Source organism: Acinonyx jubatus, chromosome D1 (assembly GCF_027475565.1).
Source record: "Acinonyx jubatus isolate Ajub_Pintada_27869175 chromosome D1, VMU_Ajub_asm_v1.0, whole genome shotgun sequence".
NCBI classification, from domain to species: domain Eukaryota; kingdom Metazoa; phylum Chordata; class Mammalia; order Carnivora; family Felidae; genus Acinonyx; species Acinonyx jubatus.
Window position 1 is genome coordinate 14,472,843 of NC_069390.1, and position 72,089 is coordinate 14,544,931.

Here is a 72,089-nt window from a genome sequence, read left to right on the forward strand (position 1 = left end):
GTTCAGAGGGTCTGAAAGATCTGAACAACAGAACTTAAAATACATAGAAATGTATGTAAAATTACACATCTAGCAAGGAGTATATATTTTTGCATGCATAGATAGAATATGCATAAAATTGGTTATTAGATTATTTTTAAAAGTCTCACCATATTGTAAAGAAGGAAACAATACAAAGTTCTGAGCACAATAAATAGTAAAAGTAGTCCTAGATTTAGATATAGGTGGTTCCGAATACAAACACACACACATATATGCTATTAGGAAATTACATCTATATTCTGCAAAATAGCTAACATGTTAAGAAATAAATAATACTGGAAAATTAAAAAAACTACCTAGACTTAAACTATAAGGAACCTACTACCTGTCCAGTTTTATAGGATGCAGGAATAGTGGTGCTTTTGAAGAAAATTATAACCTTAACATTTTCATTAGAAACAAAGAAAATCTGAAAAGGATGCTATCTTTAGAAGACAGGAGCACATAAAAAAGTAATAAGGCAAATGCCATATTATTTCACTCATGTGTGGAATTTAAGAAACAAAACAGATAAACATACGGGAAGGGGGGAAGAGAAGAGAGGGAAACAAACCACATACCCTTAATGATAGAGAATAAACTAATAAGAGTTGGTAGAGGGAGGTAGGTGCGAGAGGGGCTAGATGGGTGATGGGTATTAAAAAGGGCTCTTGCTGTGATGAGGACTGGGTGCTGCTCGGAAGTGATGAATCACTGAATTCTATTCCTGAAACCAATATTGTACTGTATGTTAACTAAATGAAATATAAATATAAGAAATTTTTAAAAAGTAATAAGAAAAAACATAAGGCAAATCATAGTAGAAATTAAAAGGAAACAAAAAATACAAAAGAAAGAGCAACAAATTTTAATGTGGGGTCTTGGGAAAAGCCTTTCAAAATAGTTCAGCTTTTATCAATATGGATCAGTATAAAATAAAAAAGATAAATATATAATGTTAATGAAGGATAACATAACTACTGATAAAACTGGAGATGAAAAATATAAAATATTATCAACAACTAAATGCCAATAATTTTGAAGGCATACACAAACAAACAAACAAACAAACATGTTTCTACAAAAAATTATACCCAAACTAACTTCAGAGGAATTACAAAAGATGGCTAGTCTATAACTAGGAAAGAACAGAATTCATTAAAATTAATCCCATAAAAGAAGTACCAGTCACAAATGGATTTACAACATTTTATCAAAATAGATTAATCCACTCTTTTACAGAGTTTCTCATAGATGAGTAAAATTCAAACTTTCATCCATTCATTGTGAAAGACTAGGTTTCAAGGAAATACAATTGTTCACTGGTGCTTTTCCTCCTGAAATTAAGACTGTAAAAGTCTTAACAAAATATTAGATTACTTTAACTGTGTATAAAAATTAACATTCCATTACCAAGTTTTATCTATTCTATAATAGGTTTATTATTAGAAACTTGATAAATATATCCACAAAAGTGGAAATTAAAAGTGAAAACCCAAATAGTCATTTCAACAGATGCAGAAAAAGTACGTGATAAACTTACATGTTTATCATATAAATGTTTACCAGTATTAAATTCAAAAGTATATTAATGATATAAAGGAATTTTCTTGACGCCAAAAATAATGGTTCTTAAAAGCTCTACTGAAAACATTATCCTAAAGGGATTAAGTTAGATACATTCTCCCTACATCAAGAATGAGACAAAACGATGGGGCGCCTGGGTGGCTCAGCCAGTTAAGCATCGGATTCTTGGTTTCTGCTCAGGTCATGATCTCACAGTTTGTGAGTTCTAGCCCCACACTGGGCTCTATGTTGGCAGCGCGGGGCCTGCTTGGGATCCTCTCTCTCCCTCTCTGTCCGCCTCTCCCCTTCTTGTGCTCTCTGTCTCACAATAAACAAATAAACGTAGAAAAAACGAATGAGACAAAAATGTTCATTTCTATCGCGATTTCTATTCAACACTATTATGCAGCGCAGTAAGACAGAAATCTGACATGCAGGTAATGGGAAGGAGGAAATAAAGTTGATATTATTTGCAGATGACATGATCATTCACATCAAAATCCAAAAATTTTATAGATATGATTAGAAATAGCAGAGCTGCATAGTGCCAACCATAAGATTAATATACAATATTCAAATACATGTCTATTTGCCATCAATAAACAATAAGACATGTAATTAAAATAGACATGATTTACACTTGTATTAGATAATTAAATATCAAGCAACTAAGATTTTCTTTAATTTGTTGTGTAGTATTCTGTTGTTTGGCTATGTCACAATTTGCTCATTCATCTACTAGTAAATTTTGAGATTATTTACAATTTTGGGCTATTACAAATAGCCCAAGTTAAAGTCTTTGTATGCACATACGTTTTTGTTATTCTTGCATAAATACCAGCGGACTGTCTGGGCCACATGTTAGGTGTCTGTTTAGCTATTTAAATCACTGCCTAGGATTTCCCAAAGTTTAGGAACTATTAAACCTATTTAAAAGCTACCACAGGGGCGCCTGGGTGGCGCAGTCGGTTAAGCGTCCGACTTCAGCCAGGTCACGATCTCGCGGTCCGTGAGTTCGAGCCCCGCGTCGGGTTCTGGGCTGATGGCTCAGAGCCTGGAGCCTGTTTCCGATTCTGTGTCTCCCTCTCTCTCTGCCCCTCCCCCGTTCATGCTCTGTCTCTCTCTGTCCCGAAAATAAATAAACGTTGAAAAAAATAATAATAAATAATAAAAGCTACCACATCCAGTGGAATGATTCATGAAGAAAGAAGCTGATATGCTTTGGGAAGAAAACATTGTGGAATTTTAACTTACTCAGCATTTCCCACTTCGCAATTCAGTTGCAGCCATGAGGATGATGGTTCACCTTCTTCATGTGGCTTTGCTGGTGCCACAACTTGACCTCGAAAACTTGGGATGGTATGTTTTGCACTTTTGGTGGCGCCCTGAAGAATTGGTTCACTAGCTTGATTTTGTTTCATCTACCTTAGAGACTTCTAGAGGCTGGAAAGACCTGCAGGGCAGATTTTATCAAAAGCATTTGGGGGCGCCTGGGTGGCTCAGTCGGTTGAGCGTCCGGCTTCAGCTCAGGTCATGATCTCGCAGTCTGTGAGTTCCAGCCCCGCATCGGGCTCTGTGCTGACAGCTCAGAGCCTGGAGCCTGCTTCAGATTCTGTGTCCCCCTCTCTCTCTGCCCCTCTCCCACTCATGCTCTGTCTCTGTCTCAGAAATAAATAAACATTGAAAAAAAAAAAAAGCATTTGAGCTAATGTACTGGCTACAACTGCCTGAGGCAAAGTATAACATAAGGAAAGCAGTAAATCGACTGAAAAATTGAGGAAGAATGAGGTTTGGAAAGTAGATACATGTGAGAATAAGGGCTATGAGAACCACCTATGTATATACCAGGGAATCTAGAAAACCATCCGTAGATGCTCAGGACTGGATGGGTGCTGAGAAATGTTCAAGAAGACACTAAAATATTCACCACTCATGAAAGCAAGAAGTGAAGGCTAAGGCAGAGTTTTAAACAGCCTGGCAAAGTACAGGCATACTTCAGGTATTGTTGACTCAAGTCCAGATCACCGCAATAAAGTGAATATCGCAACAAAGTGAGTCAGTGGCTATTTTGGTTTCCCAGGGCACATAAACATAAATTCAAGAATTGTTATGAAGCTCCATGATCAATGCTGTTTGGTATTGATGAAGAGGTAAACATTGAGACCTTGAAACCAATAGAATGCCCAGAAATAGGCCTGATTATGTGACTTTTTACAAAATGTCAAGTAATAAAATGGGGAAAGTATAAGCTTTTCCACAAATTATACTGGATCAATTGTATATCCACATGAGAAAAAAAATTAATCTTAACCACAATCTCACCTCATACCATGCACAAAAAATTAACTCAAAATGAGACAGAGACCTACATGTCAAAGTTAAATATCCATAGTTAAATCCATAGAAATTCCAGAAGAAACCATTTTGACCTAAGCAGTACACCAATATTTATTAGATACAAAATAATAAACATTAATCATAAGAAAAAAATTAAAAATTAGTATTCATCAAAGTTTTAAAACTGCTGCTATTCAAGTAACACCATTTTTTAAATGAACAATCTAAGGACTAGGAGAAAATTTTGTATATATACATAACATATGTATGACAAAGACCTGTACTATATATAAAGAACAATTATAACAGTGATAAGGAAACCAGATCCCTTATTTTTGAATTATGCAAAGGACTTGAACAAAATTACACAAAACAAGGGTTACAAATGGTCAATAATATGAAAAAAAATCTCATCATTAGCCATCAGGAAAAGAAAATTAAAACCACAGCCGTACATCACCACACGTCTCCTAGAATGACTCGAAGGAAAAACTAACAGTACCAAGTGACAAAGATGTGGAGCAACTAGGACTCTCCACTCGTGTTCTGCTGTCTCGCCACAATTTCAATGTTGCCTAGTATTCTGTACTGACCAGACCATGAGTCCCTAAGATAACTCATTGGGAGCCTTGTAGAGTTTTTATTCACTTCCGTAGCTTCCTGATACATGTGAAAACCAGCTTTTGGAGTCTTGACTTTAAAGGGGCTGCATGATCTTATGCCCTCATCGATCTAGCTCTCAAGCAATCCTTAGCAGGTTCCAAAAAAGTTTTATTATTGCCAAGGAGACAGAAGTTCTCTCTGTGACGTGAGTCAATGGATTAATTACATCACAAGCCCCCACACTGGAATTATGGCATTTTTCCATTCACAGGACATGTAGCTTTCTTAGACACCAAGTTTCACATAGAGAAGGGAACTCTCACATGGTTAGGTTCCAAGTACAAGGAATGCAATTCCCTATTCACAATTGGATATTTGTCAAACATGTCTCTTTAACATGGCTTTAACACAAGGCCTTTCCATCTGAGGAGATAATTAATTCCTGGGAGAGACAGTAGCAGCTACAAGACAAGGTCCTTGAACCTTTATGGAGACCTCTTTAAATATCCATGCAGTGCAAGTTGAAAATGGTTTCTGTTGATCACATTTTCCAGAGCAAGATTCATTATGGTTGGAATGACCCATTTGAATGTGTTTCCTCCATACTTCTTGCCTCTTGCCTATGGGACCAAAGCTATCTGTAGATCTTTTCTCCAAAGTGTTTCAAAAGAATCCATTCTAAGTTCAAATCCCAGGTCTTCTGTAAAAACTTTTTGAGGCTTTGGGCTAGAAGGGAAGCTTTTGACTTATAAAAACACTTCATTAAAAACTGGTAATTTGATATGGAATTATTTGAAAAGTCTCTTTCCAAGCATGTCATATCTTTCATATTGAAAGTTACTTATCTAGAGAAGGTTACTTTGAAGATGGGATTATTTCCAAAACTCTCCAAACATCAGGAAGACCTATGTCTGTAAGGTAAGTGTTCAATATTGCTGATGTGTCTTAAAGATTGTTACTTCCCACATGTATTAAACATTGTTTCTGTCCCTTCAAACATAGTAATGGAGTATTTTATCCTCACCCCATTTCTTCAAAAGATAGTTGGTAAATATCATTTACCTAAGTTGACAGATGAAAACTTTGAACTTCATGGAATTTAAGCCAATTGTAGAACCCAGCTCTCTGTCACCAGACCACTTACAATTGCAGTGAGGTATCTAGTTTAATAATCTAGATTAATCATGAGAGAGAAAAAAATATAAATATACTTCTCACATAGAAAAGACTGAAGTATGAATACAAATGACATATATCATCAGCCATTTAGTCCAAGCATGAGTGGAGAATTCTTCTTGGTAACAAAGGCTATGGATAATGGAGTCTGTATGCCTTCTTTAAAGAAGTAAAATTGGAGTTGATTTTTCCTGAATGCTTGAATAATTAAATTATTGCATAATTATCACTCAACATGTCAACCATTCCATTATCCTAGATGCATAAACGTTGAAAAATAGATGAGAGGCCTCTGTGTGTGCAACACTGTGGTAATATGCTCAAATATATTTCCATAATCAATTCTCATAAAAATCTGTAAGCTGGATATTACTAATCTTGCTTTATGGGTGAGGAAACAAAGATGTGATGTACTAGAAATATACTCCAGATCAAAGAAGATGCAAGTAGAAGAATCAGATTCTAATCTGGTCTTTTTGATTTTCAAACCAAAACACTTAAGCACATGGCAATCCTTTTCAACATTTTGCAGGTGTTTTGCTTTGGAAGTGGATTATAGTAGGGAGAACTAGGTCTGAGGGAGAAGTCCAGATAAAAAGATTTTTCAGTGAATGTAATACCACCTTTGATAATTGGGAATTTAAACATGTCAGTGTGTGTGTGTGTGTGTGTGTGTGTCTACTAATGAAACCATTTTATATACCCTTGCCTCCAAAGTAGTAATAAAGCAATTATAATTATTGTGGTCACATAAAGAGGAAATTACTAGTTCAATGTTGTTAATTATAAGAAAATAGGGCACAGGTAAGAATTTTAAGGAAAAAATTAACCAATATAATCTGAAGTAATCTTGGCTCTGTCCTTAATTAGAATATTGATATTGGCAGGATCTTTAACTTCTCTATGTTTCTATTACATAATGTATAAGACAAGTATTTAAAAAATAGCAGTAATTATCTTACAAGGTTGTAGTGGGGATTAAATCAACAAATGTCTACAAAATATTTAGATCCACTAAACATTTAATTTTAGTTAATATTACTGTTAATATTACCATCAACATAAGTCTCTGAGACTGTTTACTCATCGCAAAATGTATGAGATAATACCAGCCACACAGGATGTTACCAATATTAAGTAGGATCATATATACAGAGCACTCGTTACAATGCCACGAACATAGAAATCAGTTATTGAGGTATATAAAAATTATTAGCAATTGTAATGTTATTGTATTTAGACAACAAGCATTATGAATTATATTTATAGCAGCTTCGGTATACTCTCTTTACATACCCACCACCAATGCCCTGTTCCTCCTATGTCAACTGTTATAAATAATCTCCTAACTGGGCTTTCTGTGTCTGCCTTCTGTCTCCTTACTGAACCTCACCCCACTTCATCCAAGGCACAGTAAGATCTTTACTAAAATCATATCCCTCATTCCCCTTTCCTCAAATTCTTCTTCATTTTTCCACTTGTATTTTCAATTTGTGCCAATGGTTCCCCATTTCCTAAGAGTAAAGGGAAAGCTCCTTAACTTTGCATTCATAGACTTTACATCATGTTCCATCTCCCTTTTCTTACTTAGCTGCCACTCTGTGTATGATGCACTACTTTCTGTTAGGCTTTGTCATCTCGGGTGATTATGTGCACAAATATGGTCTTCTACCTATTTGTTTACAAAAGTTTCTCATGTCTACATGCAACAGAATCTTCACCCAGGAGATAATGTAAGTAGTATTCAAGAACTCAGAACTTATCTCAACAACCTCATAAGAATTCATGACTTGGTAGAATCTAGGAATTTATTATTTACTAGAGGAAGAAGCTTAATAAATTCAAGGCTGCATTAATCACAAAGGCTTTTTCTTTTCAGGTAATATAATTAACCATAATATGAAATAATGGAGAATAGGAACAACGTGACAGAGTTTGTTCTACTGGGGCTCACAGAGAATCCAAAGATGCAGAAAGTCATATTTGTTGTGTTTTTGGCCATCTACATCGTCTCTATGGTAGGAAACGTGCTCACTCTGGTCACTATCACTGCCAGCCCATTATTGGGGTCCCCCATGTACTTTTTCTTGGCCTATCTCTCCTTCATTGATGCCTGCTATTCCTCGGTCAATAACCCCAAATTGATCGTAGATTCACTCCGTGAAAAGAAGACCACCCTATTCAATGCATGTATGACCCAAATCTTTGGGGAACACTTCTTTGGAGGTGCTGATGTCATCCTGCTTACGGTGATGGCCTATGACCGCTATGTGGCCATCTGCAAGCCATTGCACTACACGACCATCATGAATCGGCGGGTATGTGGCCAGTTAATGGGAGTGGTGTGGGTGGGAGGCTTTCTTCATGCAACGATACAGATCCTCTTTATCATCCCATTACCCTTCTGTGGCCCTAACGTCATAGACCACTTTATGTGTGATCTGAACCCTTTGCTCAAACTTGCCTGCACTGATACCCACACTCTAGGGCTCTTCGTCGCTGCCAACAGTGGTTTCATCTGTGTCTTAAACTTCCTCCTCTTGATGGTCTCCTATGTGGTCATTCTGCGCTCCCTAAGGAACCACAGATTGGAGGCAAGGCGCAAAGCCCTCTCCACCTGTGTCTCTCACATCACAGCGGTCATCTTTTTCTTTGTGCCCTGCATATTTGAGTACATGAGACCGGCAGCTACTTTATCTATCGATAAAGCAGTGGCAGTGTTCTACACTATGATAACTCCCATGTTAAATCCTCTAATCTATACCTTGAGAAATGACCAGATGAAAAATGCCATTAGGAAATTGTGTAGTAGGAAAGCTATTTCAGGGGAGAAATAAATATGCCTAGACACCCACATTGATTTAACCAAGGCAAGCATCAAAAGCACATTTTGGATGATCTCAGCAAGGAATACTTACCGAATAAAGAAAAAATAAACCACTATGAATTATAAATACTGCACTTAGTGGAGCAAAAATGTGTACAAGAGAAATGAAGCATAAACATGGACTGTACTACAAACTATATATATATATATATATATATATATATATATATATGTATATATATATATTCTTTATGTATAAAATCCTATATATTTTATTAGTAATTCTCTCATTTTTATACATTGGGGTTGACAGTAATATGTTGTGTATAAAATCATGGCAAAAAAATACCATGGGGTGGTAAAAGCAAAGGGCCATTTAACCTCTAAGGGATAACAAAGATACCTCATGTTTCCAATTTCCTTGCAGATTTCAGAGCCATTTGGAATTGTTCATGCCACCCACTATAGACTTCTAACCCATCAGAAAGAGCAATGACTTGAATAAATGAATATTTTATTATTTGACAGGAATTTCTATTTATTAAATAAAGTCACTCTCCTTAGGGTACTTAACTACGTGCTAAAAATAGTTTCTACAGTAAGGTTTAATGTCTGGTGCACAATAGATATGGAATGAATGAATAATGGTATAAAGGAAGATGAATAAAGTCAATAAAATGTTGAACCAATAAATAGTACTGGAGATAAGGGACTTTTTCCTACTTTTATTTGGTAAAGACTTTTATCTGATAAATCCTAGCTAGATCTCTTAGAGAAACCACAATTTTTTTTTAACTCCTGCTTGGCCTGTGTAATGAGAAAGAATTTGAAACTCTGATTCTCAGTGAAGGGGAAAATAGCTTACCTTGATATTCTCCCTGCTCTCAGCAAGATTTCATCATCTTACGATTGTGGGCTGTTTATGTTATTCTTCTCTGATAATTAGTTTACTTCTTGGTAACATCTCATTATGAAAAGGTGTTTTTAAAAATATGTGGCTCCATTTACACACAAAACAACTTCAGGATAAATATATTCCATTTGTTCCTTCCATCCCTCACTCATTAGTCAACAGTAATTTCTTGAGCCCAAAGGTACATCAGACACATTGATAATTGCTGGAACTTCAGTGGTGAATAGAGAGGAATCCAGATCTTGCCTTCACAGGGCTTAGGATCCACTGACAGACATCCAGAAGGGAGCAGAAAATGACAACACCATGTTATAAATGGTAAGAGAGTGGCAGCACAGGGTGCTATGAAAGCATGTTTGGGGGACACACGACAAAGACTTGGGGGGTTCGAGGAGACTTCCTAGATGAAAACACAACTAAAATGGGATACAAAGCATGAAAGGAAATCATCAGTGTGAAGAGGCATGTGTTGGGATGAGCGTATTCTAGGAGAGGACCCATAACAAAGGCCACTGGGTGAAAAAGAATAAGCAGAAAACCTTATCATTTCAATATGGTTGTGGCTATTAATTCATCTATTTATTCAATAATGAATTACTGAACCCCTCCTGTGTGTCAGGTTATAAGCTGGACACTGCGCTTGTAAAAGTCTAATTAGTAAGATGTGAAACTGCAAATTAGCGACAGAGAAGATCAAGAAGAATCTTGTGTGTTAAAGTTGAACGCCTGCACATGGGGAAGACATTGCGATGTTCTTCCACATCTTTTCATGGCCTGATAGCTCATTTCTTTTTGCACTGAATAATACTCCATTGTCTGATGTCACACAGTTTATCTCTTCTAACCTACTGAAGGACATCTTGGCTGCCTCCAATTATTTTGAAAAGCTTTATGAATAAAGATCTGTGTGCAAGTTTTTTTATGTGGACATAAGTTTTCAACTCCTTTGGGTAAATACCAAAGAGTGAGGTTGCTGGACTGTGCAGTAAGAATATGATGGTTTGGGAAGAAACTGACGAACTGTCTTCCCAAATGGCTGCACCAATTTGCCTTCGCACCAGCCATGAATGAGAGTTCCCATTGTTCCACATCCCCATCAGCTGCATTGGTGGCAGTGTCCCACATATGGGCCAATCTAATAGGTGTATTGTGGGAAAACATATGTGAGTCACCCACTTATCCAAAAGGTGCAGATTAATTAATAAAAGAAAGCTCAGGAAGTTGAAACTAATTGGGCGAAGCCTCACAATTAAAATATGATAGGGTCAGAATCTATGCCATGTTTGACTTGACATAAACCCCAGCCCCATCCGTCATTGTGAATTCTCAGATCAAATTAGTGTGTTTTGGTCAACTTATGTTGAATTCTACTTACAACACTGCTCTTATACAAAGTAAGAGTTTATCCCAGGGGCAATGGGATATTGCCCACATTTTCCGAGAAGGGAGAAATAGGATCATATTTGTCTGTTAGAATGCTGTTTCCCTCATTCTGCAACTCTACAGACTCACATTTTACAGGCAGACCCTTTACAGTTCAGATTCAAATATGAATGTCAGATTTCTGGGTGGGATGGAGTGACTGACAGCAGACACACATTCCCACATGAAAAGGTGGAAAAGATGGAAACAGAGAATCATCTCCAAAGAGACTGGAGAGCTACTAAGGGAAGAAGAACTAGAAGGAGTGAGATGAATAATGGGGGGTGGGGAGGGTAAACACAGAGCTGACATGAACAGCGACAACCACATTTGCCCTGAGAATTTTCGTTTCTGGGTACAGGATGGAACTGAGGATCCAAGTGTGTGTTTTTTTATTTTTTAAGTTTATTTATTTTTGAGAGAGAGAGAAAGAGAGAGACAGAGCACTAACATTGGAGGAGAAAAGAGAAAGGAGACAGTGAGTCCCAAGCAGGTGAGTTGAGTGGAACCTGGGGTTCCAACTCACCTATAGCAAGATCATGACCTGAGCTGAAGTCAAGAGTCAGATGCTTAACTGACTGAACCACCCAAGCACCCCAAGGTTCTACGTTTTTATACACATTTACAGCTACTGCTGAGACATATAGGAATCAGCAGAGCTTTGGTCAGAGACTAGAAAACCTCAAAGATACACCAGTTTTTCCCTCAATTCGTATGTGAAATATTGAAACCATATAACACAACCAGGAGAGAAATGGACTTCCTTAAAAAAATGACGTAGTGTGTAATTTTCTTACCTTCTTCATTTACCATAATGTTTTAGAGGTTTATCACGTTGTATTATGGTAATTCCTCTTCATTACCGAATAGTATTCACTTCATGGCTCTGCCATATTTTGTAGACTTATTCACCAGTTGGTGGACATTTGAATTGTGTACAGTCAATGGCTACGATGAATGATGCCGCTGTGAACATTCATGTACAAGTCTTAGTATGGAGATATATTATCGTTTCTCTTGGACTGATACTTAGGAGTTGAATTGCTGGGTTTTATGTTAACTGTATATTAGCATTTTAAAAGTGGTGGCGCTATGTTACATTTTTCATGAGCAATGTCTGAGAGCTCCCTGTTTCTCCACAACCTCACCAACACTTGGCATTGTCTGTCTTTTTAAATTTAGCATAGAATTGTTCAAAATATTCTCTTATGGCTCATAATTTCTGTAGGTCTACACAAAGAGTATCCAACTCATTTTTGATACAATTCTTATTTCCATTCTTTTGTTTGTTTCTTTGTTTGACTTATTGCTTGGCTAGGACCTTCAGTATAATATTGAATAATGTCAATTTAAATTGTTGATACTAAGGGGCATTTGGGTGGCTCAGTAGTTAAGTGTCCGGCTTTGGCGCAGGCCTGGATCTCAGAGTTCGTGAGTTTGAGCCCCACATTAGGCTTTGCACTGATGGTGCAGAGCCTGCTTGGGATTCTCTCTCTCTCTCTCTCTCTCTCTCTCTCTCTCTCTCTCTCTCTCTCTCCCCCTCCCCCCCCGAAAATAAATAAACTTAAAAAATGTGTTAAGTTTAAACTGGTGATACTAAGTGTCACTTCTTCCTGATTTCAAAGGAATAACTTTTAGTATTTCTCAGTTCAATATGTTGTTTGTTCTAAAAGATTTTAGGTGAGGCACCTTGGTGGCTCAGTTGGTTAAGCATCCAACTTTGGCTCAGGTAACGATCTCATGGTTTGTAGGTTCAAGTCCCACACGGGGCTCTGAGTTGACAGTTCAGAGCCTGCTTTGGATCCTGTCTCCCTCTCTCTGCCACTCCCCAGCTTGCTCACTCTTTCTCTCTCTCTCAAAATAAATAAACATTGAAACAATTTTAGATAATTATTTTAAATATTTATAGGGAACACTTTGGGGATTAAAATACAATTAGGTTTATTTTCAAGTTTTTATTTCAATCCCAGTTAACATGCAGTGTAGTATTAGTTGCAGTGTAGTATTAGTTGCAGGTGTAGAGTTTAGTGATCCAACACTTACATACAACACCCAGTACTTTGGCTAAGATCAAGTGTAGTTACAGTTAAGTGGAAACAAATCATCTATGGATGCCATAATGTATGGTTTTGTGCTAGAAATTTACCTCTAAGCATTGGTATACTTTCTTTGATAAATCCTATTTTTATAGTTTTATTTTTAATTATTCTTTAATTTCTCTTATGATTTATTTTCACTTTTCATTGTAAACAGTTTTTAAATTACCATTTGTTTGAGATTGAAAGTTGCCTTTATGTTTTGTTTCCTACTTTAAGTGAATTATCATCAGATAAGTTGCTCTGGTGGTGCAGAGAATTTGACACTTGTGGAGAATAAATCTGTGGCATCAAATTAGGTGAGTTCTTTTAAATAACTTATATTCAGTCACAAGCTGATGAGTGTAGCATTTTTATATATATCCAGAGTTGGCTGCTTATTGGTTTGGATCAAATCCTCTATATCTTTCCGTATGCACACACATTCAGATTTATAAATGCTTCAATGTTGCAAATTCTATCAATGTTTAAGAATTTGAAGAATTGACAATGGCTCTTATCTGAAAGTCTGTTTGGTTTTATATATATACGTGTATATTTGTGTAATATGATATATATCATATATATAATTTCTTCAAATGCCAACAGCATTTTGACTGTTCTAACATTTTCATGCCTTTATTTTCAATCTTTTCATGACCTAGGGGTTAGGTGCATCTTTTGTAAAAAGTACATATCAGCAGATGATAGTCACCAAAACATGTTTCAAAATGTTCAAAGCAGCTCAACTCATACTATCCGTAAATTAGAAATGGCCTCAATGTCTAGCAACAAGAGAATGGATCAGCTGTCACATGTCCATGCAGTGAGCGACTATAAAGGAATCAAAATGACCAGAATATAGATAAAGCATGAAGACTGAATCTCACAGACTTGATAATGAGAAAATAGACCCTTAGGAGCACAGTATGCACTGCTCTTTCTCTACAGAGTCAAAAAGTAGGTAATTTTAGTCAACTTTATAGGTGAATATAGTGATTACTTTCAGAAGGTGAGGATTTCACAGAAGTACAAAGAAGACTTGTGGTGTGGTCTACTGGTAACTTGTGACTGAATCTGATTGCTGATTACATGATACTGCTCATCTGAATGATCTACCTACTCTAAACATGAAAATTATTTTTCTTCTAGTAATGAAATTGGTTTTGCTTTGTTTTGTTGGGAGAGGGAGAGGGAGAGAATCTTAAGCAGTCTCCAGACCCAGCACAGAGCCCAATGCAGGGCTCAATCTCAGGACCATGAGATCATGACTGAGCTCATGGCTTGTGCTGAAATCAAGGGTCTGATGCTTAAGTGACCTAGCCACCCAGGGGTCCTTGAAATTGGTCATTTTAAGCACATACCCCATCAACCTTTCAACTGACAAATGTTTTTGTGATGTTTTTTAAGAGATAACATCAAATCTTGCAATATTTTCTTTCTTCCCTTAGTAGCCGCTGTGATAGCAATTCACCCAATTTCTCTTTGCTATAAAAACTCTAATTTTATCTCCCTCGTCACTTTTGCCTGCTCTTTATGTTTCTTTGCACAGTTCTCCCAAAACGATTGTACCTCCCGCATCGCACTTGCCTAACCTAAAACTCTTTCAGTATGGTAACTATCTTCCTTTTCCGAAAATTCCATTATCCAGTCCCTTCTCGGTTATAATTGCTGTGTTTCTTAGGCAATCTTAAGTTTAAAACTGTTACGCATGAGGAAAAGACTTTGCACTAAAGTTGAAAAGCTTTATCTGGTCCCAGTAGAAAATCTTTTTCAGAAGACTCTTCATTTAGTGACAAGATGACTTCATTTAGGTATTGTGCCACAGGGTACTTTTAATTAATAAAAGTGCCACTATTCTCCCCCTTACTGGGAGAATCTCTCCCTGCAAAGCATTACATTTGTTATAAGTAAATGAACTTACATCGACATGTCATTATCCCCCCCCCCCCAAATTCAGTTTACATTAGAGTTCGTCCTTGATGTTTTACATTCTGTGGCTTTTGACACGTATAATGACAATATCCAAATGAGGTAGCATACAGAACAGTTTCACTACCCTAAAGATCCTTTGTGGCCCACCTATTTACCCCTCTCCCTTCCCTAATCCTTGGCATCCACTGACTGATCTCTTTCCTGTTTCCATAGTTTTGCCTTTCCCAGAATGTCAAGTATAGGTGGTCCCCACTTACAATGGTTGGACTTATACTTTTCTAACTTTCCCATGGTGCGAAAGTGATACACATGCAGTAGAAACTGTACTTTGAACTTTGAATTTGAATCTTTTCCTGGGCCAGTGATGTGAATTATGATATCTTCTCATGAGGCTGGACAGGGGCAGCGAACTGCATCTCCCAGTCAACCAATCGATCGCGATGGTCAACCATAAACACACCTGTAACCGTTCTGTGCCCGTACAATCATTCTGGTTTCCGCTTTCAGTACAGTATTCAACAAGTTACATGAGACATTCAATACTTTATTATAAATAAGCCTTGTATTTGATGACTTTGCCCCCACTGTAGGCTAATGTAAGTGTTCTGACCACAGTTAAGGTAGGCTAGGCTAAGCTATGAAGTTTGGTAGGTTGGGTGTATTATATGCATTTTTTACTTAAATTTTTTTCAACAGATGACGGGTTTATTGGGACATTACCCCGTTGTAAGTCAAGGAAGAACTGTAGTTGAAATCATACAAAAGATAGCCACGTTACATTGGCTTCTTTCACTTTGAAATATGCATTTATGTTTCCTGCGAATATCTTCTTATCTTAATAGCTCAGTTTTTAGTGCTGAATTATATTCCATTCTCCATATTTCCAATAGTTGATTTATTCACCTACTGAAGGATATCGTTGTTGCTCCCAATGTCTGGTGATTATGAATAAACCTGCAATGAATACCTGTGTGCACCCAAAATGCATTTTGTTTCTTCATTTACTTTGTGGTTAGATCACATCTTATTTATCTTTTGCTATTCTCTCTCTCTCTGTCATTTCAGTAGGAAAAGTCTTAAGTTGTGGATCCAGTGACCAACCATGTACTTACCAATTTTAGGCAAATAGCAGTGAGTCAACACTTAAAGTTTAATAGATATAGTTTCTGAAGTTAATGGGAAATGTTGTTAAACTCTGCCCAGTAGGTGGAATACCAGTACGTGTGTTTCAGCATTCTGAATTCTAGACTTTCATTCTGTCGTCACTACTTATTCTTATTGATTTCAATGGGACATGAGGAGAGCTGACCCCCAGGAACCACGTAAAAGCAGATTCTACTCTAAATATTTATTTGTTTGCACAACTGATTTCTACATGAACTAGAGGCTGTATATATGCATGTTGTACATGAAATTTAAGTTAATTCATTTAATTTTAGATTATAACCTTCTTTTTTGGATTTCAACTTCTGAACTACCCAAGAATGTCTGTCATTGTGTGGTCTGGCTTCTACGTCTGAAGTTTTAATAAAATTATCATTAAAATATTTTCCATTATAATTCACTAATCAATATACCACTGGTTTATTTGCTTTGACCCAATTGTTTTTTTCACGTAGGTTACCCTACATATACACCACAAAACTAACTTAGTTGCCAATTAATTTTGGCATGCAAGAATTAATAGTTGCTTAGTGATTACTTTAAACTTTAGTCCCATTGCTTTCATTCATTCCATTCACAAGAGTGATGGTTTACAAAATCTATGAGATAGTCTCCACCTTTTTCATTCACACCTCCCCCTTTTGTTTCTCAAAGTTGCGTAGCCAATAAGCTTCTTCACATTAATTGTGTGTTTCCTTTGAAAATAATATGTGACACCAAACTTTCCTCATCATGTTTTTCATCTCTGAGTTTCTCAGAGTGTAGATTCAGGGATTGAACATAGGAGCAATGATCATGTAAAATAGAGCAAATATTTTGTCCTCAGGAAAAGTAGTAGGTGGCCTAAGGTAGATAAAGATTACTGGTCCAAAAAATAAGATGACCACACTGATATGAGACCAACAGGTGGAGAGGCCTTTGCGTCTTCCCTCAGCTGAGAGATTTCTTAAAGTGAATAAGATAATACCATAAGAAACAAATAAGACAAGAAAGGTAACTAAGGCGACCAGACCTGAAAAGGCAATCACAAGGATACCAGTGACGTAGGTGTCGGTGCAGGCAACTTTTAGCAAAGGAAAAATATCACAAAAGTAGTGATCAATTTCATTAGGACCACAGAAGGGCAAACCAATCGCGGTAGAAAAGAGAGGGAAGGCATGGACGGCCCCACCAGCCCAGGCAGCTACGACTAGCAGATTGCATCTTGTCCTGTTCATGACAATCACGTAGTGGAGAGGTTTACAGATGGCAGCATAGCGATCAAAGGCCATGGCAGTAAGCACGAAGATCTCGGTGCCTCCAAAGAAGTGCATTGTAAACACCTGTAACATGCAGTTACTATAGGAAATGTTTTTTTCTTTCCACCAGCAGGTCAGCAATTAACTTGGGTGTAACAGTAGAGGTATAGAAGATGTCTATTAAGGATAAGTGGCTGAGGAAATAGTACATGGGTTGGTGAAAAAGAGGGCTGCATCAAATGGAGACGAGGATCAGCAGGTTTCCTGCCAACAAGGCGACGTAACAGACTAAGAAGAGGACAAAGCAAAATACTTGTATGTTCTGGTCGTACGAAAGTCCCAGAAGAATGAATTCTGAGATGTTTCTCTGGCTTTTCATTTATTTGAGTTTGGTGTATGCTTTCACAAGGACTTCTGTTTCTGAAAGAACGAGAACATAATTGGAGGTGAGAATTAACTGTATGAACACAATAATACAAAATTTATTAAAATACATGCTGACATAAATGGAGTTGATAACAATTGACTTCTTGAATTAGGCTACTTTTTAATGTTGTCTTTTATAAATGTGTCGTGAAATAATTTTGTAATGACAATAATGAGAATAATTACATACTTTACTCAATATTACTAGCAGTTGTCTTAAATATTTAAATGCTATTTGGAAAATAAAGCATTAATACCATTAACTGTATACTTAGATAAAGAACTGCTAATAATATTATTTAGTCGCATTGACCTAAAACAAAAAAAAAATCTCCCGTATTTCTCAATTCTCGTAACTTACGGATAAAATCAACTTTCCTTCTTTAAAAATTATCTGAGTACATTTCCTTAATTTTCTGGAAATGAATCCCAAAGAGATTCACATTTATTTAAACATCCAGTTGACCTCCTGAACTTTAATTTGTGTAAAGCATACTACACATTTTTTTTTGGCCAAACATGGTCAATGGGTCATGTTAAACAAATGGAATTGCTCTTACATTAAAAAACAAAGAGTGTTTGAAAACTATACAGCAAAAGGAAGATGTCAATTAATGACTGGAATTGTGAAAAATACTCAGGAAATCTATTCATTTATCATTTTTATATTTTATGAGTTAAATACAATTTCAAAAATACATACTGTCATATCATCCGCATGGCTCAGTGGGTTGAGCACCCAACTCTTGATTTCAACTAAGGTCATGATCCCAGGGTCATGGGATCAAGCCCCACAGCGGGCTCCATGCAGAGTGTGGAGCCTGCTTAAAATTCTGTCTCTCTTGGGGCGCCTGGGTGGCTCAGTCAGTTATGTGTCTGGCTTCAGCTCAGGTCATAATCTCACAGTTCGTGAGTTTGAGCCCTGCATCGGGCTCTGTGCTGACAACTCAGAGCCTGGAGCCTGCTTCAGATTCTACATGTCTCTCTCTCTCTGCTCCTCCCATATATATATATATATATATATATATATATATACACACTATATATACTATATATACTATATATACTATATATATATAGTGATATGTATATACATATGGATATGTATATATAGAGAGAGATTGAATTTTGTGATAGCAATTGTTAAAGAAAAGATAAGCATGTTAAATTGCCCAACTATATTTGAATTATGAATATTCCATGGCTTACGTGAAAAATTTCATGTTTTAATTGTAATCTGAATATCAAATGTCAGTAAAAGGAGGTAATACAGAAAGCAACTTGAAGACAAACTTTGTGGTGAATTAGCACTCAGTGGTGTATGTTAATGAAAAATTCAGGAATTTGCATCTTTGTATCTAATATGTATCTTAAACATACTTTAGTTAGTGCAAAAGCAGTGTAGAATAGAGAGAAAGCATTTCCAAGAGCTATTTTACCCACTGTTGAGGAAATATGTGCTTCTAGTGGGTTTACAAAAGCTAGCACACCTTCCACCTTAGTCTGGATCTGGAGTGACAGTTCTATCTGGCCCCCAGATGCCTATTTAAAATTAAAAAAAAAACACAGAAAATGCTTTTGTTGTAATATTACTTAGAAACCATCATCTCTCGGGGTGCCTGGGTGGTTCAGTCGGTTAAGCTTCTGACTTCGGCTGGGGTCATGATCTCACAGTTAGTGAGTTTGAGCCCCACATCAGGGTCTGTGCTGACAGCTCAGAGCCTGGAGCCTGCTTCGGATTTTGTGTCTCCCTCTTTCTCTGCCCCTCCTCTGCTCATGCTCTGTCACTCTCTCAAAAATAAATAAACATTAAAAAAAGAAACTATCATCTCTAGGGACTCACAAATTTAATATCTATGTTATTCATAGTCTTTGAGAAGATTTTAGATGGCCAATGGTTGACAGTTATGGCATTTTTAAAATGGCCCGTACTGTAAGACATCCATTCTATTTTAAATTACTAGTCAAAATTCTGCATTCCTAAAAGTATAAATTTTCAGTTTGTTCCTACTTTGCTTTCAGAATCGCTAACAAGGATTCTCCATCCCCCTTGATATAACAAAGTAAAATAATTATTGTGTCCGGAAGTTAGCAGTCACTAAGGAGTACTGAAAAGTTTTAGGAGTGTGAGGGGCATTGGCCCACTTTCTACCTGTTGCCTCTGATACTAGGTATGAATAATGTTAATTTTCAGATACACTTCTTGATATAAAACAAACTGACTTACAGGCAACCATTATTTCAGTAGACTGTGAGCAATAATATACATGTGGAAATCACTTGACCGATTCAAATCTCTGATTCTAGATAGAAGAAACATATCGAGAGAATCTAAGTAATTTCTCAGGTTTGAAAAGTAATACACTATGAATGTTAAAAGGCAGAAATCCTGCTTCTTCCTCAATCTGGGGCTATGTTCCAAGGCAGAGTGCTGAGAGATGCCATGAAGGGCAGCAGTGAAAAGACTGTTTTGATTCCTCATCGGAGTAGAAAAAAATATGCAAGATGATGGGTTCACAGACACCCCATGTGTCTTTCGAGTATTTCTGTAAGTAAAGAGATAGGGAATATTTAAGATAGATATGTATTCTAGAATTCTCTGATTCTAAAACATTTGAAATTCTTTGCCTTCAGCCTTACAAAAATGCAAATTCCTCGTCAAGATTCCTCCTTGTTTTCTGGGCACCTGAGTGGCTCAGTCAGTTAAGTGTCTGACTTCAGCTCAGGTCGTGATCTCATGGTTTGTGAGTTCGAGCCCCACATCAGGCTCTGTGCTGACAGCTGGGAACCTGGAGCTTGCTTCAGACTCTCTATTTCTCTCTCTCTCTCCCTCTCTCTCTCTCTCCCTCCTCTACTTGTGCAGGCTCTCTAAATAAATAAATAAACTAAAAAAAATGCCTGCTTGTTTTCTAGATCATTATTGGAATTTAATCTATAATAGCTCACAACCCTGCCCATGATGTATGATCAATTCTGTTAGCAGGGGTGAAAGCGAAGAGGGGAAAAAAATCAGTTGAGGAGAATTACTATCATCAAACAATATAGCGATACTAAGGAACCCTCTTATGGGAAAACAGAAATAACAATGGGTAAATAAAGGACTTCGGGCAACCACTGAACAAGTGGCTGAAACAGTAGCAACATAGAAAGAGTTGGAATCTCAAACTGACCAGGGCAATCCTTGAGTGAATTCTTTAATCTCTTTAAGCATCATCGCACTCATTTTACAACTGACATATCATTACAAAATTCAGAATTTTGATGAGGAATACATGAGGTGATATGAAATAGCCCAAGACACGTGTGGTTCAAAACATTTTTCTCTCACTGTCTTTCCTCTCCGAGCGATTAGGTTAGAACCACAGATTGTCATGCACACACATTCGACCAGCAGAAAAACTAAGGAAATGAAGAAGATACATAACATGGATTTGACAAGTATGGTCAGGTAAACGCCGATTTCAACAATCTGTTACTGAAAATAGTTAACATCCTAATCTATTGGTTATCTTAGCATGTTTGTCTACAAAATGTACTCAAACGATTACTTTATTTTTTGGTATTATTGAATCCAAATTTCGTGTACTTTTTGGATCATGCTGTCCATAAAGGAATAGAAGGTCTTATACGTAACTACAAGTTACTATCATACGTTCAAATCTTCTCTTAGTGTAACAGAATGTAGATAAACTCACCATAGTTGGCTCAGATAAAACTATTTTAGGAGGGCAGATGTTTTGAAATAAAAGAAAACAATTTGTTATTGTACATATTCAAGTATAAGCTGGTCTGTTTCTTAATAGTAATATGAAGGATGCCGTTAAACAAGAGTTGGGGACATGATGAAATTCACTGCCCACTTAAAAATGCTTTATCTAGCTCTACTCCTGTTCCCCAGAAAGGGAATTTTGCTTGTAGGTAATGCGCAATTGAAACTGAAGGATGCCAAAACATTGTTATTGTAATCTAATTATCCTATGCTGCAAAAGAAGTTATAGCCCTCAAATGAAATTATATAGAATAAATACAAAGTACACATAATCGGGGCACCTGGGTGGCTCAGTCAGTTAAGTGTCTGACTCTTGATTTCAGCTCAGGTCATGATCTCAGTGTCTTGAGTTCGAGCCCCGCGTTGGGCTGTGTGCTGTCAGCTTGAGATTCTCCCTCTCTCTCTGCCTCTCCGATGCCCCCACTCCCTCTTTCTCAAAAAACAAAAGAAACAAACAAAATACTTAAAAACTCTCTCTCTCTTTCTCTCTCTCTCTCTCTCTGTCTCACACACACATACGCACAATTAGCCTAGCACATGTGTTGTGGGACCCTTCCCAAACCAAGGTGACAAGGATAATTCACTAACCATGAGATCGAGTGGCTATCGGGTTAGCTTGGGCATGCATCAGGAAGCATTCCGTCCTCGGACACTCACTCTGCCAGTTCGTCTCTAGCACCGAAATCTGGAATACGTTGCAGAGAGTTTACAAACCCATAATTCGAACACATTCAGGTTAATTCTCTGCAAATATCTGGATAATTTCAACATGTCTCAAACCTTCTACAGTTTACCAGGGAAGGGACTTCAAATATTCACTAAGACGAAGTGATGAAGAAGTGGATCTTCAGCCCCCAGAAAAGCAGGAATATTGAAGGCTGATTTAACTTCTTAGTAAGAGCTCGGAAGAAAAAATAGGCAACATGTATTTTTATATTCCTGCAAAAGCTAACACAAGTATTTAGGTCCCAGGAATCGTGCATTTATTTTATGTCTACACCCAAGGACAGTTTGGTTCAGAGGAACAGAATACAAACTGAGGTGACAAGAATTAATAGGTCTTTGAAAGCTCTGTGTAATTATATTCCCAAAGGCATTTCTAGACAGATCTTAGCCCAAGTGCTGCCAAAGCCACCGTCGATAGTAATGTGCTTGGTGCTCTTGGGTATGAACTTTCCATATTTGCCTCTTTGGAAAACAATTTGGCCCATTTCCCCCACAGGCCCAAAAAGGCTACAGTCAAAGCAATTCATGAAACCCTGGCTGCCCTGTGTTCTTCCAAATTTCTGAGGAATAGGAGGGAAATTTTAAGCTGTAATAGGGTCAGGTTCTCTTTCTGGAAAATCTGAGATGAGGTAGGACAAGGAGAATCAAAGATGGCCGCTTACAGTCCTTTTGCAGGGATTATCAAGATCCTTGGTGTGTGGAGCAGATAGATAAATAAAATCAATGACTTGTGATATCATACTTGGTATGAGGTTACCATTGATGACATACATGTTGAAAAATGGAAGACAAAAGAAAAGAGTAAACATCTCTTCCTCATAACTTGGCAAGGAGGAAAAACAAAAATGATATGGAAAAATCAGAGGAAGGGAGCAAAGAACCACAGAGCTTTTATTGTGTTTAACATCCGGTTCTTTCTGTGCTCACTGACTCTTCACATGTCGTTCAGACTCAGTCTCATCTGCAGGCACTGAAACCAGACAGTCTCTCTCTACCATTCATGTAAAGTTTTCTCACGCAACAAATGTCAGAAAATCAAATTTTATAATGTTTAATCTGTTTCAGATCAAACAACTTAGCCAAACAGTAGCAAAAATACACTGAGAGATGATTGGGCAGATCGGGTTCATCATATTATTCAATGCTTATAATAACACATATTTTGACACAAATATTATTAGCTTTACTGGTAGATAAAAACACGGAGGGTCCTGGAGGTTAAGTAACTAGCTCAACTAGCCAGGAAAGATCTGAAGCAAGAAAACGTGTTGTTCTAAGTTTAGTGCTTGCTTCCAGGCTTTAAAAGGTTAAGAACCCTGAGTAAATGAAAGATTCTACAACTTCGGCATCAAGGACATCAGGGCCCAGTGATTTCCAACTAGTCTACCTCAACGTTATGCCCAGTGTTGACCGAGCTGTACTCAAGAGCTAGCCTGTAGCAATCTACAGCAGGAGATAGCCAGTCGTATCTCTAACCTTGCCCTGTACACACCTTCAGAGACAGCTACTAATTGCATTTACGTCTGCCACTATTTAGTTCATCTTTCTTTATATAGTAGTTCTCCTGCATAGTCTTAATATTGATGAAGCACAAATCATCTTTTTTTACAGACACTTTTGCTCCACACGTTTAGAAAATTTTTGTCTCCAATTCAAGGTCACAGAGATCTTCTACGTGTTACTCCACATGTCTTGTACCTTTACATTTCATATAACATTCATATTGCATTCATACATCTAGTCTTCCTGAATGACATGACACCACGAGTGCAAATTACATGTAAGACATGGACCCTCGAGCCTGAGGGTGAGGAATCCTAAGCAGAAGAATGGCTGAAGTAAAGCCACAGAGCTGATAGGTTCTAGAATATGTTTGGAGAATGGACGTGGACCCAGTGTACTTGGATGAAAGCTTCTGAGCTTAGGGACACACAGAGAGAAAAGCAAACAAAAGAAAAATAACTCACATGAGGTTCTGGTAGCCACGTGCCGTGCTAAAACTTCACACGTGTTAGCCAAAGTAATATTACATCTTTGCGAAGTACAATATCTTTTTAAAAGAGAGACTAATATAATTAGAGCACAATGTCAAGACCCAGAGATAAAAGCTGTCAGGAATCACCCAGCTCTCCCTGACCCTAAAGCCTATCATTGTAATACCACACTTTCTACCAACGTAGTGATTTCTGAGATCGGCAAATTAGACTCAGATAACTTATGGAAGATTTCTAATAAGCAGGAAGGTTGGATTTCGTTCCAAGGAAAATGGGATTTCTTACAAACTTTTGGAGAGGGGAGTGATAGGATCAGAGAGATGCTTCAGGACATTTTTAGCTTCCTCACATGCAAGTGGGCACACGTGGAACCAGCTGGATCTTTCAAGGTGCAGATTTTAATCTGATTCCCAGTAACTTATTTCTTGACTCATGTGACAGCAGTCATGGGTAATTTAGCCCAAGTGTCCAGGCAAAGCTTATGTACTTTCTACAACACCTCAAATGTTAAATGCCTTTGCTACACAGGATCAAAAGCACGATGAATATCACTCATGTACATGAATTCTGAATGGGCCATTTTAGACCATGCCTTCCTCGTGCTGGTTTTCATCTCCATGTTTCTCAGGGTAGAGATGAGACGATTCAGCATGGAGGCAATCACTGTGTAAAACCCCACATGTAGAACATAAGGATAGACACAGGGGGCAAAGAACAAAACTACCACCGTTATGTGAGAGTTGCAGGTGGAGCTTTGCAGTACCCTGAAGAGGAGCGGGTCTTAAGGTTAAATCACACGAGTAGGTAAGAAGCCAGCAGGGCAACAAAATGTCTGCCACCAACATCCCGGAATTAGCAATCGCCAAGACACTAACCACACAAATATCTTTGCATACCTGTTTCAAAAGGGGCTTCACATCACAGATGTGGTGATCTACCTGGTTAGGACCCCCAAAAGGTAAGTTGAGTAAATTTGGTTAAAAGCAACACATTAAATAAAGGGTAAAGCTTGAACTTTTCAATCTGGCAATATTTTTGTTTTACTAGTAACTTGACAAACTGATTATCTGTCCAATTTCTCTGTTATAAAAACTCTATTGAATTACATCTTCCTCATAAACTTTTCTACTTTTCTATCCTTCTGTATATAAGGCCTTTATAATCATTGTAATTTTAGTATTGCATTTACATAGGCGAAAACTATTCCTGTATTTTCATTGTCATTCTTTTCATATAATCTGGTTACACAATCTCTTCCGTTTTGTGATATTTCCTGTTTTCAAAGAAAGCATTTATTTTTGCATCTTATTAGAGATACAAATGAACACATTTCATCAAGTTTGTTTCAGGTTCTTCTAGAGAATCCTCATGTTTGTTTCAAAGATGATCTGTCATTTCCACTCATTTCCATGATTTGTATCAGAGGGTTTTGTGATTGAAGTTTGTTTGTTTGAACTCACGTCTTGTGTAAATAAGAAAGACTCTGGATCTTATAAACAGTGTCCGTCCTCCTAATTTCTGGCATTTTATGATTCAGTTCCTGTATGGATTTTTTTTAATGGACCAATATGTAGAAAATCAGTGAGTGTGTTTTTAATATCTTGAGTAATTGATTTCACTCTATGTTTACTAGTTTATTTCTTATCATTAAAAAAATTTAAGTGTATTTATTTATTTTGAGAGAGAGAAAGAAAGAGAGTGAGCACAGTGGCGGGGTGGGTTGGGGGGGGGGGCAGAGAGGAGAGACAGAATCCCCAGCAGGCTCCACACCACCAGCCCAGAGCTCAACACGGGGCCCAAACCCGTAAACGGCAAGACCACAACAAGAGCTGAGACCAAGAGTCAGACACCCAACTGACTGCACCACCCAGGTGCCCCTTTACTAGTTTATTTTTATTTCCAACGTGAAGTCCAGAGTTAAAACCACAGAATCACTTTAAATCATATTTCATTATGCCCACTTCTTGCTATGTAATTCATTTCTAAATACCTCTGGAGTTCATTTAGGTGACGATCCTATCATAAACCAAAATTTGGTCTTAAAATCATGGAATTTAACTGTCTCTTTGCCATACAGAATGGCTCATTGTGTGGTCTAGCTACCAAACCTCCATTTTCTAACGCAAGATAACTCCAATTTTCTTTTTCACATCACAATTCTCGGCTCCTGTAATATTGTCTTAACTATGCATATAACTGATTTTGTGCATGTCAACCTGTTCATAACATCTCAAAGCCTGCAAAATGAACTAAGTTTTAAGCTTATATTTTGTATGGATGACTTACTATTTCTTTTTAGTCACTATGAAACTCCAAGTCCTATTTCTGTCACTCATAAAATGTTACCAAAGGAAAAATTACTCTGTGAGATGGTTTCCTTTCTCCCTTATCCGTACCTAGCTGCCCCTCTGTTTTTTATAAAAGATATTGAGCTCCAATGTTTGATTCCAGACATTTCTCATGGCATTTTTCATCTCTGAGTTCCTCAGAGTGTAGATGAAGGGATTGAACATCGGAGCGATGATGGTGTAAAACAGAGCAAATACCTTATCCTCAGGGAAAGTGGTTGGAGGTCGAAGGTAGGCAAAGATTGAAGGCCCAAAAAATAAAATTATCACAGTGATATGCGACCCACAGGTAGAGAGGGCTTTGCGCCTTCCTTTGGCTGAATGATTTCTTAAAGTGAATAATATAATGACATAAGAAAAAAACAAGACCACAAATGCCACTAAGGTAACCATTCCTGAATTGGCAACCAAAAGGACACCAGTAACATAGGTGTCAGAACAGGCAACTTTAAGCAAAGGAAAAATGTCACAAAAATAGTGGTCAATCTCATTAGAACCACAGAAGGGCAACCTGATTACCAGAAAAAATTGAGGAAAGGAGTGCGCGGCCCCACCAGCCCAAGCAGCTAAGACGAGGAGATTGCACCTTGCTCTGTTCATGACAAGCAGGTAGTGGAGAGGTTTGCAGATGGCAGCGTAGCGATCAAAGGCCATGACGGTGAGGATTAAGACTTCAATCATTCCGAAGAAGTGCATGGTAAAGACCTGTAACATACAGTTACCATAGGAGATGGCTTTTCTTCCCACTAGGAGGTCAGCAATGAATTTGGGTGTAATGCTAGAGGTGAAGCAGATGTCCATACAGGATAAGTGGCTGAGGAAATAGTACATTGGTTGGTGGAAAAGAGAGCTGCATCGAATAGAGATAAGGATCAGAAGGTTTCCTACCAAGAGAGCAGCATAACAGAATAAGAAGAACACAAAGCAAAATATTTGTGTGTGATGGTCATACGAAAGTCCCAAAAGAATGAATTCTGAGACATTCCTCTGACTCTCCATCTGTTTCAGACTGGCGTATATTATAGACGAATGGGTTAAATACCTGAAAAGAAAGAAAACATGAATCTTTATTAAAAAAATTAGCAGCATGGCAACAATAATTAAAATTCACTAAAAAAGTAAATTGGCGCCATTGAATGAGTAAAATTAATTATTCCTGATACATAGATTTACACTTCTTTTTATTTTATTTTAGTCTAGTCTAGTCTAGTTTAGTTTAGTTTAGTTTAGTTTAAGTTTATTCATTTAATATTTCTGAGAGAGAGAGGATGAGAGCACAAGCAAGGGAGGGGAGAGAGAGAGAGGGAGACACAGAATCCGAAGCAGGCTCCAGGCTCTGAGCTGTCTGCACAGAGCCCAACGTGGGGCTTGAACTCACAAACTGTGAGATCATGACCTGAGCTAAAGCCAGACGATAACTGACTGAGCCACCCAGGCACCCCTATTTCTCTCATTTTAGAAATCTATTGTAAATAATTGTATAATGGGGAAAATGATGTTAACTTTTCAACATTAACAATAATGATTATGGAACATTTAAATGTTAGTTTGATGTTAAAAAATTAGCTATTGTTAATTTTGTAAATTAGATAACAAAAAGTATAATTTACGTCCTTTAAAAAAATTGTGCACATTTTAAAATGCATGCTTTTATCCATAGAGTCAACTTTTTTTTTTTTTTTTTTTTCAGAATGATCTGGACAAATTTCCTGTTTGATTTCGGAGTATCCTTGGGAATAAAAATTTATCAAAAATATGTCAGTTTGTTCTCTATAGTTAAGAGTCTGCTTCTTGGTTTTCTCTTTTTCCTCCCCTGTGTTCATCTGTTTTGTTTCTTAAATTCCACATATGAGGATTAAGGACGGCACTTGCTGTGATGAGCACAGGGTGTTGTATGTAAATGTTGAATTGTTACCTTCTACTCCTGAAACTAACATTACACTGTGTGTCAACTAATTAGAATTTGATAAAAAGCTTGAAAAAAAAGGAAAGAAATACATCAGCTTGAATTGTTTAATTTGTTTAAAGGATGAACTTCCTTGTCCTGTCAATAAACATACCAGTTGCACACCTTATACTAAAATAGTTTTAGGTACATTAAGAGCAAAGAATGGTTGAACACTAAGCAGCAAATAGACTGACAATGGATTAAAGTTGTAAGAAATAAAGCCAATTTATTCATTTATCCAACTTACAGTTTACAAGTTAAAATTAAAAAAAATGGTTAAAATTAATCTAAATTTGTGATGGCAAGTGATACATGAAAGGTAAAAAGAAATTGCCCAAGCATATGTACATTGTTCATATTTCATGACTTTTCCTAAGATTTTCACTCTTGGCGATAAAATTCAACAAAAGGAGATGATACAGAAGGTAGCCCCAAGAGAGATTTGTTTCAGCACTCAGCAACTAGATGTTGTATTAATGAATGGATCAAAGATTCGCCAATTTGCATCTTTTGGACAACCTTGAGATATTATTTATGTAGAGGGAAATAGTGTGTAGGATAGAGAGAATGCGCTCCGGGAGCCGTTTTCTCCAGTGCTGAGGACTGAACTGACACTCCATGAGATGCAAACACTATTCCACACTTTCCACCTTTGTCTGACCCGATGTAGCCACCTTATCTTGGCACTCTGGGTGACTATTAAAAAAACAGAGACTATAGGGGCACCTGGGTGGCTCAGTTGGTTAAGTGTCTGACTTGGGCTCAGGACACGATCTCACGGTTCACGAGTGTGAACTTGGGGTCTGGCTCTCTGCTGTCAGCATAGAGCCCACTTCAGATCCTCTGTCCCCCCTCTCTCTGCCCCTCCCCTGCTCACTCTGTCATTCTCTCTCAAAGATAAATAATAAATTATTATTCTTTCTCTCAAAAATAAATAAACATTTTTTAAAAACCACCAAATGCTACTGTAGCAAAACTATTTAGAAGCCATCAAATCCCATGACACACAAATTCAAACTTTTGTCCTTAAGATCAGTTTAGATGGTGAGTGGGTAATTGGTGTAGCATTTAAAATGGTCTATACTATGAGAAACGAATTCTATTTTAAATTACCATTCAACCTCATTTCATCAAGAAGAAAAAAACTCAGTCTCTTCCCGCGATGACTTATTATTGCTACAAGGCTTCCTAACCTCTGTATTGTTCTTAACAAACCAAAAATAATTATCAAGTTCATAGTGTTCAATAGTGACCTGTTCTTAAATAGAGGTTCATAATTTTATGATTTATTGATCAATTTTCTCCTTACCTTATTATAGTTAATGCTGATTCCTAATGTAGGAGATGGCATGCTGTGTACTTAACAGATAGATGTGTTTGCCTAAAACAAATTGACTTAAAGTTAATTGTGAGATAAGTCGGTTGGTCAACCACGTAAAATGGATATCACTTGACGTATCCAAACCCCTGATTTTCAATAAAAGAGACTCAGATCAAGATATTCTAAGTAATTTATTAACAGCAGAAAGTAATATTCTGTGGAGGACAGATATCTGGATTCCCAGTCAGTCGGGGGCTGTATCCCACGCTTGTGAGCAGAGCAAGACAACAGGGTGTCCCAGAGGCCAGCAGTGAGGGGAAACACTTTGAATCGCATCCCAATTTTAAAAAGTATGCAAGGTCACAGATTACCAATCACCCAGTCTATGTTTGTGAATATTTGGGGGGATATAAACATGGGGTCTAGCCTTCTTGATTCCAAATCATTTTGAAATAATTTTAGGTCATTTTTAGCAAAATGTGTATTCCTTCAGATAGGATTTTGGCTTGTTTTCTAGATTATCACAGATGTTTCATCCACAAGCTCATAAACTCTGATCCTGAAATCTGGGGAACATGCTATTATAATCACTGCTATTAGTTGAAGTAAAAGGGACATGTGGATGCAGCCCAGTGAGAGGATTATTGTCATTGAAACATGCAGTAGATTCTTGACCACATCTTCCAATTTGTCAAATAATTGAAATCATAAGTGATGAGAGGAAGAAATATTATGCACTCCTTCTAAAGGTGGTTGGAATCACAGAACAAGAAAGATGTAGAAACATGGAGAAGTATAATTACTGAATGGTGAACTGTTTTGATTCAAATTGTGCTTCTATATAGTAATAATTTGAACGTAAAAAGAAAACCAATTACCTAAATATGTCTACAATATGAAGTGAAATATGCCCTTATATTTGCCTTATTTCACTTTAAATATAGTTATTTAGAATTGAAGCGTAGAGTTTAAAATCTGGGTAATCTGGCCCTTGTTCTGTGAGAACTCGATCACCCCATTTGAGTAAAGACACTATGCAAACATTTTTCTTACTAACTTTATTAATGTCTTCCTTTCTTATAGACCAATAACTTTTAATAAGAACTCATAAGCAGAATTCACTTTCTCCCCTTCCATGTCATTTATGAACATTGAAGTTATTGCTAACCTCTTAAAGCTTCATGGCCCATATTTATAGAATCGATAAACTATTACATAATGCAAAAATATAATGAGGAATAAAAAATAATATGAAATACCCCAGGGTCATACGTGGTTCAAAACTACACATTATCTTCCTTATACTTTTTCTCTTTTTTTGAGTGAGGAGTTTCTGAAATTGCCATGCATACATATATAACCAGTCTAACAAGGAAACAAGAAACCTGAAACTATCACTATATGTTAATGAGGATGACCATGATAAATTTCAGTTTGGAGCAATCTTTTAGTAAAAAGAAACAAAATTACTCTAAACAATTAGTTGTCTTTAGTCATTTCTTTTTTCGGTGTTTAAAACTTTTTATCAAAGTATAGAAAAGTATGTAATATATAAATCTGAATGACCCAAAAAACACAATCCATTAAAGATAAAGTTGGTAAATTGGAATCCATCAACATTAAAGCTTCTGGTCTTTGGTCATTTCTTAATGCTAACCATTAGCATGCAATTTTCCTGTACTCTAAAAATCCAGTCAGATTATTACTTTATTAGTTTGGTCGTATTGCATAAAAATGCTGCATTTTGACTGTGCTATTAAAACAACAAGAATTATTGCTCTCAAAGTAGTTTCCACTGTAAGTTCATATTTCCTCCTAATGATACCAGAATATGGCCCGCTATAAAGCTAACTTAATTCAATCAAACAAATCTAGTCCATTTTAGGGTAGCAAAATTTTTGAAAGCTAGAAAATAACTCATCATTGGGATATGCAGTCATAAAAGCTGGGCTATTCCTTCACAAGAATATGGGGGAAATATATAAAAGCACCAGAAAAGGACTCAATAAATTTTGCTGAAACTTGAAGATTTCCTTAACTTCGACTCACCTATTCTTGTTCACCCGTGGAATTCTGCTTGCGAATAATGTACAATAAGACTAAAGTTAGCTACATTATTTTTATAGTAATCAAATTATCTTATGCTGCCACAGAAAATACAGTGTAAGAATGAAATTAAATGGAATAAACTTAAATAGCATAGAACCACCTCGAAGCAGATGGTGGAGCATCTCCAAAGGAAGCGGCATGGTTAATTCACTGATCATTAGATCTCAGGGGCTGTAAGATTAGTTTTAGACCAAATCAGGAGAGCCCCCTCCTGAGGTACTCACTCTACTGATTTTTCTCCAGTGTCTAAAGCTGAAAGAAAAAGGCAGAGATTTATACACCAGTCATGCAAACATGTGTAGGTCAATTCTCCAAAATTATCTTGAGAATCTCAGCATGTCTTAGAACATTTTATACATCTGCAAGGGGAGGGGGGTGGAGTTTAAGTATTCATTAACCATCAGGGATGTAAGAAATGGACCTTCAGACTACAAAAAAAAAAAAAAAAAAGAAAAGAAAAGAAAAGAAAAGAAAAGAAAAGAAAAGAAAAACATGAAGTATTTTGAAATTCTTACAAAAACAAACACACATTTTAAGTTTTAGAATGTCATTTATTGTATGCCTATCCCTAAAGGAAAGCTGATTTGGAAAAGCAGAATATAACATATGACAACACAAGAATTTATAGGTCTTTGAAAGTCTTAAGAAATTACATTCCCAGAGGCATTCATGAACAGATCTTCACCAAAGACCTCTGTATTGCTCTCCATGAGACTGGCCCTGGTGCCTGTGGGCATTTGGGCATTTTCTGGATATAACTTTACATCTTATCCTTTTTACATCTATCTTTTTTTTTTAAGAGATAAAGAGAGTGAGGGGGTGGGGAGGTGGGGAGTGGGCAGAGGGAGAGGGAGAGAGAGAATCTTAAGCAGGTTCCAGGCCTAGTGCAGAGCCTAAAGTGAAGCTTGATCTCATGACCTGAGCCAAAATCAAGAGTTGGACTCTTAACTGAGAAAGGCACCCTAGTACCCCTTTACTTCTTATCTTTGTGTTAGCCTGTGTCCAGCAGTTTCCCTGAAGGTTCCCCAATGCTCTATTCAGACAGAGCAATTCAGAAGCTCTGCCTGCCTTGTGTTCGTCTTACTTTCCGAAGAAAAATAATATAGTGTGGAATAGTATTAAGCTAGTATTGACTAAGAAAAAATTCACTGAAAGTTAAAACATAGAAACATTTATTTGGGCAACTGCAATTGTAATTGGGGAGGCACAGATTCTGGTAGGAACCTAAACTGCGTTCCCAGGAAGACAAAGAGAGGCAGAGTTATACAGGCAAAAGGCTATGAGTGTAATTCTCATTCAGGTCCCTTCTGCAAAACAGAGATTGGAATTAGGGTAACTGGGATTGGTTGGGTTAATATGCAAATGAAGGATTGGAACACTTTTAGAAGCAAAGAATGCTGATGACTCAGGTGTCATGAGGAGAAAGGAAGTTAACTCCAGGCTAAAGGCTGCCAGCTCTCTGAAAAGTTCAAAAATCTTCATGGTTTCTCCAATGCAGATGTGCCTAAACGCTTCCTTACTTATGGCCTCCTGATCCTATTTGTAAAAAGAGACTATCTTAAGTAGGCTTGCTTGCTCCATTTTGGAATTTTCCTTTTATAGTAGCTTCAGAAAGATCTGACTTGGGGAGGGACAAACACAGCCAAACACACGCGGTACCGTCCAATATGCATCGTTATCCAGAGTAACATATGTGGGTAGAGCAGACAGATGAATAAAGTTAGTGACCTGTAATATCAGGACTGGAACCCAAGGTATTTGTTGCCAGGGACCAATACTGATGAAATAGATGGTTGGGGAATAGAGAACAGAAGAAAAGGAAAGATTCAAGAAGAAACAATCTATCCTTTATATATATATATATATATATATATATATATATATATATATATACATATGTATGTATATATATATATATACATATGTATGTATATATATATATCCTTTATATATATATCTTTATATATATATGTATATATATATCCTTTATATATATATATATATCCTTTATATTTACATATATATATCTTTATATATATATATATATATCTTTATATATATATATATATAATCATTACGTGAGAATATAATAAAATATGAAGGGACATCCAGTCTCAATATATAGCCCAACTTTTATTTTGTTTACCATTTGGCTTAGTCCTGTGTTACTTCATTTCTGCAGGTTAGTTGGTTCAGTCCAAAATGTGCACACTGATACGAGGTGAACCAATTCTCCTCCCTCATACACAAATTCATATATGAAAAATTTCCTTAATACATGTAAAACTTTAGGAGATCAACTTATATAGGAAATTATCTGGTACAAAACAACAAAAATAACTAGAACTTATTGAGAGTTTATTTTGTGCTTTAACTTCTTGTATCGTTTTATCTCACAACTGAACATATTGTGAGATAAATAGAGTTAGTTCTGTGGTTCCAATAAGAACACGAGCTTCCAGAGGTTAAAAAGATTCACTCAAAGAGCTACCAAATGCGCATAAGGAAAAGAACGCTGTGCCTTCTGTGTGTGAAAGAAACAGGTTTTTATGTGTTTACTGCTGGCTTCCAGCCTTTTAAAGTAGAGTAACCCTGAGGAAATGAGAGATTCTAGCATGTCAGAATGATGGATATCAGAGCTCATGTTTTACTGGTTGTCCATTCCAGTATAATGCATCTTGTTGACCAAGCTTCACTCAAGCTGGCTTGTGTCACCACACAGAAGGAGGTAGCTGGTCATATCTCTACCCATAACACAAAAACACAGGATCATCCTTATTAGACATGTGTATAAGTGACTCACTTACAACCCCAATCCCTGCATTTGTCTCAGTTCTCTGCTGAGAATTGATTTTGTTCTATTTATCCTTCTTTTCTAATCACCTTCTAAAACCTTCTGTTTTATGGAGTACATGGATTTACTTATAAAACCGAGATTTTAGGGGTGCCTGGGTGGTTCAGTTGCTTAAGTGTCTGACTCCAGCTCAGGTCATGATCTCATAGTTAATGAGTTCGAGCCCCACATTGGGCTCTGTGTTGACAGCTCAGATCCTGGAGCCTGCTCTAGATTCTGTGTCTCCCTCTTTCTCTGCCCCTCTCCTACTCACGCTGTCCCTCTCTCAAAAATAAATAAATATTTTAAAAAAGATTTAAAAAAATGAGATTCCAGGTATTTTTGAAGTTATTAAATATTGTTCTACAGACTGGAAAGAGAATTCTAGAAAGAACAACTTATAACTGGATAACTAAGTTATCCAGTGTGTGTGTATATATACACACACACACTGGATAACATATATATATATACACACAAAATATAGCTCAGTATATTTTTGGTGGGCTTACTATATAAAACAGTCATAATTTTTTGCCAATAAAATCTTATGAATTCTTGAGAAAAAAACAAATGATAAGAAAATGTTTTGGTTTTGTTGTGTAGCATTCTTTCTGATGGGTCAAGTATTTCCTCTGACCCATCCTCAAGACCATCAACGTGCCCCCTACTACACACACACACACACACACACACACACACACACACACAGAATTATCACACATACACAGGAACAAATATACACACTACATTTTTTTTTAATTTTTTTAACGTTTATTTATTTTTGAGACAGAGAGAGACAGAGCATGAATGGGGGAGGGTCAGAGAGAGAGGGAGACACAGAATCTGAAACAGGCTCCAGGCTCTGAGTTGTCAGCACAGAGCCCGATGTGGGGCTCGAACTCACGGACTGCGAGATCATGACCTGAGCCGAAGTCGGACACCCAACCGACTGAGCCACCCAGGCGCCCCACACACTACATTTCTGTATTAAAAATAATCCAAATATTCTTTGGAGAATTACTATATTAAGCCAGTTCAAACCAAACTATGACTAGACAGACTTGATTTCCTATGAAATAAAATGTTTATCTTTGATAAGCCACAGGTTTTCCTGGATCCATGAAGAACAAAAAAGTAATTCGATGTGTGAAAAGTTCTAAAAATAGAACTATCAAAGGAAGATTTCCTGACATTAGAGCAAACACTATCTCATTTATGTTTTGTCCTGGACTTCTCATTGGCTCTGGGGCAGGAGTAATTCAATCGAGGAAACTGTGAAAACGATGCAATCGTTCTGCTGAGAAAGGCAAATACTTTCGCAGAGAGAAATGTCTATACAAATGGGAACCAAGACCCAGGCTATGTGATTCAGAGGACAAGGAATAAATGAAAATTAAAATAGTAGTACCTCAAAATGCAGAAAATAAGAAAAAAGATATTATAGGGGGCTTACAGTCTGTTGGACTTCATCCCTGATTGCTACAGGGAATGTATGTTGAAGTTTTAACCTTTCTGGCATTACACATTTTATTATTAATGCATGATAGCTCATAACATAAGGGGAAGTGCTGGATATGTGAGAACAATGTATAAAGGCCAATAAAAAGAGAAGATAGTATCTTTGAAAGTAATTCATTACCTGTTAACTTCTTAATTTCCATGGGTTTATTGCTAGAAAACAGATAAAAGAAAATAAATATATACTACTTCTTTGAGTTGGCTCAATCAAACTGGAAAAACACAGAAGAAGAAACACTAATATGGGGCACAGGATTATTTTAAAAGGAGGAGATGTACAGTTTCATATCAACAAAAGAACAGATTAGAAATGCTTCTGGTCTGTCCATGAGTCAGCAAAATCTTGTGGAATAAGAAAACATCAAGAGTCTGACTTATAGGTAAGACATGAACACTAAGGCATAGTGGGGGCAACATAAGCAGAGAAGAGAGAAGAAATAGTCATAGCGCTGACAGACTTTAGAGTATGTTTGGAGAATATAGAGAAGTCCAGTGCAGCTGGTTGAAAGCATCCAAGCACAGGGAATAAATGAAGAAGGGTAGAGAAAGAACGAAAATATGTAACGTTTCCAGCAGCCATATGCCCTGCTAAATCTTCACATGTGTTAGTCAAAGTAATATTGCAACTTTCTAAAGTACAATAGTACTCATTTCATAGATATTTGAGTAAAGGGGAGGCATATGGGGCACTTGGGTGGCTCGGTCGGTTAAGCGTTGGACTTCAGCTCAGGTCATAATCTCACAGTTCATGAGTTCCAGGCCCATGTCTGGCTCTGTGCTGACAGCTCAGACCTGGAGCCTGCTTCGGATTCTGTGTCTCCCTCTCTCTCTGCCCCTCCCTCACTTGCACTACCTCTCTCTCTCTCATTATCTCTCCCTCTCTCTCAAAATTAACTAAATATTTCAAAAGGGGGGAGGATGCATATATGAAGCAAATTAACAAGACACAGAGATAAAAACACACCAGAGTCAATAATCATTCACCTCTCCCTGGCCCCAATATCTTTCATTGTAACACCATGCTTTATACCAATGTAGTAACTTCTGACATTAGCAAGTTTGGCCAGGAGAAATTTTCACAAACAGCGAGAAGTTTGGATTTTGTTCCAAGGAATATAGGGTTCCTTGCATATCTTTGGAGAGAGTAGTGATATGATTGGGCATGTGTTTTAGAAAGGCATTTCTAGCATTCCTCAAACCCATGCAACCATATCTGGAACCAGTTGGAAAGTTTAGAGTGCAGACTACAATCTGAACTGCAGTGACTTCCTTCTTTGGCTCTTCTATGTTAGAGGCCATTTGGTCCAGCTTTCCCCCAAAAGTTATATGTTTTCTGTAACACCTGAAATAATATGCTCTGGGGACACAAAGTTGGAAGTGCAGTTATTACCACCTTTACTGGAAATTTGAATGTGCCATTTTAGACCACACCTTCCGCATGGCGGTTTTCATCTCCGTGTTTCTCAGGGTATAGATGAGAGGATTCAGCATGGGGGCAATCACAGTGTAAAACACGGAGATTTCCTTATCCTTGTTCTCGCTCCCCGCAGGTAGAACATAGATATAGATACAAGGCACAAAGAATAAAACCACCACCATTATGTGAGAGCTGCAGGTGGAGAGAGCTTTGCGTCGCCCTGCGGAGGAACGGGTCCTAAGATTATATAATATGAGTATGTAAGAAGCCACCAGGACAAGAAAAATGACAACCGCCACCATCCCTGAATTAGCAATCACTAAGATACTAACAACACGAATGTCTCTGCACACCAGTTTCAAAAGAGGCTTCACATCACATACGTAGTGATCTATCTGATTAGGACCACAGAAAGGTAAGTTGAGTACCATGAGCAACAGAGCAATGGAGTGCCAAAAACCCACAGCCCAGGCCGTGAAGATCAACATGTTACACCTCTGCCGGTTCATGAGGACCGTGTAGTGCAGGGGCTTGACAATGGCAACATAGCGGTCAAAAGCCATGGACACCAAGATGAATATCTCCACACCCGCCAGCAAGTGGGCAGCGAAGAGCTGAGTCATACAATTGTTATAGGAAATGTTTCTTCTTGTGGCGCCTAAGTCCCTGAGTAGCCTGGGGACCACGGTGGAGGTGTAGCAGAGATCCATGAGGGAAAGGTGACAGAGAAAGTAGTACATCGGCTCTTCGATTAAATGGCTGCAGGTGATTGTGAGTAAGATAATGAAGTTGCCCATTAAGATTGCCAAGTAACAGAGCAGGAACCAGAAAAAGAACAGGAGCTCCATTTGCTTATTTCCCCACAGACCCATGAAAACAAATTCTGTGACGTTGTTCTGATTTTCCATGAGGTTGAGGTGAGTCCAGAGTTAAACAGAAAGTTAATTCATCTGAAACGATACAGAACATACATTGTCAATAGCACCTTTTGAGTTTGGGGGTATTTACACACTAAAAAAAGACGCAGGTCATAGAGAATTTGTCACAGGCTCAATCTTTGAAATCCTTTTGGGTTAAGGGAGTCATTATATTTCAAATGATATTTGTTTAATTTTTTCTTTCTTCAAATTTTTATTTACATTCCAATTAGTTAACATACAGTATAATGTTAGTTTCGGTTGTAGAATTTAGTGATTCGTCACTTACATACAACCCCTGGTTCTCATCACATTGCGGTCCTTAACACCCATTCACCCATTTAACCCACCCCCACCCACCTCCCCTCCAGTAGCCATCAGTCTGTTTTCTATAATTAAGAGTCTGTTTCCTGATTTGTCTCTCTGATTCCCATTATTTTCATTTGTTTTGTTTCTTAAATTCCAAATATGACTGAAATAATATGGTATGAATCTCAAACTGACTTATTTTGCTTAGGACAATACTCTCTGGCTCCCTCCATGTCATTGCTCTATCTACCCCACATTTTCTCTATCCATTCACGAGTCAAAGGACATTTGGACTCTTTCCATAATTTGACTATTGTTGATAAAGTGCTATAAACATCAGGGTGCATGTGTCTTTTCAAATTGGCATTTTTATATCCTTAGGGTAAATAGTAGTGCAATTGCTGGGTCTTAGGGTAGTTCTATTTTTTAACTTTTTGAGGAGCCTCCATATTGTTTTCCAGAGTGGCTGTACCAGTAGGGACTGTAAATGGTATTCAATGAAACCATATTGTCTGTTTGAAAACTCTTGTAAGCATTTTGCATTCACTTAATTCATAACAGACCAATGGTTACTATGCTGATACTCATTTTACATGTGGGGAAACAGAAAAATAGGTGGGTTCAGTTAATCCCACCAAGTCATTAAGGTATCAAGTAGCAACCAAAGATATAAACCTGTTTCAGATGCCATGCCCATGCTCTTACAACTCCGCCATATTACCCACTGAGCAAATGGACTTCCAACTGTTTTCCATCTCCTTAAAAGATATGGGTTTTACTTCTCTCTGCCATTTACCACCTGTATAACTTTAAACAAGTCCTTCCCCTTCTCTATGCTGTATATAATTTATATATAGTGTCCCAATACACACAAACATTGCATGTATCCATTGAAACTGAAGATATATTCTTAAAATAAGAACAAAATCAAGGTTCTTAATCATAGCAGAGAAATATCCTTGATTAGTGGATAATAGTTTCAGTGCTTCCCCTTTTTGACAGTTTTGGTCAAGATTTAGAACAAGGAGATACAGGAAATAGGGATTTGGAAACCCTGTTTGGGCATCTGGAAATAGGAACACAGGTTCTTGTCATGTAAAAGCTTTCCCTTTTTCCTAACCATTCTAAAGACACATATTAGAGATTGTTGTTAACATGTTAGAAACATTGTGGAGAGCTAGGTGTTCTCTGTTGCCATATTGAAGAACCCAGTGTGATTAAAGAATGTCCTGAATATTTAACAGTACATTTAGAACAGTGCAACCACTTAGATGCAGTAGACCCAGGAGCAGAGAGTGAATATGTGGAAACATCACCTTTTACCCATAACCAAGCATCCTCCACAGCAAAATCATGATTTGCCTAAAAGATATTAATGTCTATGAATTATTTTAATGGTACCAACGGGGGAAACATATGACGTAGTGGACAGATTCTTCATCTGATGATTGTGAAGGTGAGCATCCAGGCTCCCATGTCTTGCTAAGTATTTCTTGTTCACACTGAGCAGTTCATTCTCCCTGATCCTACTCCTTCAGCTGGTATGTGGAACTAAAACTTCTGGATCCAAGAGCAAAATGAAGTTCATTTAAGAATATACAATGGAAGGCCTGACAGTTCTAACTCGTCAAGTCCCAAAAATGTTTGGAGAGGAACAAACTGTTGTATAAAAAAATAGATATCAGAACTTTCATTGGCTCATTGGATTTACCTATGGATTCCTTATTTGGCCACAATGGTGTGGGTTGAAGTACTCATGTTAAATATACAGTAAGTACAAGGAAAAACTTAGCGTTGGTATTTATTTGTCTTGCATTCAAAACAGAGCTTAGTCAAATACGTATTTATTTGTAAATTGAGAATATCTAAACCTAACCCTTGTTTGTGGAAGAATATGATCAGTTGAAGGACATATATGGATCTACAGATAATTTTTCCTAAAGCTGTCGAATGAACCTGTAGCAAGTTCAGCTGTTGGTTTAGAATGCATCCTGAACAAGACTCAACTTGCATTCTTGTGCAAGATTCAACATCTCTCAACATTTGGTCCAGTGTTGCTTAGAGTACAAAGATTGAACATCAGTTGGGAAAACACAGGCCCATATAGAAAAATATTTTCCAAAGCAGAATATATATATACATACATATATAAATATACATACATATATATGTATATATATGTGTGTGTGTATTTATATATATTATATATTTATATAGAAATATTTATATATATTATATATTTATATAGAAATATTTATATATATTATATATTTATATAGAAATATTTATATATATAATTTCATATGATCAAATTTTTATACAAGATGAATTGTTAAAAATCCTTCTTGTTTTCTCCCAATTTAAATATATATTACATATAAATGAATATATATAGAAAAATATATATAGAAAGAGACACACATATAATTACATATATATATATCACCATATGTATGCTTAGATGCACAGGGGGTTTGGAGTAAAGAATTTTTTGAGTCCACTTTTTTAAATACCTTTTATTTAAAGAATTTCTTTCAAGAATCTCTCCTTAAACTTTAAATTACTTGAGAAATATCTCTGTGAAGAATGTTTGCAAATACACAACCATAGGTTGAAAGGGAAAAAATGTTTCATAAGGTGATTTGGAAGATGGATTTATGACTAAAGGACATGAGAGTCTGTGGATAATGTAAACATCCACCAAGGACAATCTGAAATGATTTTTCTGGCTTTTAAAAACTACTTATCACATCCATGAGGCACCTGTGTGGCTCGGTTGGTTAAGCATCTGACTCTTGATTTCGGCTCAGGTCATGATCTCACAGTTCATGGGTTTGAGCCTTGCATAGGGCTCTGCGCTGACAGTGTGGAGCCTGCTTGGGATTCTCTCTCTTGTTCTCTCTCTTCCCTTCCTCATCAAAAAACAAATAAATAAATTAAAAAAAATCTATTGTATCCATAATAAAGGAGAAATTGTGAAATAAAAAGTTATGGTCTTACCTAGGTGCTGTAGTTAGACTAAAATGTTTAGACACAAAATACTAAGTAATAATATATTCTAGGCACTTTAGAAAATATTTTTAATTTAAAAACCATTTCATCTACAGTATGACCTGATCAGCTATTATACTATTGTCCCCGTTTTTGCAAATAAAGAAACTTCAACCCAATGTTATACAAGTACTAAGCAGAAATCTGTATGTAAACCTTTTTCTGTATGATTTAGAAGCTCATACTTTATTCATTTTGCTTAATACTCTCTCACAAATACATATAAAAGCTTTAAAGGCTCAATTTTCCCTCAAATTATCCATATTTTCTCCTGAATATTCTGAATGCCCTCTCTTGCAAGTAACCACAAAGAAAATGCATTCCAGAAGAATTTAAACTTAAAGATAGGAATTTCATAAGATCAAATTTTTATATAAAATGAATTATTGTTAAAAATCCCAATTATTTTCTCCAAGTTTATATATGCATATTTTTATATAAATGAATATATAATATATTATATATTTATATTAATATATATATATGTGTGTGTATACACACACACACACACACACATACTTACTCATCAGGAGGCTCACTTCTGCAACATTTTACGTCTCTTTGGAATGTGAAGATGATCCTTCAGGCTGTTTTGTTTTGTTTTGTTTTGTTTTTTACTTTCTGTGCCTGTGTTATAAAACTGCAAACAGATGCGGAAGGCCCCTGACTTTCCTGCGAAGCTTCCAGCCCGATGAACCTTTCAGGAAAGCATTGCTGGGAATACCTTGAGGTGAAAGCACACGAGGGACCCGAGGGAAAAACTCCCGTGGGCATCGTACGGTGGCCAATGTGTGTGTGGTTATAATTTGAGAAACAAAGCCTATATTTTTATAATGTCATATACATGGGCTTGAGGCTTATTTCATTTATCTCTTGAGAGTTATTACCTGAGTGATTCAATACTTCTGTAATGTTATAGCACTGATGCAATAATATAGGTCTTTGTTTTTCTTCCTCTCCTCTCCTAGAATAACTTCCTTGAAGACTGAAGAGTCTGTTGTTTATCATGATACATAATAATTAAATAAATGTAGAATTATTTATCATTCTAAGTATAATCCTTTTGTTTAATTGGATATTACCTACTTAGGATATTGGTTAGAATTTGGAAGTGCCACAATGCACATCTTCTCCCCTTATTTTGGTTTGTTTTTGTTTTGCTTTGTATTACCTCCCTCTCCACGTTGTGTGAGAGAGAAATAGAGTGTCAGTGGAACCTAATGGGAACAGATTGAATAAATCATAGTCTTTAGTTCACAGCAGATCCTACCAGGTCCATGCAAGGTCCATCTAAGGTTTCATTTCATAATATATTTTTCCTTTTTGCATTGCTTATCTCCACTTCTGCTCATCCCTTCTGTTCACGCACCATACTCTAACACACTCAACTCCACTAGCCTGAAACATCGCACATTCCTTGGGTTCTCCTACAGTGGTCCACATCATGAAAATTACCTCTTACAAACTGCCCTTAAATTACAGCACTTGTCTTCTCCTTGCTGCATGACCATGACTCATACATGCACTTAGTAATACAGCCTCAGAAGACATGAAACAAAATTAGGTAAGTCCATTAAAAAAAAAAATGAATCCATCTTCACAGTAGAAGATTTCAATGTTCCTTTTTATATTATTGATGAGAAAAGCAGGCAATATGTCAGGAAGGATAGAAAAGATCTGAATAATGCAGTTTAGGGGCACCTGGGTGGCTCAGTCAATTAAGGGACTCTTGATTTCAGCTCAGGTGATGGTCTCATGGTTTGTGAGGTGGAGCCCAGCATTGGGCTCTGTGTTGACAGCGGGGAGCCTGCTTGGGATTCTCTCCCTCCCTCCCTTTCTCTCTGCTCCTTCCTTACTTGCACGCACATACTCCCTCTCTCAAAATAAATAAACATTTTTAAAAAGACAATGCAGTTTAAAAGGATATAGATGTATATATAAAATTATATAAATAACAAAGAATACACATTATTTGCCTTGTGTAAATGGAAGACTTACACAATTAAGTATTAGATCATTTTTAAAAAAGCCTCAATATATTGTGAAGAAGTGACATTACACAAAAGTCTGAACACAACCGAAGATAGATCTAGATCTGTGTTATTATTTTTGTGTAAATTGTTCAAAGATGTCTCTGTCAAATACCTAGCTAACCACTAAGCTAATAGAAGATATAGTTCAGGGCGCCTAGATGATTCTGTTCGACTCTTGATCTAGCTCAGGTCTTGATATCTCAGGGTCATGAGTTTAAGCTCTGAAATGGGTTCACACTGGGTGTGAAGCCTACTTAAAAGAGACACAGAGAGAGAGAGAGAGAGAGAGAAGTTTTCATAACCACACATAGCAAAGAATATAGATTTTAGAAAAATAATTTAGACAAATCACTCAACAAACATCCACATCCCACAAAATATTTCTCTCAGAAAGTCAGAGCAATACCAAGATGCTCACTCTCACTCCTTATATTCAACATTTTACTAAAGATTACCAGAGAGGGATGCATGGGTAGCTCAGTTAGTTAAACATCCAACTTTTGCTCTCAGCTCAGGTCTCGATCACAGGGTCACGAGTTCAAGTTATGCATTCGGCTCCATGCAGTGTGAGGAAAAAAAACATGTCACTTGCAAATATGTCCTCCAATCCCATATGCTGCCGTTTAGTTTTGGTGATTGTTTCCTTTACTGTGCAGAAGCTTTCTTTCTTGGTGAAATCCCAAAAGTTATGTTTGCTTTCATTTCCCTTGCTTCCAGAAACATATCTAGTAACAAGTTGCTCTGGCCAAGGCCAAAGAGGTTGCTGCCTGTGTTTCTTTCTATGATTTTGATGGTTTCTTGTCTCCCATTTAGGTCTTCCATCCATTTTGAATTTATTTTCGCGTATGGTATAAAAAAGCAGTCCAGTTTCATTATTCTGCATGTCACTTCCCAGTTTTCCCAACACCATTGGCTGAAGAGAATGTCTTTTTTCCACTGGATATTCTTTCCTGCTCTGTTGAAGATTAGTTGACCATAGAGGTATAGGTCCATTTCTGGGTTTTTTTTAATTCTGTTCCATTGAACTATGTATCTGTTTTGGGGGCAGAACCATGCTGTATTGATGACTACAGCTTTATAACACATCTGATAAATGTCTAGTATCCAAAATTTATAAAGAACTTATCAGACTCAAAGTAAATTACCCAGTTAAGAAATGGGCAGAAGACATGAATAGACACTTTTCCAAAGAAGACATCCACATGACTAACAGACACATGAAAAGATGCTCAACATCAGTCATCATTAGGGAAATACAAATCAAAACCACAATAATACACCATCTCACATCTGTCAGAATGGCTAAAATTAACAACAGAAGAGACAACAGGTGCTGGTGAGGATGAGGAGAAAAGGGAAGCCTCTGACACTGTCGGTGAGAGGGCAAACTGGTGTAGCCACTCTGGAAAACAGTATGAAGTTCCTCAAAAAACTGAAAATCGAACTACTCTATTACCCAGCAATTTCACTATTAAGTGTTTACCCAAAGGATACAAAAATATGAATTCAAAGGTGTATATACATCCCAATGTTTATAGTAGCTTCAACAACAATATCCAAACTATGGAGAGGGCCCAAATGTCCATAAATTGATGAGTGGATAAAGAAAATGTGAGACTTGTAATTGTATATATACATACAATGGATGTATGGAATATTAGTCAGCCATCAAAAGGAATTGAATATTGCCATTTGCAATGATGAGGATGGAACTAGAGAGTACTATGCTAAGAACAATAAGTCAATCAGAGAAAGACAGATAGCAAATGATTTCACTCACATGTGGAATTGAAATAAAACAAATGAACATATGGGACGGTAAGGGGAAAGAGGACAGAGGGAAACAAGTCACAAGAAGTTCTTAGTGATAGAGAACAACCTGAGGGTTGGACAGAAGGAGGTAAGTGGGAGTGGGGTTAGATGCATGATGGGTATTAAGGAGGGCCCTTGTTGCGGTGAGCACTGAATGTTGTATGTAAATGATGAATCACTGAATTCTATTCCCAAAGACAATATTGTACTGTATGCTCACTAAATAAAGTTTAAGTTAAAAATAAATAAGTAAATAAATAAATAAATAAAATTTTAAAAATACTTTTACTAGAGAAATTAGATTTAAAAAGTAAATGAAAGGCATCTTATTGAGAAAGGAAAAAATAAAGAAGTTTCAAAACATTTTTTCTCTTTTTATTTATTTTTTTAATATGAAATTTATCGTCAAATTGGTTTCCATACAACACCCAGTGCTCATCCCAACAGGTGCCCTCCTCTACGCGCATTACCCACTTTCCCCTCCCTCCCACCCCCCTTCAACCTTCAGTGTATTCTCAGTTTTTAAAAGTCTCTCATGGTTTGCCTCCTTCCCTCTCTGTTTTTCCCCCTTCCCTCCCCCATGGTCTTCTGTTAAGTTTTTCAGGATCCACATAGGAGTGAAAACACGGAATCTGTCCTTCTCTGTATGACTTATTTCACTTAGCATAACACTCTCCAGTTCCATTCACATTGCTACAAAAGGCCATATTTCATTCTTTCTCATTGCCACGTAGTATTCCATTATGTATATAAACCACAATTTCTTTATCCATTCTTCAGTTGATGGGCATTTAGGCTATTTCCATAAACATTTTTGAAAGAAATTAAAGAAGCCCTATAATAAAAAAATCTCATATTCATGGATTAGTATAATTAAGATAGCAATACCTCTCAAAGTGATCTACAGATTTAGTGCAATTTCTATCAAAATATCAATAGCGCTTGTTGATAGAAAGAGAAAGTTGACCCTAAAATTCTCCATAATTTGTCTCAGAAATAGAGTAAAGAATACTAAGCACATCATTTTATGAAGCAGCATCGTCTAAAGGTCCTCACATTACAAGAAAGAAAATGGCAAATAAATATCTTCTACAAACATACACACAAAGATTTTAAACAACATACTAACAAATGAAATCGGTCATTTTTTAAAAATAATTATAATTTTCTATGACCAAGTAGAGTTTCTTCCAGGAATAAAACATTCAACATTCAAAAATCAATCAATGATTTTCACTGAATTACTAGAAAAAAGGAGAAGAAACACATGACCCTTTTAATAGATGCATATAAAGTGACAAATTCCAGCTTAGGTTTATGATTTTTTTAAAAATCTTTAAACAAATAAAGAATAAAGAGGAACTTGCTCAACCTGATAAAAGCATCTGCATAAAACCCACAACTTACATCCTACTTTATGGTGAGTACTAAGATTGGAAGCGACAGTCTTCCCACTCCCCATTTCATTTCTGCATTGTACCCTAGGCTCCACCCCTTGCAATAAGGCAAGAAAAAGAAATAAAGGACTCACAGATTAGAAAGAAAAATATTGAAACTGTAAAAATATATGTATGTGCAGATGACACGATTGTATAAGTGGAAAATGTTAAGGCTCTACAAAAAAAAAGTCTAATAGATCTGATCAGTTAATTTAACAAGGTTACCAAATACAATGCCGATGCAAAAGATCAAGTGTATTTTTATAATAACAACAATTAGAAATTAAAATTACAAATAAAATGCTATATAAAATCCTACTAGAATCATGACATTTGAAAATTACATTTTCAAAATATATTCAAGACCCATATAGGAAACTCAGAAGACACTACTAATGTGTGAAAGTAAATACATAAATAAACAAATAAACAAACAATGATAATGGATTCAAAGACTTGATATATTTACTACATTAATTTCATAATTTCAATACAATTCCAGTAAACTCCCGACAGAATGCTTGGAAAAACTGGCAATCTTATCCTGAAATTGTATTCTATTGTATAGAAATATACAATATTAAAGGAATCTGGAATAACAAATCAATCTCAATAAAAAGAACACAGGTAGAGAGCTGATTCTATCTAAATAAAAAAAAGCCTTATTAAGCTCCTGTAAACAACACTGTGGTATTGATATATACACATATAGATCCTTGAAGCAAAATACACTGTCCATAAATACACCTCAATGGGTGAATTTTTTACAAAAGTATTAAGTAATTTAGTAAGGGAAAGAACAGACTCCTTCTTTTTTCCAAAAAAAACTATGCTGGGTCAATTGGATATCCATCTGAGAAAAAACCAACCTCCACTACTACCTCCCACCACACACAAACATTAACTCAAAATGAGTCAGAGATCTAGGTGTGGAAGGCTAAACACATAAAAATACTAGAAAACTTATTTTTAGCCTTGGAGTAGATCAATAGTTCTTAAATATCACACGATAAGCACTATAAGAAAAACTGAAAGTTGAAACATTAATATTTTAACTCTTCTACTGGTCAGATGTTATCTTACTAAAAATGAAAAGGCGGGGCGCCTGGTGGCTCAGTCCGTTGAGTGTCCAACTTCGGCTCAGGTCATGATCTCACAGCTTCTGAGTTTGAGCCCTGCATCGAGCTCTGTGCTGACAGCTCGGAGCCTGGAGCCTGCTTTGGATTCTGTGTCTCCCTCTCTCTCTGCCCCTAACCCACTCGCATCTGTCTCTGTCTCTCTCAAAAATAAATATTAAAATTTTTTTTTAAATGAAAAGGCAACCCATGGACTAGGAGAAAACTATATAAATATATTATGTATAAATATTTTATATTATGTACAACTTATATACATGGCATTATATATAAGTTATATATAAATATATATATAATTTTTAATATATAATTTATAGTCAAGTTGGCTAACATACAGTATGTACAATGTGCTCTTGGTTTCAGGTGTAGATTCCATGATTCATCGCTTACATACACCACCCAGCGCTCATCCCAACATGTGCCCTCCTCAATGCCCATCACCCATTTTCCCCTCTCCTGCCCCCCCCCATCAGCCCTCAGTTTGTTCTCTGTATTTAAGAGTCTCTTATGGGAAGGAGGCAAACTATAAATATATATTTTATATTTATTACATATATATATATATATATATATATATATACACATAAATAGGTATGAAGAAAGATCTATATCTAGAATGTATAAAGAATTTTTAGGGGCGCCTGGGTGGCGCAGTCGGTTAAGCGTCCGACTTCTCGCAGTCCGTGAGTTCGAGCCCCGCCTCAGGCTCTGGGCTGATGGCTCAGAGCCTGGAGCCTGTTTCTGATTCTGTGTCTCCCTCTCTCTCTGCCCCTCCCCCGTTCATGCTCTGTCTCTCTCTGTCCCAAAAATAAATAAAAGTTGAAAAAAAAATTTAAAAAAAGAATTTTTATAGTCATAAAAAGCCTACAACTGCCATTTTTAAATTGTACAAAGGACTTGAAGATAAATTTTTTTAAAAATACACAAATGGTCAATAATATGAAAAAAAAAATGCTCAACCTCATTAGTCATCAGGAAAAGCAAATTAAAACCACAATAATATAACACTACAAACCTCCTAAACTGACTAAAAGGAAAATAATTAACAATAGCAAGTGACAAGAATGTGGAACAATTCTGGTGGTTAAAATTAGAACTTTCTGCCTGTGTTTTGATATCACTCCACAATTTTAATGTTGCCTAGTATTCCTTACTGACCAGACCATAAGTCCCAGCGATTACTAACTGGGAGACTTAGAATTTCTGTTTACTTTCCATAGCCCTCTGATGAATATGACCAACAACTTTTTGGAGTCAAGTTCTTTCATGGCTGCCATTCCATTGATTTTATGCCCTCACTGCTCTAGCACTCAAGCAATCAGGAACAGGTTTACAGAAAAGTGTTAATATTGTTAAGAAGGCAGAAGTTCTGTCTGTGACACGGGTCAACAGATTAACTCCATCACAGGTCCCCATTCTGGAATTATGTCATTTTCCTATTCCCATGACATCCAGCTTTCTTGGAAATCCGGATTCACACAGAGAAAGGGAATTCTCGTAAGTTCAGGTTCCAAACACAGGGAATGCAATTCCCTATTCAAAATCGGACAATTCTCAAACATGTCTCTTCAGCATACCTACTTCTAAGACAAAGCCTTTCCGTCAGAGGGGATAATTAATTCCAGAGAGAGAAAGCAGCAGTTAAAAGACAAGGTCCTTGAGCCTTTATGGAAACCTCTTTAAATATCCATGCAGTGCAAGGTGAAAATATTTTGGAGAAGTTACATCTTCAGAGCAAGTTTCATTATGGTAGGAATGACTCATTTGAAAGTGTTTCCTCCACACTTCTTACCTCTTGCCTCTAGGACCAGAGCCATCTGTAGGTCATTTCTCCACAGTGTGTCAAAAGAATTCACTCTAAATTTAAATCCCAGGCTTTCTATGAACAATTTTGGGGCTTTAGGCTAGAAGGAAAGATTTGGACTAATAGAAACACTTTCTGCACAGCTATTGATTTGTTACTGAATTACCTAAGTAGTCTCAGTCTGAGTGTGCCATAACTTTCATAGTGTAAGTTTCTTATCCAAGAAGAGGTCAGTTAGAAGATGGGATTATTTCTGAAAACCCCCAAACATCATTAAGATCATCTAAGAGTACAAGGTAAGTTTTTCAACAGCGTTAAAGCATCTTAAAGAGGGTTACTTTCTCTATATAGTAATCACTATGTTTCAACACTTTTAAGTATAGTAATATTTTATCCTCTCCCAAGTTCTTCAGAAGATAGTTGATAAGTGTCATTGGCCTAATTTGGCAAATGAATAATCTGAGGCTCATAGAGATTATGAAATGTTGTAGGACCCAGCTCTCTGATCAACCAGGCACTTGGTATTGCACGAGACCTCTCCCTTAACATCCAAGACAAATCATGAGCATGAAAATCAAATGTAAATTCACTCCAAACACAGAAAAGACATACATATGAGTAATACATTAAATAGATCATCCGTCATTTAGCCCAAGCATGAACAGGGACAGCCCTTCCTTAGATTAACTGCTACAGATAATGTGGGTCTCTGTGCCTTCCTGAAAAGTAAAATTAGAGATTAATCTTCCTGAGCTTGTTGCATGGTCAAATGTTTTTCTGTATTTCACTCAAAACGCCAATTCTCCCTATCTCCTAGGTGCAGGCACAGTCACAAAAATTGGTGTAAGTTTTTTGTGTGCCCACAGTAATGTGGTGGCTATGTTCATGTATGTTTCCTCAATCAATTCTCATAACACCTGGGACATGGATATTATCATTCTCACTTTATACCTGAGGAAACAAGGATGTAGGGTGCCAAGAAATGTTCCTGGGATAAAAGAAGATGCAAGTGGAAAAGGCAAGATTCCAATATGGTCTCTCTAGTTCTACAACCAATACATTACACGTAACGACTGTGGTAGTCATTTTCAACATTTAGCAGAGTCTGGGGACCCATGCGTGCAAGCAGATTGGGAAGGGAGGAAATGGGGCTGTGGAAGAGGCCAAGATCAAAGGGATATTCAATGAAAGCAGCACCACATTTTTGTTAATATTTAGTGATTCTGATGTATTTAGTGATTTTGATGTGTTGATACTCGGTGATCATGTGTGTGTGCATGTGTGTGTGTGTCTGTTGATGAAATTGCTTCATGAACACTTGCTTCTGAAGTGGTATTAAAGTCATTATAATTATTATGGTCATATCAAAAAGAGATAACGAGTTCAGCATTGTTTGTAATAACATAACAATGTAGGGAATGGATTAAAATTTTGGAAGAAAAAAGTCAACAAGTATAATGTGATATAATCTTGGCTCTGCCCTTTATTCTCTGTTTGATCTTGGACAGGACCCTTAACTTCTCTATATTGTATTGCCTCCTGTATACAGTAAGTATAAAATAATAGTGGTACTCATATATATATATATGTGTATATATATATATATATATATATATATATATATAGTTTGTTTTTTAGAGAAAGAGAGCACAAGCAGTAGAGGGTGAGATAGGGAAACGCAAGCAAGGCTCCCTGTGGAAACTGACACGGGGCTGGATCTCACAACTGCGAGACCATGACCTGAGATGGAACCAAGGGCTCCACTTAACGAATTGAGCCATCAAGGTGCTCCATCATCTCATGGGTTTGTAGTGAGGATGAAACAACCACATTTCTGCAAAACCAGAACACAACAAGTATCCAGTAGTTTTAGTTAATAGTATCATTATTATTACTGTTAACATCAGTCTCTGAGATTGTTTCTACATTTGCAAAATGGATGAAATAATGTAAATCACACAGGTTACTACCATGCCATGCATATAGCAATAAATCATTAAAAATATACTTATTATCTATTATAATATTACTGGCATTTGGTAACATGCATTATCAATTACTTTATAGTAACTCCTAGAGCCCTTTATAATATTCTCTTAAGAAATACCCTTTTACACTTTTTGTCAACTATTATAAATAGTTTGGATATGGGGCTTTCTTTCTCTGACTTCCATCCCCTTACTGACCCTCAGCCGACTTCATCCAAGATGCACAAAGGTCTTTACGAGAGTTGTATCCAAGATTCACCCTTCCTCCAACTCCTCTTCGCCCTCTCATTCATATTCTCAATTACCTTCCATGGTTCTCCATTTCCTAAGGATAAAGGAAAAATTCCTAGCGTTGCATTCATAGCCTTTACATCCATTTCCTACCACTTTTTTCACACTTAGCTGCAATATGACAATTTCAAGATAGGCCCTAAGTCTTTTCAGATGAGGAGGTGTACACAGATGATCTCCTGCCTGTGTGTTTGCAAAGTTTTTCATGTCAATGCTCTTAACAGAATCTTCACCCAGGAGATAATTTAAGTCATCGTCAAGAACTCAGATCTTACTTTCTATCTCAAACAAACCTCGTGAGAATCCACAACTCTACAGAATCTAGGCATTTGTTATTTACTAGATGAAGAGCCTCAATAAATTCAAGGTTGCATTAATCAAAAAAGCCTTTTCTTTTCAGGTAATGCAATCAACCATAATATGAAATAATGGACAATAGGAACAACGTGACGGAGTTTGTTCTACTGGGGCTCACAGAGAATCCAAAGATGCAGAAAATCATATTTGTTATGTTTTTGGTCATCTACATCGTCTCTGTGGTAGGAAATGGCCTCACCGTGGTCACTATCACTGCCAGCCCATTATTGGGGTCCCGCATGTACTTTTTCTTGGCCTATCTCTCCTTCATTGATGCCTGCTATTCCTCTGTCAATACCCCTACACTGATTGTAGATTCACTCCGTGAGAAGAAGACCATCCTATTCAATGTATGTATGACCCAAATCTTTGGGGAACATTTCTTTGGAGGTGCTGATGTCATCCTGCTTACAGTGATGGCCTATGACCGCTATGTAGCCATCTGCAAGCCATTGCACTACACGACCATCATGAATCAGCGGGTGTGTGGCCTGTTAATGGGAGTGGTGTGGGTGGGAGGCTTTCTTCATGCAACCATACAGATCCTCTTTATCATCCCATTACCCTTCTGTGGCCCTAACATCATAGACCACTTTATGTGTGATCTGAACCCTTTGCTCAATCTTGCCTGCACTGATACCCACACTCTAGGGCTCTTCGTTGCTGCCAACAGTGGATTCATCTGTCTGTTAAACTTCCTCCTCTTGATGGTCTCCTATGTGGTCATTCTGCGCTCCCTAAGAAACCACAGCTTGGAGGCAAGGCGCAAAGCCTTCTCCACCTGTGCCTCCCACATCACGGTGGTCGTCTTATTCTTTGTGCCCTGCATATTTGTGTACATGAGACCCGCAGCTACTTTATCTATTGATAAAGCAGTGGCAGTGTTCTACACTACGATAACTCCCATGTTAAATCCCTTAATCTATACCTTGAGAAATGACCAGATGAAAAATGCCATTAGGAAATTGTGTAGTAGGAAAGCTATTTCAGGGGAGAAATAAATATGCGCGAAGCACAACATTGATTCAATTGAAGCAAGGATCGAAAAGACATTTTGGATGATCTCAGCAAGGAATACCTATAAGATATAGAAGGAAAAAAATGACTGGTATGAATCATAGATTCTACATTGCAAAGAGCAGAAATGGGTGCAAGAAAAAGACAAAAAAAACTAACCCAGGATCACTCTTTGCATATTTGGACAATTCTACCAAATTGGGGCTTAGTTTTCCTAGCTTCATTCATGTATATGGATTCATAAGCTTTCATTCTAATTAAGAAATTAAAAATTAAGTTCTAATGTAAAATTATATTGGTATTGAGCATCAATCTCTAGGACAATCCAAAGAAATAGGCACTGTTATTATCCCCACTTTATAGGTGAGGAAACGGAAGGGGGAAGTATCAAAGTAGGTATATGAGAGTCATTAATCAGAAGCTACCTGATTTATAAGACCGTGCTCTTACACGCTCTGATACAGCACCAGGCAAAGATGATAGAAAGATAATTATAATAGCTACCATGAACTAAAGGCTATGCCGGATGCCACATATATAATATATAATATGTAAAATATGGTATACGTACACATGTCATATTATTATATACACATATTATATATCATAATTATATATAGTTATTTATACTATTGTATATGATATTTATATTAATTCATTAACTATAACTAAATTCTAAGAACTTTTCATTAATAACTTAACTCAATTTTATAGAAAACTATAACATAGTTTATGATAATTAGTTCACTGTAATATTGTGGTATGTACCCATTTAACCTCTAAGAGCTAAGTGAAGAATATTATGCCATGTGTCCAAATTTCCTTGCAGACTTCAGAATCATTTTGTATTGTTCACGTCACCCATCTTATGCTGATAAGCCATAGAAAATGCAATGACTCAAATAAAAGAATATTGTAATGTCAGACAGGAATTTTTATTTTTTAATATGCGTTTATACTCCATAAAGTACTTACCTGATAACTCAGAATACCTTCTACAAGTAGAATAATGTATAGTGCGTGATAAATAGTGAATAAAAAATAAAAGTATAAAAGAAGGTGAACAAAGTCAATAAAATGTAGAGAAAAAAATACTGGTGGGTAGGGAATTTTTTTCCTCCTTTTATCTGATTCTGACTCAGAATTCTGGCTAGATCTCTTAGAGAAACCACAATTTGTTTTTTACTTCTGCTTAAACTGGGTAATGAGAAAAAATTGAACCTGAGATGTTCAGTGCGAGAATAGTTTACCTTGATATTCCCCCTGCTCTCAGCAAGATTTCATCATCTTATGAATGTGAGCTGTTTCTGTTATTTTTCTCTGTCAGTTAGATTACTTTTTGGTAACATTGCATTATGAAAAGGTGTTTTTAAACATACGTGGCTCCCCCTACACAGAAAACAACTTCAGGATAAATATATCCCATTTATTCCTTCCATCCCTCCCTCATTAATCAACAGACATGTCTTGAGCCCAAAGAATAGATCAGACAGATTGATACTTTCTGGGGCTTCAGTGGTGAATAGAGAGGAACCCGGGTCTTTCTGCACAGAGCTTAGGCTCCACTGAGAGGCACCCGGAGGGGAGCAGAAAATGACGACACCGTGTTATAAATGGTAAGATAGTGGCAACACAGGGTGCTATGAAAGCATGTTGGAGGGACACACGACAAAGACTCAGGGGTTCAGGAAAGTTCCCAAGATGAAAGGACATAAAAAATGAAACTTCAAGCTTGAAACCAGGTTTGCAGAATGAACATGTATGCATCAGGGGCAGTGGGAGCATTCCTACCAGAGAGAATATATAACCAGGGCCAGAAGGTGAAAATCAGTGTGCATGTGGTTGTTAATTCATCTGTTCATTCAACAATTGTTTATTGAGCTCTCACCACGTGCCAGGCGATGTGCTGGACAATGAGCTTAAAAATGGTCAGCAGAGTGACATGAACCTGGATAGACAGGAACAGGGAAGATGAAGACTGGTCTCAGAATCATGTTCAATCTTACCGCTAAATACCATGGGGCAAATACGGAAAGACCTTTTAAGCCAGTGAGTGATGCACTTTAATATGAGTTTGAGATTGTCAGTGTAGGAGGTATAATCCATGAAGAGCATATTACACTCCAAAATAACAACTTGAGTTTTCCAATTTTTAAAGATATAAATCTGTGGAATACATGTGGGAACGGATACTAAAAATATAGGATAGGGGCTCTTGGGTGGCTCAGTGGGGAAGCATCCAACACTTGATTTTGGCTAAGGTGACCCAGGGTCGTGGAATCCAGCCCCGCGCTGGACCCCATGCTGGGCTCCACACTGGGTGTGAGGCTTACTTAGGGTTCTCTCTCTCTCTCTCTCTCTGTCTCTCTCTCTCATTCTGCCTCTCTCCCCTGCTCCCACTCTTTCAAAAAAAAAAAAAGGATAGGATAATCATGGGAGAAACAAAATTCAATGAAGCCAAATTTATTTGTTTGTTTGTTTGTTTATAGAGACAGCAGTAGAGGGAGACAGAGAATCTTAAGCAGGCTCCACACCCAGCACAGAGCCCCACTCAGGACAAGACACAGGACTTGATCTCACAAACTGTGAGATCATGACCTGAGCCAAAATCAAGAGCTGGATGTTTAACTGACTGAGCCACCCAGGCACTCCAAACCAAATTCATCGATATGGGTTCACTAAGTAGAGATTCTTTCTTTCTTTCTTTCTTTCTTTCTTTCTTTCTTTCTTTCTTTCTTCCTTCCTTCCTTCCTTTCTTTCTTTCTTTCCTTATTTTTTTATGTTTTTTATTTATTTTTGAGAGAGAGAGAGAGAGAAAGAGAGACCAAGCACTAGCGGGGAAGGGGCAGAGACAGGGAGACACAGAATTCGAAGTAGGCTCCAGGCTCTGAGCTGACAGCAGACAGCCCGATGCAGGGCTCAAACCCATGAACCATAAGATCATGACCCAAGCTGAAGTCGGACTCTCAACCAACTGAGCCACCCAGGCACCCCGAGATTCTTCATTTAATGTTGCAGCTGGGGGACTGAGGAAAAGCTAACAGCTTTTCAGCTTGTTAGCTAAAACATGAACCAAAGGTAAGCAAATTAGAAACCTACACCTGCTTTGGTTTAATGTGGAGGGAGAGATTTAAGGGTATAAAAAAGGGGCGTCTGGGTGGCTCAGTCAGTTAAGGGTCTGACTCTTGATATTGGTTCAGGTCATGATCTCGCATTTCATGAAATCAAGCCCCAAGTGGGTCTTTGAGCTGACTGTGCAGACCCTGCTTGGGGTTCTCTCTCTCCCATTTTCTCTGCCCCACCCCATGCTCTCTCTCTCTCTCAAAATAAAATAAAGGTATAGGGAAGTTGTAGGGTTAGAATGGATTTGTCATTTAAGATACTTAACCATCCTGGGAGTGCCCAGAAGATACATCTTTGATCATGACCATAAGAAATAAATTTGTCAGGTGAGTCCCAGCACCCTTGAAAAGCTCTGCAACACTGCTTTCTGTAGGCCAAAACTCTCATGGGAGCTAGGGTCACTGAACTGGGAAATCCCAGTGCAGTGGGAGTTATGTGATCCCAGGTAACAGTGGCCAAGTGGTAACACTCAACCTTTTTATTTTTTTTTTAATTTTTTAAATTTATTTATTTATTTATTTATTTATTTATTTATTTATTCCAAGAGAGACACAGAAAGAGCATGAGAGAGAGAGGAGCAGAGACAGGGAGAGACCGAATCTCAAACAGGCTCCATGCTGCCAGCACAAGAGCCCAATACAGGGCTCAAACTCACAAACTGTGAGGTCATGAAGTGAGCCGAGATCAAAACTTAGATGTTTAACTGACCGAACCATCCAGGTGCCCCAATACTCAGCCTCCTTAAAGGCAAGGTGGGTGTGCTCCCCATAAATGACAGCAGAATCAAAATAGCAGTCAGAATAATCAATACAAGCCAACTTAAAGTGTTCACTAGTTCATGATGGTGTTCCTAGAAGCGAAATCAAGAGGAAGCCTATTCAAGTCTTACTTGATCCGTGTTAGCAAAAAAAGTTCTAGGTTAAGTAAACAAAAGTGTAACTTAATCATACAGACAGATTCATGGTCTGGCAATCAATTTCCAGACCGGAACCAGTTTATAGACTCAAAATTCCTTGAATCAAGGGGAGATTGGATCCCTTGCAGAAGAACCCCAGGACATTGCCAAAAATGTGTGTGTGTGTGTGTGTGTATACACTTTTTTTGCCAAAAATGTATATATTAATCCTTCCTTCAGTCTTCTCCAATAAGGGCCTATGGTCTTTTATTAACCTAATTGTGCACTGGATAAAAGGAATAAGCAGACCTATTTTATTATTGTTGTTAACTGCTTATTGTGCCTAATTTATAAATTAAATTTTATCACAGGTATGTTTGTATAGAAAAAAACATAGTATGTATAAGGTTCAGTACTATCCAGTTCCAGGCATCCACTGGGGATCTTGAAACATATTCCCCCAAAATAAAGAGACTGCTGTATATGTGATCTGACCCAAGCAGGAACCGAAGGCAAAATTACATGAAAAAAAATGGCCAAATGTTATGGTCCCCACTTTTGCTACAATGCCTTCTCTCTCCCAGCCCACACCCAAGGCCTTATGGGGGGGGGGGGGCAGGGAGTTCACTGTGATCAATTGACAGAAGGAAAAAAGACCTGGGCCTTATACAGATAATTGGGCTATTAGATAATTCGACTTGGGCTATTATACAGATAATTCTGCAGCAATATGTGGGCATAGCTCAAAAGTGAATAGATGCAGCACTACAGCCCCATTACGGAAAATCCCTAAAGGTCAATGGCATAGGGAAATTCTTTCAGTGAGTAGAATTTCAAGCAGTGTACCTGGTTCTTCACTTTCATGGAAGGAGAAATGGTCAGATGTGCAATGTATACTTATTTATGGGTTTTAGCCAATGGTTTGGCTAAATGGGCAGGGACTTATAAGAAACATTATTGGAAAATTGGTAACAAGAAAATTTGAGGAAGAGGCATGTTTATATACCATTATGAATGAGTAAAAACACATGAAGATATTTATGTCCCTTGTGAATGCTCACCAAACACTGACCAGCAAGGGAGGATTTTTAATAATCAAGTGGATGGGATGACCCATTTTTGTGGATACCAGTCAGCCTCTTTCCCCAGCCACTCCCATCATCTCCCAATGGGCTCATGAACAAAGTGGCCATGGTGGCAGGGATGGAGGTTATATATGAGCTCAACAATATAGACTTCTACCCACCAAAGCTAGCCTGGCCATGACCACTGATAAGTGTCCACCAGCAACAGAAACAACATTGAGTCTTCAATATGGCACCATTACTCAGCATGATCAGCCTGGTTTCAGGTTGATTACACTGGATTGCTTCCATCATGGAAGGGTAATAATTTGTTCTTACTGGGATAGGCACTTGTTTGGATATGTATTTGCCTTCCCTGCATGCAATGCTTCTGCCACAACTACCATCCATGCACTTAAAGAAATTTTTATCCACCATCATAGTTTTAGATACAGCATTGCTTCTTATCCGTGATTTCACTTCACAGCAAATGAAGTGTCACAATGGACTCATGTTCATGGAATTCACTGGTCTTGCCATATTTGCCATTATCTTGAGGCAATTGTCCTGATAAAATGGTGGGATGACACTTTACAGAATTAGTTATAGTACCAGCTGGGTGGCAATACCTTGCAGGGATGGAGCAAGAGTCTTCAGTTCTCTGGAAGGCCGTGTGTGTTCTGAATCAGCACCCATTATATGCTGCTGTTCCTCCCATAGCCAGGTCCTGTAATCAAAGGATAGAAATGGGAGAGGCACCACATATTGTTATCCTTAGTGATTCACTAGCAAAAATTTTGCTTCCTTTTTATAATGCCATTTTTGTATTTCTTAGTTTCTATCACAGTATTTAACTTACTGAATATCAAGAAGAAAATAATCACCCCAAAACTCTACCTTCCCTTCTTGTGGAGAGTTTAGTGCATTTTCAGTTGTATGCAGGACAGTTGTATAATGTTAGGTGGAATTGTGACCTTGTGTTGTATTTATTTAGAGATTAAGTATGGCTTAAGGTGATATGTATAGGTGCTAGGTTGATAAACAATGGACTTGTGTTGGCTAATTTTATACGTTAACTTGCCTGGGCCACAGGGTGCACAAATATTTTTTTGACTATTGCTTTGTGTCATGAGTATGAGGTTTTTCTGGCTGGGATTAACACTTGAATTGATAGACTGAATAAAGCAGATTGCTCTCACTGATGTAGGGTCCTCATCCAACCAAATGAAGACCTGAAAATTACAAATGGCTTATCTCCCCTGAGTAAGAGGGAAGTTTCCTGCCCATGAGCCTTTGAACTGAACCATTATCTCTTCCTGTCTGATGGCTGGCACACTGACACATTACTCTTCCTCATTCTACAGCAGCCTTCTGCCTCTAGACCCTAACTGGGACATCAGTTCTTACTGGTTTATAGCAGTTTCTGGTCTTTAGGCTCAGAATGGGACATTGGCTGTACAGCTTTTGCACTTTCCAGCCTCCTTATACACAAAAACCAATTCTTGATAATAAATCTCTTCACATGTGTGTGTGTGTGTGTGTGTGTGTGTGTGTGTGTATACTCTGAAAGATACCACATTTTTTCATGGATCAGGAGATTCAATAATTGTTTAGATGTCGATAATATCTAAAACAATACATATTTAATATAACCCCTATAAAACCTCAATGATAATTTTACAGGTAGAGGAAACTCAGTTGAAAGGTTCATATGGAACCTCAAGTGATCTTTAGCTTAAAAAAATTCTTGAAAAGAGAAAGCTGTATGTCTCACATCTCCTGATTTTAAAGCTTATTATAAAGCTATAATAATAAAAACAGTGTGGTACTGGCATAAAGACAGGCACATAGACAAATGGAATCGATTTGACAGCCCAGAAATATACCATCATAAATATGGTGAAAAGACAAGGGTGCCAAGATCATCCAAGGGGAAAAAGAGTTTTTTCAACAAACGGTTCTGGAAAAACTAGATATTCATGTGGTAAAGAATGAAGGTTGACCTTTAACATATGCCATATGCAAAATAAACTCAAAATGGATCAAGACCTAAATATGAGCTAAAACTATAAAATGTTTAGCAGAAAATATAAATGAAAAAAAAAGCTTCAGGACCTTAGCTTACACATTAAGTTCTTGAATATGACACCAAAACACAGGCCCAGAAGAAATCAATTAATTAATTAAACTGCCTCAAAATTAAACATTTCTACATATCAAAGGTCAATATCAACAGAGTAAAACGGCAACTCGTGGAATTCTGACACCTCAGTATCAACATAGGACTTGAATGAATATTTCTCAAAACATATCTCTATGCAAATGGGTAAAGAGCACATGAAAAGATACTCAGCATCAGTAAACACTTGTGTACACACTATTCATAAGAATATAAAAATTGTGGGGCGCCTGGGTGGCTCAGGTCATGATCTCACAGCTCGTGAGTTCAAGCCCCACGTTGGGCTCTGTGCTGACAGCTTGGAGCCTGGAACCTGCTTTGGATTCTGCTTTGGATCCTTCTGTCTCTGCCCCTGACCCACTCACATACTGTCTCTGTCTCTCTCAAAAATAAATAAACATTAAACAAATTTTTAAAAAAATGGATATAAAAATGGTGCAGCCACTGTGAATCACACTATGACTTTCTTCGGAAAGTTAAAAATAGACTGACCATGTGATCCAGGATTTCTACTTCTGTGTTATAGCAGAAGAATTGCAAGTGGGGACTGGAAGAGATATTTGTGCACTCATGTCCATTGCAGCATTATTCATGATAGCCAAAATCTGGAAGCAGCCCAAGTGTCCATCAACGTACGAATAAATAAAATGTGGCATACATCCAATGGAATGTTACCCAGCATTGAAAAGGAAGAAATTTCTCAGCCATGCTAAAACACAGATAAACTTTGATGATGTTTTAAATGAAATAAGCTGTTTATTTTTAATAAACTTTATATTTTATAACAGGTTTACATTGACACGGGAATTGTGGAAATGATACAGAGAATTCCCATATACCGTGCACTCAGTTTCTCCTGTTGTCATCTTACATAGTATGGTACATTTGTCACAACTAATTCACTTGATGTGAACACATGATTTTTAACTAATATCCATCCTTTATTCAGGGTACAGTAAAACCTTGGCTTGTGAGCATAATTCATTCCCAGGAACATGCTTATAACCCAAAGCACTTGTATATCAAAGCAAATTTCCCCGTAAGAAATAATGGAAACTCAGATGATTCATTCCACAAACCAAAAAATATCCTTATAAAAATGATTACGATACTGTAATATAGTACCAAATAATAAAGAAAATACAACATATAAGAAAAATAAACAAATTAACCTGCATTCACCTTAGGAAATCTTCGTGGCTGGTGTGAGGGTAATAAGAGAGTGGAGAATTATTACACGGAATGACTTTCACTATCAGTAACAAAACCACTGCTATCTATTGGCTCAATGGAATCTTCTTCTGCATCTTTTGCTAGCATGGATGTTAACTGTAGTACAATATTAATAAGCACTTGTCATATACTGTATTTGCTATAACTGTCAAAAAGACAGCAGAGGAAAGGGTCTGTATCTGCAGGCAGCCTGACCTGGAAGGAAGCAAAGGATTCCTCAGCTTACTCTTGTATGGAAAAGCAAAGGACTGTCCATAGATGCTTTGAAGTGATAAAAAATACACTAGTTCCAGTTGTGGGCACCTTCCAACCTCCTGAAAAATCACTGATTTCTACCAAACACCATGGCCTGAGACCAAGCATCTGAGCATAGGAGATGATCACCCACAATCCCACAGTGAGAGACAGAGAGAGAGAGAGAAGAACCATTGGCTCAGTTGTGATCATGTGATGTTAGGCATGATGTGGTACTTGCAAGACATCGCTCGTTTATCAGGTTAAAATTTTATTAGAAATATTTGCTTGTCTTGCAGAACACTCACAGAACAAGTTACTCGCAATCCAAGGTTTTACCGTACTTTGTTTTTAACTAATGCCATTTTTCTTCTCCAGAACCCCATCCAGCATGCCACCTTACACTCCATTGTCAATGTCTTCTTCAGCACTTCCAGACAGTGACAGTTCCTCCAACTGTTCTCTTATTTATTTATTTCAAGTATAACTAACATACAGTTTCATACTTTATTATATATTAGTTTCAGGTGTGTAATGCAACGATTCAACAGTTCTACACCTTCCTCAGTGCTGATCATGATAAGTGCATGCTTAACTTTTCTTTCTTTCTTCCTTTTTTTTTTTTTTTTTTTTTTGGTGAACTTGACGTTTTGAGAACTAGCCAGACATTTTATATAAAAACTTTCATTTGGGGTTTGTCTGATATTTTACTCAAGATTAGACTGGTGTTGTGGGTTATGGGGAGAGAGGTCACAGAGGAAAAGTGCCATGTTCATCACTTCGTACAAGTGAGTATATACTTTCAATGGGACTCATCACTGTTGATGTTAACCTTGATCACCTAGTTGAGCTCGTGTTTGTCACATTTCTTCTCCTTATAAATTTACCTCCCCACCCTGCCCCATTCCACAATGTGCCTTTTGGAAGGATTGAGAGTTATCCTATGACTCTTTGAGCGCAGGGTACCTACATAATCATTAGGAATTCTTTTTTATGGGAGATTTGTCTATTACCCCCTATTTATTAGCTATTTATTTCATTGCTACATCAATATGAACTCATGAATTTGTAATACTATGAGTTATATTTCAATTCAGTGTCATTTATCTTGTTGCTCAATTTTTTTTCCTGCTTTTGGCACTAGGGGCTATTTCAGTTTGCTCCTGTGTCCCCTTGGCATATTGTCATCACAGCGTGAGTGTACGTGTGTGTGCATTAGCACTTTCTTACTTTCTAGCATTACAAGGTATTCCAGTTCATCCATTCCCCACACCATACCTAGAGTCAGCCATTTCTTTAAGAAGTCCCAGTTCATTTTCTTGGATAATGGAATCAGGAACCACGTCTTGGACACTGGATTATAGATAATATCTTTTTCTTATTCCAGTCAAAAGATGACATTTATGATTCAAATAAACAGCTTTAACTACAAGAATATATCACCTTTTTTCTCATAATCTAATTATATTAAATATTAAGTTCTTTATCACATCTAGTTCATGCTTCTTAATTAAAAGGGAAGGGACACTTTAGGGAATGACCTTCCCCAGACTCTATCATCATTAATATTTAAATACTACCATAGGAAAAGGAAAAGAGAAGCATTTCCCAGTCAAAATTCCGTGTGACCGTGGATTTCAGAAAGTGTGGGATAAATCGGAGACCGATTTTGTCTTCTAGCATGCAGGTAAGAACCTGAGTCTTAGTGACATTGAAGAGATCCTGGTTCCAGATAATCAGACAGAACTTTAGAAACATTTTTTTTTGTTCTTTTTAATTCTCATTTGAGTAAAGAGTGGCCAAATTACCTTGTGAAGAAAACAGAACAACTGAACGTCCTAACCTTTACATAAGCTCTTATCAAAACCAGTAAGATTTGTGTTGGGAATTAACTTAGTTGTATTTAATACTCAGGGAAAATTAATCTGATCAATGCCACAGTATGCATCTAATACATAAAAGCCATTTGTGGGAAGGAAAGAAAGTTTGGTGAATTTTCTGGAAGTACTTTACAATCTAAACTGAGAAGATGGAAATAAAATAAATGCACAGCAGCTCCTGACATAGAGATAGTCAATTGGAAATAACATTTTTTGAGTGTTCCAGTAAATGCTCCATGGAGATGATGGCTTTATTTTGGATGGAGTAGGCTTCCCTTTTCAGTGGTAACTGAGTATTGAATAGGACCAAACACTGTTGGGTTGTATCAGTAGGAAATTCTCTTAATTATTCCATTCACTCAAAGAATACTTATATTAACTAGATACATTTTTTCTAGGTGCTTAAATCCAGAAGCGAACAGATAAAAATTACCTACCTTATGTTGCTTCATTCTAATGTAAGTCACTCTTACACCTATTTTTATGTGAACTATACAAATGTTTCAGTCTCTATCAGGTAGATGATAGATAGATGATAGATAGATGATAGAGGATGATGATAGATATATACATATATAGATGATAGATAATGGATGATGATTATGATGATGATGTAGATAGATGATAAATAAGTAGATGATAGATACATGATTGATAGATAGATATAGATAAATATAGATATAGATAGATGATAGATGATAGATGATATAGATGGATGGATAGATAGATAGATAGATAGATAGATAGATAGACAGACATAGGTATAGATAGGATAGATAGATGATAGATAGATGATAGATGATAGATAGATAGATAGATAGATAGATAATATATAGGTGTTTTTTTATAATACTTAATCGTTAGAAACCACAAAAAAGTTTTCATTACTGTTTGCTGAAGTGTTTGACCAGGAGCATATCTGGCAAACTCCTAAGACTTCAGGAGCACATGTAGCGAATGGCAGTGTGGTGGTGCATGATGGGGTAAAGAGCCTTAAGTCCAGAACTGTCCCTATAGCCGAATCACCCTCTTACTGAGACTCCTCAATCTTACTCTAGCTCTAAGAATCTTGCTGTTCCCACAGCCTACATCAGAAGACAGTGTTATGAATGAGTCATATGCCAATGTGAATAACAAACCATCTACTAAGGTGTTTAAAAGCTTTATTTTTAATGCAACATGATTATAACATATTCTCACTCACCAAAGACAATATTTTAAAAGGAAGGTCATCCCCCTAACTGTGTTATCAAGAATGCAATTTCCCCACCCTAAGGCCACATATATTATGCTATTTTGATACTCTCTCAAGTACAATTAGTTGATATGAGTCTATGCGTGTGTGATATTGTTAATAAAAATATTACTGTCCTCAGCAGACAGTCCTGAACTCTTTTACTTTACAGCATATTTTAGAAATCATTGCATATTGTGTTGACAATTTCATTTTTTATCAGCGATTGCATAAAATACCATTCCCTGATTCATTTGGCTCCATTGTGAGGGGCATTGAAGTTGTTTCTTACTGTTTGCCAACATGGAAAAGGCTGCTATGATTATCTTTGTACCCATGAGTGGGATTATCTGCAGCAAACAGAATCACCAGACCTATGTGTAGATGCAGTTGAAATTAGCATCCATGTTGAAAATCACTCCCTGAGAGATTGCACCCACTTAAACTCCTACCAAAAATGTGTGGGGTTGATTGTTTCCCATATCATTTTCAGCACTGTTTGTTAAAAGACATTTATCAAAAAGGTCATTTTGTTAATCTGATAGTTGAAAAGATATATACCTGGAATTTAAATTTGAATCTATTTAACTATGAGTGACATTGAGTATCTTTTCCCATGCTTAATTATTTTTAATAAGAAGAGTTCCTTTTGAAATCAGCTCTTTTGCCCATTATTCATTTGTGCTGTGTTTTTAAAGATTGACCTCTGAAACCCATTTATATTTGAGAAAACTATGCTTTGTCCCGAATATATGTTGTAAATATACTTAAATGATTTGGCACCTTCTAATTACCTTTTAATTGTGCTACTATTTGGAAGATATATGTGATGAGAATAGAAAAGGATTTTTCCATTGTTTGGTATATATAAGGAAATATTTGTTTCCTTCCTGTCTCTATCTTCTCTTACTGAAGTTTGGGTATGGGACACTCAAGAATATAGATTCCAAGAATTCTTTTGAAAAGTTTCAACTATGATTTGGAGCTTCCTTAGCTAATTTTCCAAATCCCTGGTGCTTAAGATAACATGACATTTGAAAAAATATCTTGATTTATGCCAAATGTTCTCTATTTATCCTTAATTTCAGTCTCAATCTCTCCTGTGTTTCAAGAAAATTGGGCAGCCTGAGTGGCTAAGTCGGTTAAGTGTCTGACTCTTGATCTCGACTCAGGTCATGATTTCACACTTTGTGAGTTTGAGCCCTGCGTCCTGCTCTGCACTGACAGCACAGAGCCTGCTTGGGATTCTGTCTCTCCCTTTCTCTTTGCCCAACCCCCCTACCTCAAAATAAGTTTAAAAAAAACGTTAAAAAATAATAATTAAAAAAAAGAATATATGCTAAAAGACCCATAAAAATTCTGAATGAAGGGACAACATAATATAGTATAATTATTGTATAACTGTAAAAGTACAAAGTTTAATGATAGATACCAAATTTAGAACTGTAAGCAACTAGAAATTATTGAGAGGTAAAGTAACAGGAAATAAATTTAGTCGAGGTAACAAATTAAAATAAGTTTCACAATTGAGTGGACCAATTGATTGAATGATCACTGCTAAGACTCTCTCTCTCTCTCTCTCTCCTCTCTTTCTCTCTCTCTCTCTCTCTCTCTCTCTCTCTCTGTGTGTGTGTGTGTGTGTGTGCGTGTGTGTTTAGGTTTTTGTTAAGGAAAACACTCTCAGTGTTTCTACATCATTCCTTCAATGTTCAGAATGTTTACTAGAAGAGACTTTAAAACTGAACTACCACGTTCAAGTAATAGGAAAGTACAGCATGTAAATCATGCATGAGTTGTCTCCATTTTGCAACATTCTATTCTCATAGGTCCTTGTTGTAAAGTAAAGAAAGACATTCAGCTCAAAAAGATACCCTCTCATAACAAATCCCCTAAATTAATGTTTATTATGCCTGAAGAATCAAGTACTCTTTCATTATCGACATATTTCATCATTTCCATAAGCAGTCAGGTGAATAGATTGTGGATATTGTGATTTCCACTTTATTCAAAAGAAAACGAGGGATTACCCATTGGTAAGTGAACCTTCCATGATCAAGCATATAGATTTGACCTCCAAATGGAGAATTCATTTCATACTTTTTTCTTTGCAGATCATTTCTAAACTGCGCTTTCTCCAGTTTGCCTGAAATTATGCAGCAAAATAACAGCGTAACTGAGTTTATACTATTAGGATTGACCCAAGATCCTATGAGACAGAAAGTGGTATTTGTAATCTTCTTCATTTTTTATGTGGGAACCGTGGTAGGGAATTTGCTTATTATTGTGACCATCAAGTCCAGCCGGACACTTGAGAGCCCCATGTACTTTTTCCTATTTTATTTGTCCCTTGCTGATTCCTGTTTTTCAACTTCCACAGCCCCCAGACTAATTGTGGATGCACTCTCTGCAAAAAAAATCATCTCTTACAATGAGTGTATGACTCAAGTCTTTTCACTACATTTATTTGGCTGCATGGAGATCTTTGTCCTCATCCTCATGGCCGTTGATCGCTACGTGGCCATCTGTAAGCCCTTACGTTATCCAACCATCATGAGCCGGCAGGTCTGCACCATCCTGATTGTTCTTGCATGGATAGGGTCTTTTATACATTCTATAGCCCAGATTATCCTGGCCTTGAGATTGCCTTTCTGTGGACCTAATTTGATTGATCATTACTGCTGTGATTTGCAGCCCTTGCTGAAACTTGCTTGCATGGACACTTACGTGATCAACACGCTGTTGGTGTCTAACAGCGGGGCCATTTGCTCAAGCAGTTTTGTGATACTGATGATCTCATACATTGTCATCTTGCATTCGCTGAGAAACCACAGTGCAGAAGGGAGGAAAAAAGCTCTCTCTACTTGCACTTCCCACATCATTGTAGTAGTCTTATTCTTTGGTCCATGTATATTTATTTATACACGCCCCCCAACCACTTTCCCCATGGATAAGTTGGTGGCCGTATTTTATACTATTGGGACACCATTTCTCAACCCACTCATCTACACACTGAGAAATGTAGAAGTGAAAAATGCCATGAGAAAGCTATGGCATCTCAAAATTACCTCAGAAAACAAAAAATGAATTGAGGGTTTTGGTTGATTATTTAATCTGTACAGATAGCAAAGCTGATAGTGTACGTTCCGACTTCCCCAGTGCTCTCTAATATAATCCATCTGATTTCCTTACTTTTTTCAGTGCTTCTGCCCACAAGCTAGTAGCTTCTTTCATATTGCCATCCTGGTTCTTTCTTTTCCTGAGAGCTCAATTCTAACATTGCCAATTGTGAAATATTCCCCACATCTCAGTCTACACTCTGGTTTGATAAGAAAAAAGATATTGACACAATCACAACTGTTCAAACAGTGAGCATCCATAAAGTATAGCCTGTTCTCTATGACTTGTAATTCTGACTATAGCACGTTTCAGATAGGATATCCTGTTTTGTCTTGAACACTTTCAGAGCAAAGGAATTAACTTTGTGTGTCAAGAAGTTCTTTTAATTCTATCATTAGTTTTACTTTTAAAAGTTCCACGTTAGTGAACCAAAGCCAAATATATATATATATATATATATATATATATATATATATATATATGTAATAATTTTTCTTGTTGTTTTTTGACTATTAAGATAACGGAGGCATTATGTGTGAGATTTTTTAAATGTAGTGTTACAAAGGCCTTGAGATATTCTGCTAGTTTGTATGATTGGTATATAGGAATTTCAACAAGAGAAATCTATAACCCTAAGAGGGAAAGAAGTAAAATAATATATGTTGTCAAGATGGAATAAATATTTCAAAATACACAAGAGATACAACGTATTTTTTGAGATTGAAGTACAGAAAGGTAGAGCCTAGCTTGAAGGAAAAAAATGGATGATAGTATTTCATTTAAAGTTGTATTGTGTCAATGGAATTAAAGAAAGTTTCAGAGGTATTCAGAAATACTCACTAGACTTGTCTCTAGTTAATAGAGGTAGAGAGAACCCACTTCTGCAGCAGGAAGCCTCTTTAATTCTCTACTTGTTCTTCCCTAGTAAAGGAGTAGTATGGATTCTCAAGTTAGGGCTGCCAATAGAATTTTGATGCTCATAGTGGGCAGAGCAGATTAGCAGATGTGCCTTGATTACTTGCATGCCAAAGTTTATATAATGAAGCTTTAAGATTCACTGATTGCAGAGAATACAATAATTCAAAGGGATACATGCACCCCAAATTTTATAGCAGCATTATCTTCAATAACCAAACTATGGAAACAACCCAATTGTCTATCGACCGATGAATGGGTAAAGAAGATCTGGTACACACACACAACGGACTATTATTCAGCCATCAAAAAGAATGAAATCTTGCCATTTGCAAAAACATGAATGAAACTAGAGAGTATTATGCTAGGTGAAATAGGTCAGTCAGAGAAAGAGAAATACCATGACTTCACTCATATGTAGAATTTAAGAAATAAAGCAAACCAGTATGGGGGGGAAAGAGAGAGAGAGAGAGACAGAAGAAAAAAAAAGAAAAAGAAAAAAAAAAGAAACAGACTCTTAACTATAGAGAACAGAGTGATGGTTATTAGAGGGGAGGTCAGTGGAGGGAATGTCAATGGGTAAAATAGGTGATGGGGATTCAGGAGGGCACTTGTTGTGATGAGCGCTGAGTGCTGTATGGAAGTGTTGAATCACTATATTGTCCACCTGAAACTAATACCATGCTGTATGTTAAATAACTGGAATTTAAATAAAAACTTTAAAAAACAAACAAATAATACAATTCGTTGATTTCAGTGTATTAAAGTGTATCACATCCTTGGTAACTATTACAAGATTCCATTTTATTTTGGGGGCACCTGGGAAGCTTAGTTGGTTGAGCCTCCAACTCTTGATTTCAGCTCAGGTCATGATAACACGGTTCGTGGGCTGAACCTCACCTTGGGCTCTGTGTTGACTGTACAGAGCCTGCTTGGGACTCTCTCTCTGCCCTTCCCCCAGAAGGCGCTTTCTCTCTCCTCTCTCTCTCTCTCTCAAAATAAATACATAAACTTAAAAAAATTCCGTTTCACTTTTAACGCTGTTCATTATTTAACTGGGAACCCTTTCCAACACTAATATTTTATTCCTGTCAAAGATTATTTTAAAACAAATTCAGTAAAATAACAAGTTTTCAGTGTTCTCACTGCTTTTTGCTTTCTGGGATATTATGAAGCTTCATGACTGCACTAGTGGTCCCAAAATTGGCATGTTGACATGCAAAGATTATATATATTTAAGTGGTACAAGTTGATTTTTTGATACACATATAATGTGAAAAGGTCACCACAATCAAACTAATTAGCACATCTGTCTTTTCTATATAGTTACCATTGTGTGTGTGTGTGTGTGTGTGTGTGTAAGAAGATTTAGTGTAAGATCTATCCTTTTTGCAATTTCAAGTATACATTATGGTATTGTTAACTACAGTAACCATGAAATATAGTAGATCTGTGGAATTTATTCATTCTGCATAACTGAAACCTTGTACCCTTTGGCCAACATCTCCCCATTTCTCCCAATGCCATTCTACTCTCTGCTTCTGTGAATTGAACTATATCATTTCCACACATAAGTGAGATCATGCAGTATTTCTCTGTCTGTGTCTTTCTTGTTTCGCTTAGCATCAAGGCCTCCAGCTCCATCCTTGTTAGGCAAATGGTAGAATTTTCCCCTTTTTAAAGTCTGAATAATATATATCACACATTTTCTATATTGATTCATCACTCAGGGATGAGGTTGTACCACACCTTGGCTATTGTGAATAATGGTGCAATGAACCTAGGAATGCAGATAGCCCTTCACAATCATGATTTCAGATCCTGTGGATATATACCCAACGTGGAATTGATGGATGGTAGTTCTATTTTTAATATTTTTGAGGAACCTCCATTCTATTTTCCATAATGGCTGTACCAATCTACACACCCATCAATGGCCCACAGGGGATCCCTTTTCACCACATCGTCAGCAACATTTCTTATCTCTTGTCTTTTTGATAATAGTCATTCTAAGAGATATCAAATGATATATATTATGATTCTGATTTGCATTTCCCTGATGACTTGTGATGTCGAACACATTTTGATGTGCATGTCTTTGGAAAAATATCTATTCAAACCCTCTGAAATCAGGGAACGTGAAGGTCCATGGGAAATCTCCACAACTTCTATTCAATGTACCTGTGAACCTAAAACTGCTATAAAAAAATAAAGCCTATTACTTAAAAAAGAAGATGTTAAAAGAAGGTAAAATTGAATAATAGATGAAAATCATCTACTCAATTAGCTCAAAATAATATAGAAAAGAAATAAAATAAATTATAAAGGGGACAAAAAAGTAAACTCCAATAAGATGAACTTATTCCAAAAAA

At 36.9% G+C, this 72,089-nt stretch overlaps 5 protein-coding genes and 1 pseudogene across 5 annotated transcripts; 3 read left to right on the plus strand and 3 right to left on the minus strand.

The window, feature by feature from the left end:
• The first annotated feature begins 7,610 nt into the window (after nt 1-7,610).
• On the plus strand, nt 7,611-8,540 carry LOC106986233 (olfactory receptor 4C46-like). Its single transcript, XM_015084406.1, has one exon. The coding sequence runs from the start codon at nt 7,611-7,613 to the stop codon at nt 8,538-8,540; it is 930 nt and encodes a 309-aa protein (XP_014939892.1).
• Nucleotides 8,541-16,719: 8,179 nt separating this feature from the next.
• On the minus strand, nt 16,720-17,656 carry LOC106986272 (olfactory receptor 4P4-like; annotated as a pseudogene).
• An 8,602-nt stretch (nt 17,657-26,258) lies between these two features.
• LOC106986214 (olfactory receptor 4P4-like) lies at nt 26,259-27,596 on the minus strand. Its single transcript, XM_015084386.2, has one exon. The coding sequence runs from the start codon at nt 27,537-27,539 to the stop codon at nt 26,589-26,591; it is 951 nt and encodes a 316-aa protein (XP_014939872.1). The 5' UTR covers nt 27,540-27,596; the 3' UTR covers nt 26,259-26,588.
• A 10,071-nt stretch (nt 27,597-37,667) lies between these two features.
• Nucleotides 37,668-38,597, minus strand: LOC106986274 (olfactory receptor 4P4-like). Its single transcript, XM_015084442.3, has one exon. It carries the CDS (start codon nt 38,595-38,597, stop codon nt 37,668-37,670), a length of 930 nt encoding a protein of 309 aa, XP_014939928.3.
• Nucleotides 38,598-52,877: 14,280 nt separating this feature from the next.
• LOC106986240 (olfactory receptor 4C46-like) lies at nt 52,878-53,827 on the plus strand. The gene has a single exon (XM_015084413.3). The coding sequence runs from the start codon at nt 52,898-52,900 to the stop codon at nt 53,825-53,827; it is 930 nt and encodes a 309-aa protein (XP_014939899.2). The 5' UTR covers nt 52,878-52,897.
• A 13,996-nt stretch (nt 53,828-67,823) lies between these two features.
• Nucleotides 67,824-68,769, plus strand: LOC106986234 (olfactory receptor 4C11). Its single transcript, XM_015084407.3, has one exon. It carries the CDS (start codon nt 67,837-67,839, stop codon nt 68,767-68,769), a length of 933 nt encoding a protein of 310 aa, XP_014939893.1. The 5' UTR covers nt 67,824-67,836.
• The last annotated feature ends 3,320 nt before the right edge of the window (nt 68,770-72,089 follow it).

Excerpts from the sequence above, each read along its gene's own strand:
- LOC106986233 (XM_015084406.1), top strand. The coding sequence starts at position 7,611 with ATGGAGAATAGGAACAACGTGACAGAGTTTGTTCTACTGGGGCTCACA.
- LOC106986214 (XM_015084386.2), bottom strand. The coding sequence starts at position 27,539 with ATGGAGAGTCAGAGGAATGTCTCAGAATTCATTCTTTTGGGACTTTCG.
- LOC106986274 (XM_015084442.3), bottom strand. The coding sequence starts at position 38,597 with ATGGAAAATCAGAACAACGTCACAGAATTTGTTTTCATGGGTCTGTGG.
- LOC106986240 (XM_015084413.3), top strand. The coding sequence starts at position 52,898 with ATGGACAATAGGAACAACGTGACGGAGTTTGTTCTACTGGGGCTCACA.
- LOC106986234 (XM_015084407.3), top strand. The coding sequence starts at position 67,837 with ATGCAGCAAAATAACAGCGTAACTGAGTTTATACTATTAGGATTGACC.